Below are 72,089 nucleotides of genomic sequence, written 5' to 3' on the forward strand. Positions count from 1 at the left end.
CCTACATTTGCGCCCTAACAAACGCCACACATTTCTCCTTTGATTGCATAGTGCAGGGGTCGCATGTATATAGGATTCCTTCATGCTAACTCGATGACCAGGCAATAAACAGCATTAAAACAAGCAAAGATGTCGAGAAAAACGAGGAGCAGCAAAAGTCCTCCACCAAGGGAGTGAGCCAAATAATCTATCAGTCTAATCATAAATTCCTGAAATTCAAAAGGAACTTTATATCTGCACCGTCTAAAGTTCCTTTTGATGTAATCTGGTGTGATTTTAAGTGATTCTACAGTCTCTCCCTCCATATCTGTTATGTTATGACTCATATTATTCCAATAGATAATTAAAAAGATAAGAATTTTAAATTAAGCATAATTAGTTAGCGTTGATTTCGACGTACATCTGGTTTTTCCAAAGTAATAGTACAAATTGAAAATTAATTTCCCCAAAACTAGTGCGAATTTTGGAATGCATTATGAATCAGATTATGGTCATTAAACTTTCAAATGTGGTTTGGCATTTAGCATTATGCAAGCATGTCAATAGCAGTTGAGGGCAAACTGCTAATTAACAAGGAGATGACCAAACCACTGTCGTGTGATGAGTATACGTACTTCACCAATTAGAAAATATTTTGAATAGGAAAATGACTATATTAAGGCTGTCTGAAACAGCCATAGTGTTATGATATGAAAAATATTAAACTTCCGTTATCAACGACATGATCTTTAGAAGTTGGATGCACAATATTGGAAATTGATTATAATTTTCACGCAGATTTAAATCGATTTCTTATTGCACATAACTCGATTAATTAATTATGCACGACCATAAATAAATAATTATACATTATATATATATATATATATATATATATATATATATATATTCGATAATTCAAAATAAAACAATATAAAAAACATAAGCCAGTAGTATGGCAAAAAATGTAGAGCGAAAAATTAACATAAAAGTAACGTAAAATAAAATAAACCAAACAGGAAAGGGAAAGTAAAGGTAATAAGACATAAACCGTAGCCGATTGTCCCCTATATAATTTAGCACTTTAAATCCAATTAATAAAACCAATATAAAATTTAAAATAATGCCAATTATAATATAATTTAGCGATACCCCCCTCGAAGGTACCAGTTCCGAAAAACGTGAAATATCACCAAAAAGGGGTTAAAAGAACTACTAAAAGCAAAACAAAATATCAAAATAATAGACTGACCATTATGCCCCATATCGACAGAGGACCACGAGGCCAATAATGGTCATGGAATCGCTGCATTTCAATCGCCATACAAATCGTCGCAAAGGCGAAAAGATCGAAGAACCCAACAACCCATTCCTCCTCCGATCGATCCACCAATGCAGAGGATTTGCATGGTGGTGGTCCTTATGCAGCGAGAAATAATTTATAGAACAGACAGCACTTTAGATCAGAGCCACATCACTGACATAATGTTTATTTATTTTCTTATTTCATGTTAAATTTTCATTATTTAAATATATATATATATTCAAGTTTAACTTGAAATTTAAACAAATCTCACTTTTGTATAAAACCTATAAGTCGAGCTGGTCAAATGAAATAATGTCGAATTACAAAGAATAGCATCATGACAAACATGAAACTATATATGACTTAAATAAACTTTTATTGCACACAGCCAGACACGATGGGAAATAAACACCCATCACAATCTACGAGGTTATGAGTTTGGGAAGCTGAATATGCATTAGCATACAATTAGAGATTAGCAATAAGGAATATTAATAGGTTCAGTTGCTGCGATAATAGAAAGTTATATGTAATATAAAATAGGTTAACAATATTTCTTAAAATAGGTTAAATGTTAATTGAAGTGCAAATTAGGCGAAATTTGCATTAAATTTACATATAATTAGAAAACCATATATAAAAACACAACTACCAAAGCATGTGGAGCACTGTAATTATACAGTGCTCCACAGAAGATATCCAGTTACACATTCTACAACGTAACTGAGATTTTCCATCTTAAATTTTCAGTTTGATACGAAACGTTGAAGTGAGTTATTTCCAGACTCGTTCATCCAGAGATCCAACCGCTGTGTCTATGGAAAATAAACAGGAAAAAAAAAAAGAAAGAACGAAAGAGAGAGAGTTGTTGTTATTATTGGGTTTTAGGAGCATCAGCGACTAAGGCCATATTGCTCGATGTATACCGTGTGTAAATTGCACGTGTTGTGTGGTCAACTTTCTGTTTGCTGGACGAAAAACTCGGGTTTCTGGAAAAAAAAAAAAAAAATTGTTGCCCTCTCCTGAGTAATTCAACCACATTGTGAAAACAGCTCATAAAAATTCCACACATCATCGACGGGACTCGAACTTGGGTCTTTTCCACACGGAGTGGGGAGGACGACGATTCTGCCAAGTTTGCCACGAGAGAGAGGGAGCGAACGAGAACGAGCCTTTAAGTGTATCAAACCACAAAGAATGAAACTGCCAAATTCACTGAACCATATCAAAAGCCTTGCGTTCACATCTCACAAATATATATATATTTTTTTAATTTTTGAAAAGAATATGTGCACGTTCATGATATTGTTATTGGAGGCTAAGTTTCCATAGGTGCAAAACTTGTCACTCTGTGCCTTGGGTTTTCATGTGAATCTGAATATCTAAGAAAGATTCCAGGTCATAAATAAATACAGAATAAGAACAAACACTACACGATTTACCGTGCAGTATTTTAAAAACGGTTATATATCACTGGTCTTCAAAGTGAATAAAAACACTTTATATTTGGGTTTCATGCTAAACAAAATCGAATTCATTTTTCGTAGCTGTAATTTAAATTGTGTTAATATTAAAATAATTTAACTGACGTCTCGCTGTAACACTCATCTCTCGATGACATTAATAATGAACAGCTTTGATCTCATCTCCTCCATATCATTCTTGTAACTAATCATAAAAACTATTGATGACAAAAACTTTGCGATATTTCAAGCGTCGGTATCACATTCCAGCGTGTTTGACCAACCTCTAGTTTATCAATGGATCTCCAAGCAGTGAATTCAGACAAAATACGGAAGAGAAGAATCGCTCAATAAACCTGAAGAAATGGACATTCCGCAGCTGTTCTGGAAAAACGAGACAGTGTACCACATTTGGGTTTAATGAATATATGCCACTTCAAAAACTCACAAAAATTTATTGTAAAAGTCTAGAGAAAAACCTTCGAGTTACCGTGCAGTACGGTATTTTAAACTGAAGTAATTTATTTTTACTTTCTCTATTAAATATTTTACTTGTGCATTTGATAGAATAAATGTGCGATGTTAGCGTGAATACATACTTAAAAACAATTAGTTTTTCTGATTCCGATAAATCATGAGATAAAATTACCACTGCTAGTCCAGCATGAATTCAATAGCTGTGGATCCGAAAAACGACCTTCTTAAAGCCAATTTTAAACTCACAGTTCAATTTTCTCATCTCAGGCATTTCCAAATAAATTAGTCGCAAAAGAGAATATGTTGATTAGCATATTCTTTTTTTATCGTATGATTAATCTATTAATAACTACAGTAGCAATTCCTTAAGCCTGATAACAAATATGTTTGCACTGTTGTTTAATGGAAAATTGAGTTATATTTGTCTGTGTATAGAAATTTACCAGAAGGCTCATGTTTTATTTCTTCTATTTTTGACAGACTATGTTGGCGATGATTTAGTTCTTTCAGTACACTGGTTTTAATGGGTTAAATCCATTAAAGGCTCTGTTACTTTGAGATGGTATCAGGTTTTCTAGATAACAGCTTCCACGATAATCAATCTCAAAATAGCTTTTACACATTAAAATGTCATTTTAATGGCAATGCATCTGTCATGACATTAGACACGCAAATGTTCCATATTTTAGCATAACCAATGGTTGACATTACCACTAGTTTTGTCTACCAGTTGATTGCAAGACCAAACGATGTATGTGTTAACTGCCAGTATGCAAATCTTCATCATTAGAGCGCTAGAAAACTACATGTATCCCCATCACCTTCCGTGTTTGATTACACGCGATCTGTGAGGCATACAGCTTCATATATGTATATGAATCTTCTGCATATGAAGTTCCAAAAACTAATTCGCAGTCTGCAGAAGAGTTGTGGTAAATTTCTGTAGAATTCTACTGCACTTTTACAACTAAACTCTACCCCAGCAAAGAATGTAGTGGTTGTAGTCATGAGACCACACTTTTTGGGATTTCATCCTCTCGAACAGGTAACGTAACAGCCGTACGTTACCTATTAATGGATATGAATCAGAAGAGTAGAATTGGATCTATTTAAAGTTAAATTTAACAGCACGCGGACAAATATTATTAATCTGACGAAGAGTTTCCATACTGGCAATGCGACAAATTATATACCAGACTAACAATTCCCTCAGTTCTATTTGTCTCCTTATTTCCTGTAATGTTCCCTTATTACAGGCGAGCTGCAACCTGTTAAATTTCAAATATAAAACTGTCCTATAAAACTGTCTGTTCTATATATGTTTACCTCCAGTTTGAATGATGCTATTCTCTTACAAGGCTCTGTAATATATCAACATGAATGGGAACTAATTACAACCAGCAAGCGGTAATGTGATCTTCAGATAGGATTTTGACTTATCAAGCTGACATGATGAAATGCAGGAAGCCATCAATCTAGCAACCAACTAATGGATCATTAGCACGACTCACTCGTATTGAATAACTAAATACGAAACCAATAATTCTAAATAGGAACTGGAATCTAGTTGCCATCTTCGCTGATATTAAATGACAAATCCAGAGCTCAGATGATTACTTTGCATGTTCCAATGGGAAGATCCAACTACAGAAAGGCAACTGAAATACATTCACTGTGACACAGATTTAGAATTCGCTCTCTCTCTCTCTCGCTCTGCAGCCCATGATTTATTATCAGATATATGCAATGTATTCCATGGTCAGTTCTAATATGTTTTATGGATTATCTAGTTCATTTTTAAACTAAATAAGTGATTGAAAATTGTAAATAAATTCCATTCTTGTAAATAAGAATTTATTGATAACATATACTTACTTATTCACTTGGTAATTCTCATATACTGTTTCAAAATGCAATAAACATTTTGTAGAAAACAATAATTGTCAAAGTCGATCAGTTCACTAGTTTGCTTTTTTTTTTAACTTGCTTATGTGAGTGTGTTATAACACACTCACAAATCACTGAATTATGACTGCCCTATTTGTAATGGACTATCCCGCACACATAGGAGTATAAAATCCGAACAGCTTTCTACTCTAGAGCAGATGTAACTTGCATCTGGCCACGCAAGTCAAAATGATAAATTAGCAGTTATGGGACATGGTAATGATATCAAAGAGTTTCAAAAGGGCATGATTGCGGGCGCTCGTGCATCCATATAGGAAACGGCACATCTTGTAGGTTTATTAAGTCTCACTGAGTTTAAGGTGTACAAAGAATGGTGTTCAACGGATCAAGACAACTCCCGCCGACAGAACTGTAGAGGATTACGCAAGGTTCAGGGTGAATGAACGGTGTTGCGCGTTGTTGACATGTGCAATTCTGCAGTCGTAAAATTAGCGGAAGATATATTCTATGAATGTTACGAAAAGCAGAGTATAACAGGCATATGAGGCTTATTAATGGAATTCACTTCGGTCACATAGAATAAAACAAGCGATTTTTCAACATAATGTTCTGAATTTTGGTAATCAAAAATTCTAACAAATTTATTTTTTAAATTTCAGTAAATATTTTAATAATATTTGTTGTTTTTAATTCTTTCAAAAACCAGAAGGTACACGATATTCACCTAAAAAATATCCAAAGAGTATACGGCGTTTACCCTGCACTACAGTCCTGGACATGTGTAAGGGTGTCTGTTCCGGAGCAGAAAGACCTGGAACGTCTGTTCGTCTACGCCTGTCTGCGCGAGTAGCACAGTGGTATCGTCACCGTCCTCCCCACACCGGGTGGAAAAGGCCTGGGTTCGAATCCCGTCGATGACGCGAGGAACTTTAATGGGCTTTTTTCACTCCGTGACTGAGTTAGTCGGTCTCAGGCGTAGATAGCAAAGTTTTTCTCCTCAGTAACTGGGGTTTTTTTCGTCCAGCAAAACAGGCAAATCGACTATAGAACACACGCAATTTACAGACATAGAATACGGGTTAATGTATTCAATTACGGGCAACCCTGAAATAATAATAATAATTTTTTTGTTCATCTCCGCCTCATATCGCTGGGAAGAACAGAATCAACTGTATAAGGGCCAGAAATGTTTTGGTATAGGTTTGTGGGATTTAGTGTGCATATTCTGTTGTTGTGGTTTTGGTTACTTGGCTACCCAGAAGCATGAGTCACCTGGATAGAGGATTTTGGTACTCGTCCACACCTCGGGAAAGTGGGCCAGTCCCAGTAAAACGCGTACCGTTTCAAAAGATTCTGACCCGCCTAGGGTTGCCAGAAGGCGAGCTAGAATCCTCTGGGGGCCCCATTCCAGAGGGAGGGAGAAAAATACCTGGGATTCAAGGTTAAGGAAAAATAATTGGGTTGCTCTAGAGTGGGAACTCAAGGCAGAGTACGAGGAGAAAAAAAAAAAACCTTAACTTGAATTAGGCTGCGCTGGAGTATGAATTCAAGGCAGATCGCGTTAACAATTGTGTAATTGGACATTGTAGTTACCCAAAGTTACAACAATGTAGTTCCGCTTCCTGTGCTGAAAGACTTGGGTTGCATATGACTGGAATGTCTTTAGACTGTGAGGCGCTTGGAGTAGAGGCTCTGGTCGATGTTCCGAGATAACTGGCACAGCCTGCAGCAAGGTCCTTCTTAAGCGGTCTTACAACCTACATTCGAAGAGAAGCTTCAGTTTTCTAGGTTGCCGCAGAAGCAGCGATCTGTTGGTAGTAGACACAGTACATGTAACCTTTCGTTGAGGGATCCGTGCCCAGTAACCCAAGTAGGAGGATTCGAGGGTGAGAGAAAGACGGGACATTACCGTTTTCGAACTTGTTAAAGTGATATCTTGGAGGAATTCTCTCGTAACGTAACCCGTGCCTGAGGTATCCCATCTGGACTACCAAATGTTGACAAGCTCATTATAACAGAGGGCTCTTTCTGCTTTGGTGTCAGCATTGAGGTTTAGTCTTGTACTGTATCTTTATTGGTATTTTCTTTTTAAATCTGAAGTTTACACTCTGATGATTTGTAAGATATATTCCTTACATGATGTTTCTTCATTAATTTTCTGACGAAATTTAAATAAATTTATTTGTTGTGAATAAATTCTGAATGAAAAAAAAATTAAACTCACGTTGGGCAAAGAGAATGATCACATCGAAAGGCGCTGGCGGGTCTTGTTTGATTGCAGGGCGCCATCACCTTGATTAAAACAGGCTACAGAGGGAAAGAGGTAACAATGAACAGAGTAAGAGTGGATGCAGAAATCAAAGTGACCAATACGAGAGTGACCATTTTAGAAATGAAGAGCGGTTATGGCTGTTAGAGAGGCAACCGTTAAGTAATGGCCTCATAGAGACACTTTCTCCCCGCAAGAAAATGCTAGAGCTCTAAAGAGAAAAGGTCCAGGGCTCTAGTGCGGACAAGGAATGGAGTTTTATAGTGAAGAATAAAGAAGCCGATGTTAAAGTGCACCCTTATAAATTTCAAGGGTGGAGGTCACTTCTATAAAGTGTGACGGAAGGGGTAAATGAACATAGATTGCGAGTAGGAATGTTATACAAGTCTCTGAACATAAAACTGTCCTCCGCAATGAACATAAGTGTTGACCAATCAGAACGGGGTACAGACAAAGTAGAGGGTGAGGATCGAATTAGAATGCGGATGCTGTAGATAAAATGGAAGGTGATTGGCCAGAGAGAGGATGAGATGGGAAGGAGAAAAGGGCACAAAAAGAGATAGAGAAGGGGGCTTTTTCGTGTAGTGAAGAAAGGTTGGTCTAAGTGAGAAGTTAAAGTATGAAAATCGGAATAAGATACATATTAAATGACACAAAAAATAGCTTTTTTGTCTAAAAGCTGGTGTCCAGAGCAGCGTATATCCACATTTCCGAAATATGTACTCTGTCATGAAATACAGTACCACTGTAAAAGGCCAGAAAAGTGTTGTGTGTGTAAGTATTGTGTTTTGGCTTTGGCTGCAGGGCTCCTGATAGGACCTCACCTTTCACGCATAGACCTCCAGGAGGTAGTCAGGCTGCTCATTATTCCCTGACTGGTCGTCTGGGGAGTACACGGTGTACGCAAGGGGGAAACAAAAGTATGGGGAGATATAGGGTAAGGCATCCTCCAAGAGAGCAATGGAGCAGTTAGTTTCATCAGACGAATATAGGGATAGGTTACCTCGAAGGGATGGAGGAAAAGAAAAACAGCAAGGGTTTAGAGACTATTATTTTCGCATGCTCCAAGTCTTCTGATCACCGTTAATCAACAGCTTGATGGAACGCCTGTCTTTCCATCATCCCCAACCAAATACACTACTTCATGATGACAATGTACCCAGACATCTCCGCGTCTATTAACAATAAAACGCGCCATGCCACAAAGCAAGCATGGCAGGTTGCTTATTGGTTTCATAAACAATGCAATGAATTCTCCAACTTACGGCCGCCCAACTCAGCCAATTCCAACCCAACCCTACTGAAAAAGGACATTCGATGCTACGACCATCCAGCTGACAATTTTCAGGCATTACTGGGCACATTGTGTAAAGCATGGGTAGCACTTCCCTGCAATCTTGTGGGATCCATACGACGTGTGTGGACTGTATTACGGGCAAAAATGTTTGTCCCAAGAGGTTGTTGTTTTGGTTTTTAGGAGCATTAGCAACTAAGGCCATATTGCTCCGGGAATATGCGGTGGTCATTCCCTGACCTTTCCGCATTCTCCGTATTTAGTGGTGAAGGGCTCGAACCCCGGTCTATTCAAGAAGCGTGTGCTACGTACTGCTGCTCCTTCTCACCTGGATATGGAGGCGACGTCCCAAGAGGTATCAGGCTAATGTTAAACCAATTCAGTGTACATCCATGCTGTATATATTGATATTCCACTTATATATAACACTAATTATAAATCCATGCATATCGATGAGCCAAAACATTAGGACCAGTGAGTCGTTATGTAGATCGAAGCAACTGCAGGTGAACTACGGCGCGTGCGCGGGTCAGGACACGGTATTAAAAAAAAAAAACACCGGATACTGAGTTCCGTTAATCAGTGTTACTCTTGTTCTTCAGATGGGAAAGGCAGCGGACTTAAGCGAGTTTGACAAAGGCCAAATTGTAATGGCCAGACGACTAGGTTAGAGCATATCCGAAACGGTACAGCTGGTGGGATGCTCGCGGTCCGCCCTGGTTAATACCTACCGAGAGTGGTCCGAGAGGGGGAAACCCACGAACCGCCAGCGAGGTGTTGGACGACCACGGCTCATCGATGCTCGAGGTAAGTGAAGGCTCTCCCGGATGGTACGTGGAAACAGAAGGGCGACTGTAGCGCAACTAGCCGGTAATTGGAATGCTATGACGGGAGCAATGCGTCACAACACACAGTACATCAAACCCTGCTGAAAATGGGGCTGCGTAGCCACATGCTGCTCTGTGTGCCCATGATAACCACGGTTCACTAGTGACAGCGCCTACAATGGGCACACGAGCATCGAAACTTGACCTTCACTGATTGTAAGAAGGTCGTCTGGTCCGATGAATCACGTTCGTTTCCTGTGGCACCATGTGGACGGCTGGGTACGTGTGGTTACTGGATGCACCATGGGATGAAAACAAGCCGGTTGTGGCGGTGTACTGCTTTGGGCGATGCTCTATTGGGATTCCCTGGGTCCAGTCTTCCATGTGCCGGCACTCTGACGTCAACCACTTACCTAAACATCATTGCTGACCAAGTACACCCTTTCATGGCAACGGTCATCCCCTCTGGCTGTGCAGTCTTTCAGCAGGATAATGCGACATGCCACACAGCCCGGATTGTTTGAGACTGGTTCGCGGAACATGAGGAAAACTTCCAAGTATTGCCCTGGCCGCCAAATTCTCCAGATATCAATCCCATCGAGCATCTGTGGTTTGTGTTGGAACAGCAACTCCAATCTGCGGCGTTTCAACCACGGACCTTACTGGAGTTCTGCTGGATCTGCTGGTTACGTATTCGTACCTGATACCACAAGACACATTTAGAAATCTTGTAGCGCCCATGCTACGCCGGGTACGACGAGCTGTTTTGGCTGCACATGGAGGACCAACATCATATTAAGTAGGTGGTCAATGTTTTGGCTCATCGATGTATATTCGTCCAATAATATTATGCAGTAATTAATTATATAATTTAAAAATAATCTAAAATAGTGTGGTACTCACGCGAGCTAATCCCTAACAATGGAATACAAAAGGAAACATAAAATGAATGATAATCCAAAACTTTCTATGAGACAATTACTATAATTCCATAGTTTGGTTCTCAGTTTCCCACTGATATCGAATGATAATGTTTCTAGATGTTACTACTCAGCCAAAGAAGCTTTCACTTTAGCCACTCGGAAAGAATTTCAAGGGACAAAGAATCTTTTATAACACATTATCGAACAAACACACACTGGCCAAAAAAATACGAACCTTTAATGAGTACCGAATTGGGACGCCATTGTTTCCAAAAAAAGCAAATGTGCGTTATGGCATGTATTCTTTAAAGTGTTTTTGTGTGTTTTGGTCTAATTTTACCATTCTTCCAGATTGTTGAAGGAAGTTGAAGTTCCGACAAAGTTGAAGGAAGAGGACTTTGAATCGCTCTCTCTCTCTCTCTCTCTCTCTAGCATATCCCATACATTCTCAATAGCACCAAAAAGATAACACGAATTTGGGGACCAGGTAAGATTTTGGAAATCTGTGTTATGTTCTCCGAGCCATTCTTGCACGATGCGCTGTTGCAGGGTGTAGCAGATCAGATACAAAATTCAGATACTTCCAGGGTGACATTGGACCTTCGACCGGTATCAACGCACTCAGTCCGTTCCAACAAAAAAATTACTATATTAGGGTTACCCGTAAATGATTACATTAACCCGTATTCGTGTCTGTAAATTGCGTGTGTTCTCTGGTCGATTTGCCTGTTTTACTGGACGAAAAAAACTCAGTTTCTGAGGGAAAAAAACCTTGCTATCTACGCCTGAGACCGACTACGTCTCAGCCACGGAGTGAAAAAAGCCCACTAAAGTTCCTCGCGTCATCGACGGGATTCGAACCCGGGCCTTTTCGCCGTGGTATCGTCACCGTCCTCCCCGGTGTGGGGAGGACGGTGACGATACCACTGTGCTACACACGCAGACCCGTTCCAACAAAGCATGGTTCACACCATGATACCACCTAAAGATCCTTCGGTGGTCTTAACAAGGCAAGCAGGGACCATCGCTTCGTGCGGCTCTCGCCATACTCTCTGCCTTCCATCAGAGGAAGGATTTAAAATTCACCTCTGTTCCTACCAGAACTTCCAAAATAAAGTGAATTGTGATTCGTTTGACCACATGACTTTTTTCTAATGTTCCACTGTTCAATGACGACGTTTTGGTACGACTGCAAGCAGTTTTTCCTGGTTTTCTCCGAAATCAGTGGCTTCAGAATAGACAGACGACTATCAATACCGAATTTCTTCAATTCCCTGCGCATGGTAAGATTGAAATCAGGTAGTTCCGAGCTTCTTTGAATTCAGATGGTATTTACTGCACACTTGGCGTCCTATATTTCCGTTTGGAGAACAATGGCGTCCTATATTTCCTATATTCCCTTGGCGTCCTATATTTCCGTTTGGGGAGTCTGGGTGCGAGGTTAGCCTGTGCAGACATTGCTCCTTAAAGCTCTTCAAACAGAGAAGTTTTTCCTGATTTATTTTCTGCTTTATTAGTTTAAATTGTCATATTAACTTATTTTCTAGAGTAGCTTTATATTCCTAGTTACGATACTTAGTTTAAAGTTTAACTTAGACAGAGATTTCGTAGATATTACTTAGTATCGGTAACGGTATCAAATCCACGTGTCACAAATTGAACTAGAGGTCTTTTAACCAAATTTAGTCGATTTATTAACCAATTGTTATATCAAATTATCTTCTATAAGTAGATTATAGACCTAGGCAGGATCCTTAGTTTAGTCTAAATTGAGATAGCGAGATTTCGAAGCTAATCAATACTTACGAGTCCGTAGAAATACCGTTCGTGAATTCCCGCCATTTTTACACGATAGCATAAGCTTAGTGTAGTATACTGCATAATATAATATTGTCAATTAATCAGTAAATCTATTAATCTTGATAAACTTTATTGTCAATTAAATTGTATTTTTAACTCTATAAATATATATAACGACTTAATCGTAACAAATAATTAATACATAACTATAGTGGTACACGTAATACGGAAGTTGTATAAAGGGAACACTAGATACCGAAAAAAAAAAAAAAAAAAAATATATAACATAACCGTTTTGGGATATAACTTAAGGATTTAATTTTTGTTTTAAATTTTATTGAATTAAATTGGAATCATGACTCTGACCAGAGCAGCAAAGCAAAAGGCTCAAGCTAATGGGAGTGCTGTGGTTCAGGGGAGAACTGAGGGGGGCAGTTGCCCTCTGAATCACAGTCTATTAAAATGCACTGTTTGCTTGATGTTTGCGGAGCAGTCGGGTACGGGACATGATACTGCCAAGGGGGATGTCTTTGTGTGTGCACGATGTAAGGAGTGCAAGGAAATCAGGCAACAACTCAGCGTTGTTATGGGCCTTTATGAGACCTTGAAGGACAGGGTGGATGCCCTCGAAGGAAATAAATTGAGGGCCCATCAAGCTCTCAGCTGCCCACATCAACGCCAGAGCTTGCACTTGGTCATCAGGCAACACAGGGGCAGCCCCCTAGGCAGAATGCGCTGGTCCCACAGGAACTAGTAGTTATTGGTGACTCTATTGTCAGGGAAACGGGGAACATACTTTGTAAAAAAGATAGGTGGAATAGGACCAGGGTGTGTCTGCCAGGGGCAAAGGTTGATGACGTTGTAGAGCGGATATCATCTTTTAAGGGCACAAAGGGTGATATAGTTGTACACGTTGGCACTAATGATATTAAGAGTAGGAGACCGGCGGAATTACTTAGCAAGTACAGGTCACTGTTGAAAAAAAGCCATGAATTAGGGTTGAACTTGAAAGTGTCTGCAATTCTGCCCAGACACGATAGGAGGGAGTATATGATGAGAGCGTTGTCGATCAATTCGGCCCTGGAGGGATTGTGCAAGGCTCAAGGGGTAGAATTTTTTTCAGCCTGGACTGTACTTGTTAACAGGAGAGATTGCTTCTACAGGGACGGGATACACTTAAATAGAAAGGGTGCAAGAATTTTTGCTGATGCTGTCGAGGCAGTGTTAGGTGGGTCGGAAAACTGCTAGTTGGGGGGGATACAAGGACTAATAGATTAACAGTAGCCACTGGCAGAGGTGGAAGTGATTCTTGCACTGCTTCTATTCAAATGAGCAGAAGTCTGAAAAACAAGATGCAGGATATTTCAGAGACTGCTGGTAGTCATTGCGTTACAAGTAAACACATGGGTTGTGTTAGGGTAGCTAAGAATAGAAACAGGTGCATGTATACCTGCGTGTACACCAATGCTAGGAGTTTGGTAAATAAATTTGATGAATTTGAGGTATCTCAAAACATCAAAGGCAGATATTGTTGGGATATCAGAGACGTGGTGTCACACAGATATAAGTAATGCGGAACTGGAATTTGGGGAATACAATGTATATAGAAAGGATAGACAGGACAGGAGGGGAGGAGGGGTTATGATATTAATTAAGAAACACATAAAGTCAAAGGAAGTGAAGCCAGTTGACATCGATGGACAGGGCAGTGTCGAGTCAGTTTGGTGTGACATAAGCATAGGGAAATCAAAATTGAGAGTAGGAGTGTGCTATAGGCCTAATGACTCTGATGAGTATAATAATATATTGTACAGGGAAATAGAGTGGGCCAGTAAATCAGAGAGTCTTATAATGGGGGATTTTAATTTCCCAGATATTGACTGGAATTTGTGGGTTGGTCACTCGCACACTAGCAAGGCTTTTGTGGATTTATTGGATGATTGTTTTCTACATCAGCATGTTCGTGAGGCAAGAAGAGGGAGCAATACTCTTGATCTGATTATCAGTAGTGATTCTTCATGCATTAAGAACCTGCAGATAAATGAACCACTAGGTGGCAGTGATCACAGTGTGTTGAAGTGGGATTTACTCAAGGAGGTAACTACCATCAGAGGTAAAGGGAAGGGCTTTTGTTTTCGTAAAGGCGACTATGATGGTCTGAGACAGTATTTAAATTCTATACAGTGGGACCAACTGATGATGTTACCAACAGCAAACTCAAAATGGGAAGCATTCAAGGAACTAATCTTGGTGGCTACCAGGCTTTACATACCAAATAAGAAATATTGTTCAAGGTTTAGGCCTAAATGGTTGTCAGATGGACTAATGAGACATGTGGCAGAGAAGAAAAATGCATGGGATACATACAAATTAATGGGTGACATGGAAGCCTATGATAGATATAAGTTGGTCTGTAACCAAGTCACAAAGGAGATTAGGCAGGCAAAGGCAGACTACGAAAAATCCTTGGCAAAGGATGCAAAGAAAAACAGAAAGGAGTTCTTTACATACTTGAACTCGAGAAGGAAAGGGATGAATCAGATTGGTCCACTGGATATTGATGGTTCAACAGTTGAGGATCCTGCTCAGGTGGCTAACAATCTAAACGAGTATTTTGCATCTACATTCACGCATGAGGAGTTATTCAGGAAGGAGAATGATGTAGGTAAAGTAAACATTGGCAGTGAGCTGGATGATTTTGTAATAACCGAGAGGAAAGTGGAGGAGAGATTGTTGAGGATAAACATAAAAAAGGCACCTGGGGTGGATGGGATCTATCCAGTTATATTAAAGGAGGCAGCAAAGGAAGTATGCAAACCCCTAGCCATAATTATGAGAACTTCTTTGGACTCAGGGGAGGTACCCATAGACTGGAGATGTGCAAATGTAACCCCAATTCACAAAGGAGGATCAAAGGCTGACACAAGTAATTATAGACCTGTTAGTTTAACTTCTGTTCCAGGTAAATTAATGGAGGCACTGGTTAAAGAAGCACTGCAGGATCATCTAGACAAGAATTCAGTTATAGCTCAGACGCAGCATGGTTTTGTTAAGGGCAGGTCTTGCCTGACCAATTTGATTGGATACTATGATGTAGTCACAAAAGAACTGGATGCAGGGAATAACTTTGATATTATATATTTGGATCTCAGAAAGGCTTTTGATACTGCTGCACATGGAAGACTGCTGCACAAATTGGAGCAGTGTGGCATTGGAGGCAAATTGCTGCTATGGATAAGGGGATGGTTGAGTGGCAGAAGACAGAGAGTGGTAATCAATGGACACTGCTCAACGTGGACTAATGTTATTAGTAGAGTTCCTCAAGGTTCAGTGTTGGGTCCATTGTTGTTTTCGGTGTTTATGAATGATATTGATGATGGGATATCAAGTTTAATGTCTAAGTTTGCAGATGATACAAAGGTTGGCAGGGTCGTTAAGGACACTACTGACGCTATGCTGCTGCAACAGGATCTGGAAAGGTTGAACAGATGGGCTGAGAGGTGGCAAATGAAGTTTAACATTGACAAATGTAAAGTACTACATATGGGTAACAGTAACCCCAGAGCAATGTATCAACTCTGCGGTACTACACTGACAGTGGTGGAGAATGAAAAGGACCTGGGGGTAATTGTGCAGGCAGATATGAAGTTCTCTGAGCAGTGCAGACGAGCTGCAAGAGTAGCTCATGGTGTCTTGTCAATGATATACAGGAATTTTTCTAGCAGGGATAAGGAGGTGATTATTCCCTTGTATAAGGCAATGGTTAGGCCACATCTTGAGTACTGTATACAGGTCTGGAGGCCTCATTTCAAGAAGGATGTAGAGCTGCTGGAACGGGTACAGAGAAGGGCAACAAGATTAGTAAATGGAACAAAGGGTTGCTCTTATGAAGAAAGGCTTAAGTTTTGCAAATTACAGAGTCTGGAGACTAGGCACCGGCGAGGTGATCTGATAGAGGTGTATAAGGCTTTGAATGGTTTGAGCATGCTCAATGCCAATGGGATTCTTCATCTTTCTCAGAATAATCACCTCAGAGGGCATAAATTCAAATTGAGGAAGGACGGATGTCGGATAGATGTGCGGAAATTTGCCTTTGGCCAGCGGGTGGTTGGTTGGTGGAACCGACTTCCATCACTTGTTGTTGAAGTTGATAGCCTAAACAAATTTAAAGCTCAACTGGACAGGTATTTCGACCGAACGGAGGGGTGAAATGGGAGAGGGTTTTTTTTTTTTTTTTTTTTTTGGCTGATGCTGAATAAGCTTGCTTTCTTGCATCATATGCCTCTACTAATGCTAATGCTAATGCTAAGATGGCTTCGCTCCTGAAGTGTTGTTTTTCCGCCATGTTTATGTCTTTGAAATGTGGGAGAACATCTTGCTTTACAATGGTTAAAAACCTTTGAGATGAATGCTTTTGAGAAACCAGTTATGTTTTTCGTTTCTTGAATCGTAGATCACGATTAACGTGCCCTTGCGCTAAGACATTTTGCAAAGTCTGATAGAGCAAGCGTTTTCATCATTCGAACGTCAGATTACTGCAGTTGAGCAGCCTGTGCAGTCTTTATACTCAACAAAGACACACGTCATCACCCCACGTCACAGTTTACTTCGCATCTATTTGCATTTCTTTTATCTCTGATTGCACGTTTAACGCACGTTTGTTTTTTGCACACAAGGGAAGCATTATAGTTCATTTAAGCTCGGGAAATGCATCCAGAGAGGTATTAGTTACCTTGTTGATACATTAAAAAGTTTGCGTTATTTGCAATCGGTTCATCATTTGTGAAATCGCATTTTATGGGTTCTTAAATCAGAGTCCAACAGTTATGGCATAGAAAGCAGTTAACTAAATGACACTACGACAGAGTAACATTTGAAAGAGCGCAATGTTTCAGGAAGTATTCATTTACTTTATCAAATGCATTGGCCAGTGCAGTCAACCTTATTTTTCAGTTCAAATGCAAGTGTGATTTACCTAATACTCAAAGCTACTAGAAGCCAAGATGACTTCGTTCAAGATGAGAACGGAGCTCTGTTTAAAGCCCTTGTGGGTCATCACATTTTTTTTTCTGTTTCTGCTGCGCCTAACTTATCGCAAACATTGTGAAATGTTTCCATCAAACCCAAGAGAAACTGAGTGAAAATAAAATACATAAATTCACAAATTCACCGGAAATCGCTCTTTCCAGAGCGTGACGTTGCCTGCACACTTTCTTACCTTACAACGTGGTCTATGATCTAGCTATAAAACCTATCTCGGTAAGTCAGGCAGGTAAACTTCCTGCCGCTGTTGCAATGAACGACAACACACTTCGAGCCAATCAGAAACTGGGGTTCTATATACTGTGGCAGTGGCACAGAGCAAATTGCATAACGTAGAAATACGTGCACCATCAGACTTGTCGTCCGGATTGCATGCCATCGTTGCTTTTCAATCAAAATAATGGGAACACGAAAATGACATACAGTAGTGGCTTCTTTATAAGCCCTCTGTTCCTAGCCTATTGGCTAAGCACGAAAGTAACAACATAGTTAAGGCGCTGGGTTTACTGTGTATGCCAAGTAAAGGATTTATCCTCCCTGTATCCATTTTATTCCACTTAGTGCTGCTGCTGGTTCTCTTTCTCTACAAGATATTTCTTTCCAGCATCCATAAACTCTAGAGGAGACCAAGAGTGAAGAAGAAAAAAAAAAAAAGTCTTACAAAGTTAACGATCGTAAAATAAAGGCAGCGACTAAATATTATTGAAAATACCCCGAACACACGCGCCACTATACGAATGTAGAGTGTTTTATGGTACAAATTTATCTGAACATTTCAATAAGGGTAGAGACAGTAATCGATTTTAGGATCACTAGAGAGTAATGTATACATAAAAAAATAAATTTATATCCATTTATAAGTAGTCATCCAAAAAAGGAATGTCTAATTTTTTTATCGGTTGAAAAAGTTATTGAAAAAATAAAAAATAATACTCACCGAGTCATCTGAAAATGCATTGGTTACCCACACTTTAAGCTAGCTTTAAGATATAAATCACGACCTATTTCAATCATTTACTTCACTGGGAAAGAAGAATTCTCCTGTCTTTAAACTTGGAAGACTCCAAAGGAACCAATCGGAATTCAATGCTTTAGAAGAGTTCGAAATATATCATCGAAAGTGTTTGCGCTCTTGAAGAAAAATACTACAATATTTCACTTGATATATGCTAAACTTCTGGCCCCCAAATAGTGTTATCAGGACTTCGTGTGGATTTTCTGCAAAATAATTTAATATCATCTTATTAAAATTAAATCATGATTTTATAATTGGTACATGAAATAAATATAGTTCGACTACTATCGATATTATACGTAAGTATTAAATTAATATATAAATTCCCACTTCAACAAACTGGTAGCACACTTCTTTCACATGAATTGTGTATTTCCCTCTGCGTGTGTCCGTACAAAATTTTCTGATGCCGGAGAAGAATTGATGAATTATGAACCGGAAGTTCACAAGAACAGCAAGAGTTAATTTTCGTGACTTCATTAAATGCACAGAATATGAAAGCATGTTTCTGTTTACTTTTAGAAATTTGCAATCCTCTAAGGGTATTTGAAGACTCTGAACTCCTTAAATTACTCTTTGGAAATCTATCGAGCGGTAATAGCAAACTTATGAGATGACTTGATTGATGCATTAATTTCCTCATTCCTTTTCTAATCTTTAAACCAATTTCCGTCGTTACATCCTTCAAAGTAACTGTCATATTTAATGAGTACACAAATTCAAAATAAAAACGTGGGAGCAGCTAGAAATAAAATTTGTAAAGCATTTGAAAACTGAGAAGTAATTACATTCATTTGAGACCATCTTCTCGCATTATACATATTGAATTTCTTTTCGTACATTGCAGATTCATTAAAAATCAGATTTTATTATTTTTACAACATTTTTGGTCCTATTTGAAGATTTATTCAAATTTTAGCTATGCTTATTTCGAAAAAAAATTAATGAATATAGTTGAATGAATGAATATAGAAAATGAATGAATATAATCTCTTAATATTCGCTTTATTGAGCATAGAAACCCACGCTCTTTGTTGCACCAACTGAAAAAAATAAAATAAAAATAAATATAAACTACGTTTGCGTTTCTCCGTCTCAAATAGGTATTAATCCAGTTGACATCTGATTACTTCATTCCCCAATTGCCCACTTTTTCCAACTTACTGAAAGATATTTACAGATGATGCAGTATATTATAACAGCTTTGAGACGGAGAAACGAAAACGTTGTTTATATAGATGATTTTTTGCAAATTACCGTAGTTCCCCATGTATAAGACGCACCCTTTTTCGAAAAATTTGGGGTCTAAAAACTTTGTGCGTCTTATACGGTGGTTGTAGATTTTTTACTTGCATTTTCCGCTTTTTCGCGCTTGTTGTCTTTGCGATCATTGTTTCGCACGTTTTGCCACCTTCTGCCCAGAAATGGCTCAGAAAAGATTTCATACAGTGCTGAATTCAAGTTAAAAGTGATCCAGTTTGCAAAAGTGAATGGAAATCGTGTTGCTGAACGTAAGTTTGGTCCTCCTCCAACTGAGAAAACAATCGGAAATCGGCTACGGGAAGAAGAAAAAGAAGAAACCCTACGGAAAACGCCACGGCAGAAGAAGGCCATGAGAGGCAAGTCAGCAAAATGGCTTGAATTAGAGATGGAATTGAAGATATGGATTGAAGAGCAAAGGGCAATTGGAATTCCTTTGTCCACAAAGATGGTTCAGCATGAGGCAAGAAGAATTGCTGATGAAAAAGAAGTTAGCGATTTCAAAGGAGGACACAATTGGTGATTCAGGTTCATGAAACGGAATGGACTAAGCATGCGTACACGCAACAGACTTGCCCAAAAGTTGCCTGAAAGCTATGAGCAGAAGGTCCTTGAATTTCATCGTTTTGTCATTCAATGTCGGAAGACACATCAGTTTCAGTTGGGACAGATTGCAAATATGGACGAAGTCCCCTTTCAATTTGATTTCCCAAGTAACAGAACTGTTGATAAGAAGGGGTGAAAACTAACTGTGAAGACAAGTGGACATGAAAAGAGCCATTATACAGTTGTTCAAGCTTGTTGTGCCGACGGAACCAAGCAGCCTCCTACGCTGATTTTCAAACGCAAAACAATGCCAAAAGAAGGCATTCCTCGAGGAATGCCTTCAATTGTCCGCGTTCATGAAAAGGGCTGGATGGATCAGGTTGGGATGAAGATCTGGTTTGAGAAAGTTTGGAGCAGGAGACCAGGTGGGCTCTTACGCAAACCTGCCCTATTGGTGCTTGATCAGTTCAGGGCACGCATAACAAAAAACACAAAGAAGATTGCTGCAGAGCAAAAAACAAAACTTGCCGTCATACCTGGAGGCTTGACATCCCAGCTCCAACCACTTGATGTCAGCATTAACAAACCCTTCAAAGCTGCCATGAGAGACGAATGGAACCAATGGTTGAAGTCTTCTGGGGACAATTTGACACCAGCAGGCAGAGTGAAGAAACCAACTATAGGAGAAGTTTGTACCTGGGTGAAAAGATCCTGGGATAATATAAAGTTTGAGATCGTTGTCAAGTCATTTAAGAAGTGTGGCATTTCAAATGCCATAGATGGAACTGAGGACGAGGCAATATATGAAGACAGTGATTCGTCATCAGACAGATGAGGACAAGCTAATTGATGGGAGTTTTGACAGTGATGAGGAGTTGCATGAATTTTATGATGAATAAAACTTGAGTTCAATAACTTTATATAATACATTTTTTTTTCAAATTTCGGGCCCGAAAATTAAGGTGCGTCTTATACATGGGAGCGTCTTATACATGGGGAAATACGGTATATAATTAGTTTAACTAATACAGGAACTCACCGACTTACATAATACTCGACTTACGTAAATTCGACTTTACTTAAGTTTTTGCAAACTAAAAAAAAAATCGTGGAAATGTACTTTGCGTCCAGTAGGAATAAATGGGGGTATCATGAAAATATCATAATGTGAACCCAATAACACATTGTTTTTTTTCGTAATTCGTTCTAAGTCCTTGGAAGTTGAAAATTTCCAATGTTCGCTATATTACTAAGCTATTTATCTCTCTAAAAGGTCATTTTTATAATGGGAAATGAACTACCCTTTGATCGTTATATGAAACAATTTTGAACGCCTTCGTGATATTTTTCGAAAGCAGGTTTCTGGAGGTCATGACCAAAGAACATTTGCACTTTCCAGTTTATTGGGCTTTTCTGTTAGTGCATCAATTATAAACGGGTAGTAAACTCGATTTTATTGCATTCGCGATAATCTTGATAACTGCAATTGTGTAGGTTAGCTTTTTACGCTATTATGGTGAAATGTGTTCCCCTTCACTGAAATCTTCAATCATAAAAAACAAATTTTCAGAAACTTCTCTTCGTTCGTTCCAATTTACGTATTACAATGATGAAGGAAAGCGACCAACGAAACGTGCAAGTTGTGGTAGTGCTAGGAAATGAAACAAAATTGATTTAGGAACGAAGATGAATATGATTAAGAAGTACGAAACAGGACAAAGTTTGTCATTTATTGCAAGGGAATTAGGTCTCGCTGCTTCAACAGTGAATACTATTTTAAAGGACAGTGCGCATATAAAATAACATGTCAAAGGATCAACAGTGATATCGAAGATATCACTGTGGAACACAGCTGTTCCATCTTCGATATCACTATATCGAAGCTTAATCCATAATAATATGGATGGAAAATCAGATTCAGAAGCTAGTGCCCCTAAGTCTCATGACCATTCAAGCAAAAGCAACAAGTATTTATAAAGATATTAAGGATAAGTACGGCGAATCCTAACCCAAGTTCGTGGCAGGAAACGGGTGGTTTAATAGGATAAAGCATCGCGCTGGTTTCCAAAACATTAAAATATGCAGTGAAGTCGCCAGTGCCGGTTCTGCAGCTGCAGAGAAATTTTGTGATGTGTTGGAAAAAATTATTGATGAAGGCGGCTATTCAACGCAGCAAATTTTTAAAGTTGACGACACTGCTCTGTATTGGAAAAAAAAATGCCGGATCGAACATACATTGTCAAAGAGGAAAATGCAATGGCAGGTTTCAAAGTGTCAAAAGATAGGTCCACGCTCTTGCTTGGGGCTAATGCAGCGGGAGATTGCTGATTAAAACCACTGCTTGTGTATCATTATGGAAATCCTCGTGCATTTGAAGGCATCAGTAAAACCACGTTATTCGCGCATTTCCGATCGAACCAGAGAGCATGGATAACAATATCTCTTTGAGGATTCGTTTAAATGCTGCTTCTTTCCCGAGGTTGAAAAATATTGTAAAGACAACGACGAAGATAATGCTACTGGACATCCTACGCATCTAGATGATTTCAATTCGAAAGTGAGAGTCATATTTCTACTGTCAAACACGACTTCGCTCATCCAACATATGGATCAGGGTGTTATTTCGAATTTAAAAGCATACTATTTAGGCACAACATTTGCTCAGGCATTGTTTGCAGTAGACAATAAGAAAAAATTTTACGATAAGAGATTTTTGGAAATTTTACAATATTTACCACAACATCTTAAACATTAGTAAGGCCTGTGCGGAAATTACTAAAAGTTGTTTAAATGGCGCATGGAAGAAAATATGCCCCTGGCACGTGAAAGGCTTTGAATGGTTTGAAAAAGACGATTCATACGAAGAGGTTACAGATAAGATTGTAAAGGGTGCAGAGCTACTTCAGTTGGAGGTTGATGCCAAATACGTGGAGAAGTTAATAGAGGAAGAAGAGAAGGAATTATCTAATGAAGAATTTGACTCGCAGGCAGCGATAGTGAAAGAAAATGCTGACGAAGCTCAAGATGAACCAAATGAGGAGCCGAGATGCTTCATCAAAGAGCTCGCAATGGCACTTCGTGAAATTGCATCGGAAATGACTAGGTTTCAGAAGATGGATCCTGACAGCGAACGATTCTTAAAAGTTAACGGAGGATTGAATGATATGCTTGCTTGCTACAAAGAAATCTACGATGAAAAGAAAAAAAGCCACCGTCCAATCATCCATTAATAAGTTCTTTCGTAAGGTTGAGCGGCTGACCCCTTCTAAAACTCCACAGCCCTCAACCTCCGCAGCGGGGTACTGTAAGATTTGAAAATCTTACAAAAATAAAATATTTTTTTTATAAAGACGTTGGAAGTTAGTTTTCCTTTGGATTCTTGCTGCTAGTAGGATAAAATGGCAATATCCGCAGTTTCAGCAATAAGAATTATTCAGTAAGAATTATAACATTAGTGGGTAGTAGAAACGAAAACAGAGCCATTAGCATTAACTTCCGTTAAAGCAGGGAATAGACAGAGAATACTACGGCAAACACAGCAGGGGGTTTGGTGCGACAAACACCTTAAGGTTTATGAGGGGTCACACACTAGAAACGTATTCTGAACAGCACACACTAGTTTCTAAAAATAGACGCTATGGTATCCAGTGTCACGTTTTGTGGTTTTTTTGAGTACAATAGGGACAAGCTGTTATGAGACAGGAAGAGTTGTTTTGGAGTATTCGGCCGACATCAAAGAACACAACGGATATCAACAGGTTGTAAAAAAGGGGTATAGTGAATCACGTGCTAAGGGGCAGGCTGAACTAGGCCTTCCAACAAATGAAAAAAGAAAGAGGGAGATTGGAAGAAAACACTGTGCAGAGGCGTGGCGAACTCCGGAGCAAATTGTGGATGGATACGGACACAATGGAAAAAGGAGAGGAGGGAAAAAAAGAAAGAGAATGAGGGGAGAACTTTTTGAGCGGTGCTAGTGAAAGGGTGAGTCGGGAAGAGTTGATAAAAAGATGAAGAAATAGCCAACGAAAAAAAGTCGAAGTGGGGTTATCAGTAATGTAGTGAGTGAGAAATTAGGAGATGAACGGGAAAGGGGTACTTAAAGGAAGTTCTGCAAACAGTGAGAATGAGAGAAGAAGATTCCCTTAGAAGACCCAGTCCACCGAGGAAGGCCATAATATCCTGAAATAGTCTTGAAAGGCAAAGTAACAACCCTGGAACAGAAGGTAGCCATCCTGACAGGCAAAGTAGCAGATCCTGAAAGCGGAGTAGCAGTTGCGAATGCCGTATGATAATGCCCTGGAAGCTGTAAGATATTGCCCTGGATAGCGGAAGATAGCAGCTCTGGATAAGTATAGGATAGAAGGCCCTTATGAAGACACCTGATCACAGAATTTAAGTAAGTGAAAGTTATTTTGAGAATTCTGTAAGTTAACTGCTAGAGAAAGGACTGTAGTGCGATATTTGGGGAATTCAATGATAAGAGAAAGTTATTTCGAGAATACTGTAAGTTAAATACTAGTGAAAGGACTGTAATACGATAATGGGGAATTTAATGATAAAGATAAGATTAGATGGGTGAACCAAATAGTAGTAAAATCTACTCTAAGGCAATTATGGTTGGTTTAGGCAGTAATTTAGAATAAGGAGGATAGTATTGAAGATGAGAAAGTGAACAGAAGGAATTGTAGTAAGAATAGAAATATTAAATGTGTGGAGATAAAATTTATGTATATTGCCAAACCTTAAAAGTATGTTCGAATGCAACATTGTACTTTGGTCGAATCAAGTTTTGTAACTGACACTGATTAAAGAAATCAATGATATATTTAACTTTAATGATAAAAAGTGTTATTGATACCTATGAGGTATGATTGATTGTGTTGTAATAGGAGCAGAAATAAGGTGAGCGTATAAAGAGTGTAACTATTTAACCTGTGTATGCGTTATGAGAAAGGTGAGATAACAAAAATTTGTAAAAGAGCCTGTTAGATAGGAAGAAACTGGATATGTTGTAAGTACCTTGGTGTTGAAACAGTGTAATTCTATTCTTAATGAGATTTGTTATGATTTAACTGTAAATATGCATAATAAACTTGTTTTTATATATAACATTTGTGTAATTATTTGTTGTGCTGGACACAAGCCCATCCGAGGGAATAATAATATACATCTAGAAGTCCCCTCCCCCCCAAACCTGAAGTCTTCTGTGAAGTTGAAAGTCAGACACGCAAGTGGGGAATAATAAATAGGGGAATAAATCTAAATATAAATTATATATATACCACATGTAACCCCCCCCCCCCACAGTACTTATCAGCTGAAGACGTCGATTGTGGCAACGATGCTCGAGAGGTAAAACTTACTGACGTTATGCCTGTCTCCTCTCTTTTTCTGTAATTTTATCATATTTTTAAATTGCAGGTTTTTGTAATTTTTCCTGCACATGAGATAAAAAATTGAATAAATACAATAAATAATTCTATTTACACGTTCGTTGAACATTTCTTTTTTGATCCAATCAATCAAATATGGAATGAAATCTACGGAGGATGCAGTGTGAAGAAAGCTCGTACATTCACTAACTTAAAAGGCATTTTATTTAATTTTATTATAAAGTTGCGAGTGCTGCCCAAGCATGAGTGAAATTCCGACTTAAGCAAAATCCGACTTACGTAGCGTTCTGCGGAACGGAATTCCTACGTAAGTCGGGGAGTTCCTGTAGTTTAGTATTGATGTTTAAGATTAAAATCATTTTCATATCCATTAATTTATATCATTATTAATAGCCATATGGTGCAAGGTAGCCTAAGGCTTATGCTGCACTAGCCAAAAAAAAAAAAAAAAAAAAAAGAAATTCCCGAGTTACCTTGAGAGAGAGAAGTAGAAAGGAATCACCAAAAAAGAGAAGAATGATGATATCCAGCTCAGGACCCTTAGTGTGCTAAGCCCATACTCGCCAGATGTGAGCCCCTGGGATTGTGGATTAGTTTTTAAGGGGGTATACCGCACACAATATACCGTACAAATATATATGCAATTTTAATACAGACAGAGTGTCTTTTCCTCAAAAAAAACTCTAATAAAGTTGCATTCAATGTAACTAGACGCTTGCGGAGATTGGTACGTTCAGCTACAGTTGATACAGCAACAGAAACGTAGAAAATTACTACAATTACTAATACTGATAAAACCATGACTGCAACAACTCGACCCGCTGAAGATAAACAAAAGCAATTTATGGCACGAATTCAAAAGATATTAATTTCTATTCAACACGACCAAGCAACCAACATATTAATGCAACTATTCCCGTAAGAATACTTCCAAACATTTCGCCTTAGAGGAAGAAAAAACAATATACCGACATAACTTTGAACTGAAAATTGGAAAATTTATTTACTATAGAAGTCAATTCTGAATCTTGGGTTACATTCGGTAACGAGTTTTCGCCATTAAGGGCTATGCTTGTACTTCCATTTCCGAATTCGTACCATTGTGAAATTGCGTTTTCAGTAGCAGCTCCGTCAAAAACAAAATGCAGACCAAAATAAGTGCATCAAATATGGAATGAAATTTACGGAGGATGCAGTGTGAAGAAAGCTCGTACATTCACTAAATTAAAAAGCATATTATTTCATTTTATTAAAAAATATTTCTGTGGCCGGGTAATGCGCCTAAAATCCTAGAACAATAAACATCTAACTAACCAGGGATAGACGGCATTCGTCCTTTAAACGTCCTGGTCTGCATTATTAAGCAGGAACCTTTGTACATTACGGCAATACTTTTCACAGGAGATAAAATGTTAATTAACATCAGGAGTTATGGAATTATTTAAACCACATACGTTAGCACTCCTTGAATATGACGGACGTTGTAAAACAGAATTATGGCAACACTGCATCATGAGTTGATTTATTTCAGGTGAGCAAGGAGACAACTAAGAACATCAGGTAAAAGTAAAGTGCAGCCATTATCAACCCACTGCAGGGTGGAAGCTTCCTCAACAATTCATGTTGAGGGAAATGGACCATAATCTGCCACGCTGGTCCAGTGCGGGTTGGCAGATCGACCGTATTCAGCAGTCAGAGGCTTGAACCCCGGTCTACTCAAAGAGCGTGTGCTACTGCACTCCCGCTCCTGCCCACTCGGAATATTCTTCATAATTATAAAAATTGCGTCTGAATGGAAACAATCCTTTATAGATATTAGTCCCAAAGGAGGCTAGGTGTTTCTTCCCCTTCCCCCTGCATGTAAAGCTTGTTAAAATGTATGCAATTTGCGTAAATTACATAGTAATACCTGATGTTCTTTTGAGAACATCAGGTATTACTATGTAATTTTGAGAACATCAGGTATTACTATGTAATTTTGAGAACATCAGGTATTACTATGTAATTTACGCAAATTGCATACATTTTAACAAGCTTTACATGCAGGGGGAAGGGGAAGAAACACCTAGCCTCCTTTGGGACTAATATCTATAAAGGATTGTTTCCATTCAGACGCAATTTTTATAATTATGAAGAATATTATAAAATAACATAATTTCCATCCCAGAAATGAACCTACGATTACAAACATTATCACTCCTACGTGACATGAGTTAGGAGGCCTCAGTCTGGCTTATGTAGTCGATCTCAGGCTTTTCCCTGAATTATTACATGTTTTTCATCCCGCGAAAAGTGCAAATCGGCCTACGAACAAACACTTGTGTATAGACATACTGCACTATCACAATTTGACTTAAGATACTAATGCGCTGTAAAATCAATAAACGTACCTTCCAACTGAACTTAAACGTAGGTTTAAGTTCAGTTGTATATATGATACGAACTATAACCCTTCTTCTGAAACCTTGCGGCTTTATTTTACTATTAATATAACTGGTTTTGGTTTTTTTATATTCATACATTTTGGTCTTTTTAAATGCGTCAGATAGCATTTCCGATATGATGCATATGTATAACAACAATACATATGCATTTCATATTACAATATTTCACTGTGGGACAAGAGTATCAATTAAAACCAAATCATTCTTTAAGGCGATATATCGTTCAGAAATGTAGTTGCTCTGTCTTGAAATAATTTCTCGTGATTCGCTGCCATGTTTATTTCATATTTACAAATATGACATGAGAACCGTAGGTCCCTTTTGTTTTAGATCCAGAGCACAGCCATCTTGTACATTTAGTGAATGAGGTGTTATGATCATCGATCAGATTATGCGATTTCTATTCTCTTGCTCATCAATCTTTTGATAAATAATTTGTCAAAAGTCTCTTACATTGCTCAAACACTATTTCTCCAAATTTAAAAAGCTGGCATGGTTTCGAAGTGCTAACACGATAAAGGTATTCTCTTTGTGATTCGTCTGTTTTTTTTTTTTTTTTTTTTTTATTTACTTAATGTTTAGCAGACAGCATTCAGTTATTTGATTGCGCATGCACATCTTGTAAAACAGTTTCAAGTAACTTTTGATAGTATGCTTACCGAACCGTTGTACAATGATTCACTATTAGTTTCGTGAGAAGGTTCTCCATCACGGTTATTATCCTACTAACCAACAGTTAGACGAAGCTTTTTTTTAACAACTCCCTTTTGGTCTGTGGTGCTATGCAGGATAATACTGGAGTGAGTATTGGCTTATTTTCAACGAACAGTTCGTTCGAAACCAGTATAAATAATCGTATTTATCTTAACAAGCAGTTTACAAAGCCTTCGAAAAGTTGAGAGGATGATAAGAATATCTTGTAATTTAATTTCTTTGGTATAAGAAAGCACTGAAAAGACACCTAAGATAAGAAAAAAAAATAGCTACTGTGATGTGGAAAACGTGAGAGTTAACGTATTTGATTTTGTGAGAATTTTTATAAATAACAATTATCCACGCTATAGAAGAATATCTTTTCAGTTTTCGTATTTTATTTACTTTTTTTGAAGATGCACTTAAACTATTATAATGTGAAAAGACGATAGTTTACACGAAGAAAATGTTGAGGATACTGCCAGAAATTTCTCTTATCGTGCTCCCAGAACATTATTAAAATAGTCTTACCCACCTTCATCCCTAAACTAAAGAAAATAATTATACTCAGCATTATTGCAATTACACCCAGTCCTGCATTATTGAAAAGGCTATTGAATAGCTTCTTCTCCTTCTCTCTCCACCTTATCCTTTCCTTCTACTTTTCCTCCCTCGGAGGGAGGAGAAGTGGAAGGAAATAATGCTTCTCCTACACTGTTTGTTCTATTTTCCAAAAATGAAAAAGCACATGAAATCACTGTGCGTGTCCCTAACTTTTCTGTTAAGGTTATTATATTAGTTAATAATATAATATTATATTATGTTATGGTTAACAATTTATTTACATATAAGGAAAAAATTTGTTTTTTTTTTTGGGAGTGCGGGCATGGCAGGAGTATGTTTGCCTATAGACGTAAGCACTTATTTGTGTTCACCATGTTTGTCTATCCACATATATATTAACTGGACTCCCAGTGGGTGGAACTTTAATGAAATTTTATGCTGGCTCTTTTAAAAAGATTTGTCGAGTTATCCCATTAAAATCAGACCAATAGATATGAGGTAATCATTCTTATTTTTTTCATACATACATATCGTATTTACAAAAAAGAGAAGAATAATCCCAATGCACATCTCTATAAATGGACATCAAATTAAACTTGTTAACTCTCACACGTAACCTGTCTTTTCCGGAGTACTTCAAGGAAGCTAGAAACAAATTCTTCTCAGCCCTTTGATCAGCTCCACAGGAACTTGTGGTGGGTTACCGCAATAGCAATATCTGATCATCTGCCCCTCCAATCTACCTGCGGCAGTTCTTGGGGATTGAGTATTGGCTTCTTCGATCCATCAATAGGATTTTAGGACATCCCCTTACTATCTCTAGGGGTATACTACATTCTCTGCATAGAATGACCCCTTGGAAGCATATAATCACCACTCGAAACATAATTAAGCCTTTAAGCCACCCATGCAAATCTCCAATTTCCAGGCACTTCCCCTGAATCTAAGAATGCTCTTGTTATGATAACCAATGGTTTAGCTCGTTCATTTGCTGTTACACTGCTCGACAAAATTAACAGAATATGTAGAAAACGTTGTGTAACACATGCATCTTGCGATGAAGCGGGACAAAATAAGATATGGTGGTGTATCATAGAACAATGATGAAATGAGGAGACAGTGAGACACTTCGGTCGGGTATATAGGGCTTTTATAAGGATTGTATAAGAATTACCAAAATGATCACATTACATTAGTCGATAGAAGATGCTGAAAAATATGGTCACATGGCAATCGTTGGGTAATTAAGTTATTCCTCCACCATTTGGGCTCTATGTGCAGTGACGTTTTCGTGCATGAAAAGAAAATATAGGCCAACCACACCACAAAAAAGCCATATATAGATTTCGAAGATCTATTCTCGGTACCTCTGTGCAGTTAGGGTACCCGTATCAAAAACATGAAGGCCCGTAATCATTATTCCGCCCCACACGAGAGCACCACTTGCACCGCAAGTGTCTCTTTCTCTGATGTTGGAGGGATGGTACCGCATTCCTTGTTGTCTCCAGATGAAATAAAATCTAGAATCTGTTTGTAGGCTAAAATGGGACTCTGAGAACAGAACTACCCCATTTGGCAGGGTACAAGTCATGTGTTTATGGCTCCAGTTTTGAAGAGCTGCGATGGCTTGAGGTAAATGGGTTTCAAACCACTGGCTTCCTTGCGTAGAGTACACTTGAATTGAGCCTTCTTAACACAAGCTAGTTGGAAATGCTTTCACCTGTGGCCGCAGCAACCTCAAGAGACAGTTGATGATAGGAAATCGCAAGATTCCGTTTTGCTGTTAGTGCGGGATAGCGGTCTGTTCTGGTTGACGTAACCCTCTTCAAGGAGTCCAACTACCCGCCATCTTAAAGAATCATCTAAACGACGTTGACTTGCCCAACCTGCGAATTGGAGATGTGGCCATCCCACTGAACAAGCCAAAAAACGGGAATAAAGTGATATGGTCGCAACCCGTGTTTTTATGGGCATGAATGATGTGCATAATCTGAGGTTCTGTAAGGTGGTAGATCGATTTCTTATCGACACTCAGAATTTGCATGCCGGGCTACCTATTATCTCAAAAATTCGCCTTCCGCGACATTGTTCGCAATAAAATATTTATTAAAAACAGTTTGTTCTGTTAATTTTCATACATGAAATGTATGAAACTTAAATATTGTAATTGAAAGCAATTACAATGCAAAAACATCAGTCTTCGTAAACCTGGTGCAAACTCCAGGGAATTCTAATCCTGGGATTGCTATATAATATAACAAGAAATAAGGTTCGTTCCATCCATTGATGTATAGTACTGAGCAGCAATGAAGAAAGGATATCGTGATTGTGAGCCTCCATATTTTTCACCCTAACGACCTTTCTGCAAATCCTTCGGATCACATATCTATTCGTTGTGCAAGCTGCAATTACACTTTTACAGAAGTTACAGATCCCATCACCTTAAACTGGCAGTATTTAAAATTCATTCTTAAAAATGCCTGGAAGTGGATCTAATTGTAAATGTCTTTCTAATAAATATTATTATTTAACAAATATCATTCAAAAGGAAATTTTCACAAGAGATGGAAAACAGCATTATTAAAAATTATTAGAAATGAAACAAACCTTATAGTGATACTGGAGCTTACAGGCCGATTTCTTTACTGCTAAATCTAGGAAAGATTCTTGATCGCCTTATTTACTCAAGAATATTAAATCTTCTTGGAATTAAAATACATCCCCAACACAATATGAATCTCCTGCGGGTCGTTTCTGCGACCACGCACATGACAATTTATTGTCTCATTTTGAATCGTCTAACTCAGGGGTTCTTAACCTTCTTAGTTCCACGGACCCATTTTCCAGTCAGGTGAATGCCACGGACCCCTTCTCAGAATAATGTTTTTAAATGCATAAAATAAAATTACAAAAAAACCAATTTAATGAAGTAGTTACCAAAATTAAAAAAAAAAAAAAAAACATTATACAGTAATATATGTGTTTCTTTCTTAACACATTGAATAATAATACAATACATTTAAAATATAGGAAAGTTGAAGTTAAATTTTATTTTTTAAGGACATATCAGTGTGAAGACTGTTGTTGTTTATCTTGAATAAGAAAATTAAACTGTGGTGTGGTATTTGACAAGGCAACACGCATGTCATGTTGGACATCTAATCGATTTCGATTTTTTGTTTTCATTGTTACAAGTGCTGAAAATCCTGATTCGCACAGATATATTGTTGCAAATGGTATCAAAGCTCCCATAGCTCGCTTTACAAGACGAGGACAGGCTTCTCTCAGGGAACACCAGAATTCTCCAAGGCTTTTTGAGGTGAACTCCAATCGTAGTAAGTTTTTTGACCTAAGATCAATGAGTTCATCTTTGGTTACGTCAACATCTTCGATACAGTTTATATCAGAAAGAACAGGATTTCGGATCCATGGTTCAATTTTCATGCCATCAAGATAGAAATAACTTTTAAAAGAGTTCTGTAATGTTTCCAAGTGTTCCCAGATATCTCTTTTCAAAAAAATTGAGAGAGAAGTTTGCATTTCAACTACATCTTGGTAAAGCACTTCCTGCAACAGTGGAAAGTTTGCAAGAATGTCGGTCTCTACTCTCTTCTTCCATATTGGTAACTTAGCCAAGAAAGCTTGTAATATTTCAGTTGCATCCATAATGGTGACTTCATGATCTTGAATGGAAAGATTTATCTCATTCACATATGGTGAAAAATATCTGCCAGGTAAGCCAACCCATGGATAAAATCTTTCCTTTCAAAATGTTCCAAGAGTGGGTTTTCTCTTTCTTCCAGAAAAAGTGAAACTCCTGCCCTTATTTCGAACAAGCGCTTCAAGACTTGTCCTCTTGAAGTCCAGCGCACTTCTGTATGGTAGAGAAGCACTTTATATTCTGCTCCCATTTCTTGACAAAATCTTTTAAAAATACGATGATTCAGAGAACTTCTTTTGATGAAGTTGATAACTTTTATGGCTGTTGACAATATTTCTTTCAGGGTTGTTGGAAGAGTTTTTGTTGCCAGTGCATGTCTGTGTAAAAAGCAATGAGTGACGACGACTTGAGGAGCTTCTGTTTTCACTAAAGTAGCAAAACCAGATGTATTACCAAGCATCGCAGAAGCTCCATCAGTGCAAAGAGAATGAAGTTTTCCTTTCCATTCAAAGTTTCGTTTGTAAAAAAAACTTTTTACCATTTCGAAAACATCGGCGGCCTTTGTAGTTTCCGAAAGAGACTCACAAAATAAGAATTCTTCTTTGATGGCGTCAGCATGCACATAGCGAACAAAAACAAGGAGCTGGCTACATTGAGAAATGTCTGTATTTTCATCCAATTGCATACTGAAGGGAAATGGCGAGGCTGCCATTTCCTCGATGACCGACGAAGATAGAGAAACTCCAAGTTGCTGCCTTGATGGAGCCATACTGGCTCAAGGCGATGCACTCTCTTGTGCAGTGCAATTCTTTTACTCCCACACTCGGCAGGGGAGGAAGGTGACTGCTTGCTGTCTCCTCTCTCCCCTGCCACACCATTCCTTCCTTCTGGTGGGGCATGGGCATGCCTCACTGAATAATTGGGGGTCACCTTCCCTATCGACCCTCTTCTTCCTATTTCACCCCCCAGCATTCACTCGCCCCTCCCAGCACTTTCTCTTGCACAGTGTATAGCCCTACACGTCCAAATTTAAAATACACCAAATAAATTTCGCCCAACCTTTTGGGAACTTCAGAAAGGGGCCTTCAGCGTTAAACCCCATATTAGCGCTTTAATGTACGTGAACTAAAATCAACCGCGGTCGTTCCAATTTTATTTCAGGTCCTAACCATTAAAATCCCAGGAAAGTAAGTGGCAGGCCCTGCCAGAGTACAATTGACTCAATGGTAACACCCGGCTAGCCTCCACGTGGCGAGGTATGGGCAACGTCGGGTCCCATTATGGGCCTGGCGGCCAATAAGCCGGATAAACAATGGGCACAACATATAACACTACTCATGACCCACATACTTCTAAATCTCTGGCTTTCACAGGGTACTGTCACCGATACATAGAGCATTCGCGGAGATGGGAGAAATCCCAGGAGCCGCTAGACCCTCGATATACCTCATACCTCATTCCTCGATGACCTGCTTCAAAATATTAAAAGACATATCAACTATTCTAGAATGTATTACATCATTCGACAAGGGAACAGCTTCCAGTTTTTTTTTTTTTTTTTTTTTTTCTGTTCCAGTCCACAGACCAGTTTAACCAATTCCAGTGCACATGGCTTTAGCCGACCGGGCTAGCCGGGTGGGTAAAGTGCCTGCCTGGCAACCCAAAGGTCGCGGGTTCGATTCACGCCTCGGGCTTGGATCAAAGTACTACAAAAAACCTTGGGAGGTACATTATGGCCACAGAAGCCTATGCGCCAACAACTACCAAAAAAAAAAAAAGCAGATGGCTTTATCAAAGTCTCTCCAATAGTGTGGGGCTTCTTTTGCTTGGCAATCCGGTAAGCAACTTTATAGGATTCTTCAAGAAAAGGTTTTCGTGAAATGGCAAATCCAAGTTTTAGAAGTGTCCCTGCTTTTTTGAATTGAGATTTTTTCGCACGAAAAAAACCAGCATCTTTAGATGGATTTTCAGCATGGACAGACTTGAGATGGTCTTTCAGTTTTGTTGGCTTCATACTTCCGTTCGCAAGAATTTTTCCGCACAAAAAACACTGCGGGATTTGAATCCTGTCGAGTTCATTAATGCAAGTGAAACCAAATAATACATAGTTTTCATCACACTTCCTTTTCTTCGACATTTCAACTTAAATGTGGTCTGTAACAAATGTTAAATAATTAATGTAAAAATAATTATTGCAATATTAGCAACTAAGAAAGACATATACGAAGACTGTATGCATCGACAGACACACGGTGGGCGTGCATACACGCCTGTATCACTGAGGGGCCTCCACGTTGGACCGGTATACACGCACATAGCAGCGAAAAGGTTAAATTACGCACTTCAACTGTTATCTAAACCGTAGGACGTGTTTGAACATATCTGGTTTACACTCGTAGCCAGCGTGTCTATTCGTGTGAAAAGTGGCCTACTAGGTGCTGATTTGCCGGATAGTTTGAAATCAAGTGCGACCTAGAGGCAGGTCTAATAACTGCCGTATTTTCAAAGTAACGATGAGCGTAAGCGATTTTTCGGGATAGGCAATAACTATAATATGATATGAAAATATCTGTTATTTCTATTGTGACTACAAATACAGCTAATACAATTGTAATTTATTACATACATTCATAAGCGAAGGAAATTAATGAGTCGATTTTTTTCCATCCAAGCTCACGGACCCCCTGAAATCCTTCCACAGACCCCCAAGGGGTCCGTGGACCCTGGTTAAGAAACCCTGGTCTAACTGTACATATGAATTGGCTTTGTCGATTTCGAAGGGACCTTAAAATTCTCTGGTGGGAGATTGTCAAAAATATGGGTGACGCATTAGAAGTGATGTACGGATGCAGGTATGTAAGAGTATCAAGTTGTAGTTTCCAATATACAAGTATATCGGAGCAGTAGAATCGCTTTCGGCAAAATTGGCGATGACCCTCTGATACGGCCTTTCGAAGTTTGGCAGGTATGGCAGGCTGCACCACTAGCTATATTTAACCTCCACTAATGTGGACTAAATTATCGGTAATTCATGCGGAGACAGAAATTAAAACTGACCGATAGCAAGGACGATGTGTTCAGGTTGGAGAAGCGTTAGTACATTAATTAAACTACGTAACTAAATTACTAAGTAATTAACTATGGAGCTAAAATAATTAGTAATTAATTCACAAAGTAACTGTATGGAGTATTTAAATATACTTGTCCTAGCACTTATCTGCTGACTACCTCAGTTATATTGTATTAGATTTTGAGCTTACACTTTAAATTAAGTAGAGCCGGCTGTATTAAATATAAATCAGTTTAATTATTTATTGCACTTAAATCTTGTTAAAATTAGAACCAGAAAAGAATTTAACCAACGACTTCCGAATTGCCGAGTTAATGTCTTACCTCCTAGTAAGGAATTACATTGCTATTTGAAAGGTTAAACAATTTGCTGTTAATTGCTAACTTTCGGCAACAGGAAGCTTGTAGTAATGCGTTTTCTTTTCTATCAGTTTTCATCAAGTAGTTTCAATCTTTATTGGATTTTTCCAATAAAGAAAAGCTGTTGTTGTTGTTTGTTATTTGGTTTTTAGGAGCATTAGCAACTAAGGCCATATTGCTCCGGGATATGCGGTGGTCATTCCCTGACCTTTCCGCATTCAGTGGTGACGGGCTCGAACCCCGGTCTAATCAAGAAGCGTGTTCTATGCACTGCTGCTCCTTCCCACCTGGCTACGGAGGCGCCGCAATAAAGAAAAGCATAAAGCATAAAAGCATAAAACAAGTTCTATAGCATAAATCTGCTACAGAACTTGAGATCCATAATGAAGCTAGCATTCATTTAACAATTTATTCTACGTTAGAACGCACCGTATGGATTAACTTGACAGCTAAACAGGATTCTTACCTACCCATGGAATAATTCTCATACTGGTTGCTGCCCAACCAGTATGGCAGCAAGAGACTTCATTTTTAATTAGGCTTATCTACTAAATTTATGTCATAGTAATAATACGGCAAGCGAGCCCAAACATGTTAATGTTTAAAGGAGAAATCGTGGTGCTTATCGATATTAATCTTATCCCTAAGTGCTTCACTAATTTTTAATAATATTTTATCAAGCAAAAGGCTATCCCGAAAGGAGAGCATGAACTCGTGGATAATGAAATGAACAATCTTCATTACCTTAACAAAAAAAAACGCTAATTTACAAAATGTTTCTTTGGGCGGGAAACGCATGATTACCGCCCTAGCATATGCTTGAGAGGAGATAATGCGTTTGTGCTGCTAGAGACGATCTTCACTTTTGTTTTTTAAATTTTGTTTAATGTTATTTAGAATATTAGTGTTTCGAGGTACTCGATTGCAGAATCATACCTTAACTGTTGTGTTGATATGTTATTACTAGTTTCTTGGACTAAGTGTTTTTATTCCTTTTTTGTTTTTTTTAATATTCTTGACAACATAGAGTCCTCAAAGGTTCAGAGTAATGAATTTGTATTTGCCTTTCAGCCATCTGTGAACACACCTAAGCCACTTAATGAGCAGTAAGTATATTTTAAAGAAACCAAAGTCCTATTTAAGGAACACTGAAAACTCATTACAACAGTATGATGGATTTCGGCTTCTGGACAGGTAAAATTTGCAAGCCAATACCACTCCACTTGTGTAAATAAATAAATAAAATAAATTTTCTGTTTATACTCCGGCACGACAACCAAGTCAGTAGAGTTTACAATAAATCGTCAATACACATATATCGTATTTAGTAATCACGGGCTTAAACCCCCGTCCACTCAGGGAACGCATGCTATGTAGTCTCACTCCTAACCACTGAGCTACGCCAGGCCTCGTAGTTGTTCGTGTTGCAGTAGAATTTTAGAGGCATCGACAACTAAGGCTTGCTGGACGAAAAATCCTAGTTTCCAGGAGAAAAAGCATGTAATCCTCGCCTGAGACCGACTAACTCAGCAACGTTCTAAAAAAAAAAAAACATATAAATTCCTCCCGTCTTCGACGGGACTCGGACCCATTTCTTTTTCATTTAGTGTGGGAGAGGACGGGGAACATACCAAGTGTGCTACACACGAGGGCCTATTTGTCTAGAACACTTAGTGGAGAAATTCTCGCATACTTATAACAGAATACATCTGTGATCCCTTGAAACTATACCTGATCAAATAGCTCTAAGTGCTCCATTTGAAGCGCACATTTTGTTTCACTTGAGTTAAGCTATCTGAGATCTTCTGACCCTTTTTCCGAAAAAAATAACGTGTAGTGGCTTGTGTTATGTTTCCTCATAGAAATGTGGAAAATTCTGGCCTTAAGATAAATTTCGTACGCATTAGAGAACATACTTTTTCAATGTGCAGGAATTACTTGAAAATCTTCCAAGAAACTTCACAGGCTTCATGTCATTTTTACATCGCTTAATCCATTAATGAATGAAGATTAATATGGTTTAATACTAAAACTTGATGATGTGATCCTTCATTGTGGAATTCAAGAATTCGCAGTCTTCTAACCATCTCCGAAGTGAATGATCACAGATTCACTCACTTCTTTACACTGAAATCTTGATATTCGTAGCCTGGTTGGCTCTTACCAGAAACAATTTCTGACAGCTCTTTTCCCAGCATAAATAATCCCATTCTTTGATGGCTTTGCCTCAAAATTTTAAAGCTACGTCGTTTACATAAGGCTAATCACCACTCTATTCTTCATCACTGTTCTTTCCTCCAGAGTGTAAGTGGATTGGCCAGCCATCGACAACACGAATTTAAAAAGTACCAAGTGAAAAAAAAAATACAGCTGCTGTTAGAAGGTTGCACACGTAGTAATGTGAATAAAACATAAAAATAAGATTACCAGTTATCACTCTTGCAAAAGGTTTCACATTTTCAGTTGGTTGAATTATTATAGACCAGAAACAACTCAGGCCTACCAAAAGGAAATTCTGCAATTAACAATATCCATCCAAACATTTTATCTCCTCGGCTGACTCATTAAAGGCAGTTTGTCATTTGAATATTATAAGTGAAAAATAATATATATATTTCAACTCTAACTTCTTTACAATTTTCTCTATGGATTTAAAGGAAATTAAATATTAAGAAAAAAGATATACATAGAAACTTAAAAATAAACCCACTCAGCTTATTCAGGGATGGAAAAGGAATGCCATCTATTATTGCATTCCTTCTTGTTTTTGCTCATTTTTTTCTGTGCATTGAATTAGCGAACATGGAGAACGATTTCTCTCATGAAATTTCTTTCTTAGCTAGCTGTGATTCTACAGTTAAGTGATAGAATTTTTCCATAGCCGTCAATATGTTTGTACGGAGACTTCTGCCATTTTTCCGTTAAAGGATTTCTTCTTCTCAATGCACTTCGAACTGTTTCCATTACGCAAAACTTGCAGGGAACAGATTTGATAAATACACACTATTTGAGCCGATATTTTCTTCTCCTTGCCATCATCAAAGTCTCGAACTACAGCGATTCATTTATACTGCGCATACCGGTTTTACATTTCTTCTGCTTCTATTTTGGATATCTATTACACGGTTATAAGAGGGAAGGAACAGGTATCCGTGGATATGTGATACTAGCCACATGTTTTCAAAGTACACCTGCACTTATATTTGATATGCCATATTGTGAAAAACCTAGAGTTAAAATGCAGATCCTTTGAAGAATTCCTACCTTAGAATGCACATAAAACGAACCCATTCCCAACTGATCCACAATGTTAAGCTAAGGCGAAATATAAACTAGAAATTAACAAGGTCATCAAATCTTCTCGCTGTGGAGTTAGCATACAGTGTTGTTGTAATTCTTGTATGGAGCTTTGTTATGAAAAATGCCAGGAATACTCAATCACAGCATTCGAACCATGATTTATTAATAACTTTTATCAGAAAAAAAATCACAACAGAAATCTTTTTATTGTGAACCGGGGTTTCCAATCCCTTTATCTGCCGGAATTCTGTTTAAAAGTCACAACAACCAGAAATTTCTTACGCAGTTAACAACGAAATATTTGTTAACTCTCTGCATGCAGCAGAACGAAGACTGGTTGATCAAACAGAAATTATACCCAACATGAAAGGATCTTGGATGAGAAATGGTGATGAGACGGAGGAGGGGGGGGGGGATCTGTATAATCATTGACAAAAAGGGTAACGTGCATTATTATCCTAGAATACAAAGGAGAAATTCCCAGACAAAGACACCCATAGTCGAAGAAATTTGGAAATAACATGCATCCCACTAATTTCTATTAGTTTATGCATATTTTGAAATATAGAATATATAATTTCAAAATATTCAAACGAAATATTTGTGGAGCGTGTTTTTGAGTGTGCGCGCCTGATGTACGTAATGCTTAAAAGCTAACAAGTTTCATATAACTCCGGTATAGCAATGGAAGAAATCATGCAACTTAAACACAATAACAACAACAGAAGGCTATCTTGATACCTCTGATATTAATGATAAAATGTTTGCAGCACTTTCTAATCTTTACTGCTTTGTACGGAAATCTGGAACAGAAAAAATAAAGGGCTTCCGAGATCCAATTGTGTACTCACTTTATCACGGCATGTTTCAAAGCTACGAAAAGAAGACTGTACTGCAGTTCAGTTTATGCAACTATTGCTTGTGTTCCCATTTTCTTCCATTTCATTGGAATCTTTTCGTTTTTCTTTTCGGAACTGCTTTACCGAAAGATAAAAACACTATACATTCATATTTGCTTTTCTATTCGCTGATGTAGTCAACGTTCTTCCATTCTTAGGCTATCTAATACGAGGGTGATATGCAACTCATCATTTCCTCCTCAGATCGATTTCTTTGGTTCTTTAGTAAGGCTTCATTTCTTCAGTAATATGACCGTTAGTAAGACAAAGTTTCTTTTCGACCATAGCATGTAATCATTCCTGAGTACTGTAGCGGCCTTCTTTGCGCCTTCCTGTTTATTCCTTTAGGTCCCCAGATAAAAAAAAAATACGCTAAGTTAGAAAGCCATTTCTTTCTTTTCCTGAAGGTATTGGAAATCGCTGAAGCCAACAGTCTTGAATGGAATAAGATTTATGCTTATATTAATGCAAATACATGAGAAATTATTCATGAAAATATTCACCAAATTTCTCTTTCTCGACGTTGATTATTTGGCACATTGCAACTATATTTCCCAGTCAGAACAGTCTAAGGACCAATCAATTCACAGCATTGATTTTCATATTAGCTTCAGAATATTTCTTTAGCGAAAATTAAAACTATTTGGATCATTGGGTACTGTTCTATGATTGTAATGTTAAGCTGGTATTGTAGTGGGGTTTTAGGAGCATCAGCAACTAAGGCCATATTGCTCCGTGCAAGCCGTCTGATTGCTGGACGAAATTTCCAGGAAGAAAAAACCATGCTACCCTTGCCTGAGACCGATTAACTCAACCACGTTGTGATAAAGACCCATAAAAAATTCCTCCTGTCAATGTTACTCGAAATCAGGTCTTTTCCACCGGTATGAGGAGGTCGGCGATCCTAGCAACTGTACTATCCACGAGGGCTAATGTTAAGCAACCAAATGGAACGTTTGCTTCAAAATCTGAATGCTATTTATTATATTTTCAAGAACAAGTACTGAGTCTGCTAGGAAGGTAAGAAATAGTTTCAACAATAATACAGTAACGTAAACATTATTATTATTATTATTATTATTATTATAAAAAAATATTTTCTTTCTTTCTTTAGGGCAAGGGATAGATTCCATTTCGCAACACGGGTAGCACCAGCGACGTAATCAATGGAAAGACCACTGCCAGATACTAGAAATCAGAGGCCCATGAGGGTTGCACGTTACATAAATTCATTATTTTTTCCACATCGTGCGGAAAACGCCAAAGTATAAATCGTTTGGAAAGAATTCATGGGATCTAGTCACACAGCGGCTGAATCAGTCTCATGCGGGGGTTGCAGAGTTGTTTTTAGGTGAATGACATAGAAAAAACGTAGTTTATAGTGAGAATACGCTGACGCCCCGTGGCCTTAATTTCACTGATGCAAAACAAAAACAAACAAAATAAAATTCATCTTACAAGTAGCTGCTTTACATTAACCAGTTTTATATTAAAAAAGTAATTTGTTTTAAATTAAACGGGTTACGTCGCTAAACTTTACAGGCAATATTAAGCTTATGACCAGCATTTTCGTCATATAGTCGGCGAATTTCTGATTGAAAGTTCTAGTTTCCCTTAATTTTCGTTTCCCAGCTATTTGTACATACGTCATTCTTAGCAGCACCTTAAAATATTCAGAATTTACAATCTGTGCGAGCGAGCCGTTTGTTCACATCCTGGGCTTGCCTATTCTTCAAATACGAAATTGCATTTCTATTATGAATATTTTAAGATGCTGCTAAGAATGAAGTATGTACAACTGGGAAGTGAAAATTAAGGGAAAATGGATCATCAGAATTAAGGTAATTCTCTGACAAAAAAGCTAGTCATAGACTTAATGTTGCATAACATTTTAATTATTAAATAGATTTTTTTTATTAAAATGCTCACTTATCGCTGTCTCAGTACAGTGTATACAGAAGTCTTTAACCTTGTGCACATGATCCTGTATGGTACCAATGAGTTCCACCCGAGAGTCAACTCATCTGCCCATGTGTATTATATCCATAAATTGCGTGTTCTGTCGATTCTCCCGTTTTCTGGAAGAAATACCCTATCTCATCCACTGGACGAAAGTTGCCCATAAAAGTTCCTCTCGTCATTGACTGGATTTGACCTGAGCCTTTTCGTACCAGGTATGGGGAGGGGAAGAAGGTAATTATAACCACTGTGCTTCCGCGCGGACTAGAGCAGAGGAGAGAATAGGCAGAGGTATAAGTTCAGTTGCAAAAAAGTAGGGGCAGCATTTTAATCGGTGAAAATAAATGAGATTTGTTCTTCATATACGCATGTTAATGTAGGGTATGAATTCAAATTATCCCTTACATTTCCGCTGAATCCAGATCAACAGTTGCTAGCAAATAATAATGTACTATACGGGGTGGCTTGCCTGTCATTATACAAACTGATTTTATAATTGAATATGAGAGATACAAACTGATTTATTATAATAAAGGTAAATATGTCATTGCCAAGATTAAAATTTCATACGAAATGGTTGTTCGAAATGTTCAGATTTTACAATGTGCTGAAGTGAACCGTTTTACTCTCGTTTTGTGCATTCTTACTCTTCACACACAATCACTCTAATATCAGATTTCTATTATGATGGGTAATAAATCAGCAAATTGCTTATTTTCAATGCTCGTTGTTTAAGTTTTGTCGCATGAACAAACCGATTCTAGAACGAAAAGAAAAAGGCATGCAAACTCCGCCGAGACCTGCTGTGTTAAAAACACCCAAAGTTGATCGCCCTATACCCCACCGAAAGAAATGTTTCTCAACTTCAGGCGAGAAATGCAAGTGGCATAACTGTAAACATCATTCATGTAAAGTGACTGCTTAAGACAATGCACCATTAACGCAAAGACAGCGTTTACGCCGTCAACATTATTCATAGAACATAGAACATTATTTATAATACAACTAAAGTTTTTTTGCACTATTTAATTTGCGTTTGTATGCACGCAGTTGATGGAAACAATACTCTGGCACCTCGTTATCTTAGTTGCTTCAGCGAAAATTTCAAAATAAGTTTTTGTATAAATTGTTACTAGGGTCCCTCAAAAAGATATAGCGTGCAGTCGAAACAGTTAATTCGGGAGCAAATCGAACTGGATTCAATCTTGAAATTAGTCTTCCGACCGGTTCATTCTTCATTCTCTTTTGATTCCATCTGTGGGCTTCACTCAACATTTATAGGTGGAGTGATGCATTTTGAAACGTTTCAGTCCTGTACCTCTTCTCTGTGGCGCCTCCGTAGCCAAGTGGGCCGGAGCAGCAGTGCGTAGCACATGCTTCTTGTGATTAGACTGGTGTTAGAGCCCGTGACCACCAAACACGGAGGATGCGGAAAGGTCAGGGGATGACCACCGCATATCGCCGGAGCAATATGGCCTTAGTTGCTAATGCTCCTAAAAAAAGCAAAAAAAAAACAAAAAAACACGCCTCTTTGCAAAGCCTTTCTGGATCTACTTGAAGATTGTTGTAGATCTTAATGGTGTTAGAAGGGAAAAAAATATCGCTGAAAGCTTCCCAGCTGCGTGAGCGCGCTGCTGAGTGGAGGGGTGTCATTCGGGGCCGAGTCAGCAGGTAGTCAGTTTTCGGCGAATCGAGTCTCCCGGTCAGTAGTTTTGCAAGCGTGAGAATGTTCTTGGTGACAATTATGTAAGACTAAGGCGTGACATCCAAGTTGACATATAAAATATGCCCTTGAGATTGTAAATAGCTGCGTAGTGATCCTGTTTAACCATCTCAGCATCCAATACTCTAAACCCGGGAAAGCCTTGATGGTAGCATCTGGGGAAGAAGACCAAATCTGAGATGAGTAGAGAGGGATGGGGATGACGCATCTTAAAATATATTGTTTAAGAAGGTCAGGGTTCCTGATACCTACCAGTTCCTGTCTGGAGGCCCATAGTGCTGCGTACGTTTTCTTCTTTACATGTCCGAAATGGGGTGTGAAGTTTAGATTTTCGTCCCATTTCAGACCAAGATCAATATGTGTCCTGACTTTCTTGACCACGCGTATTGATATGTGGTTCTTTATTACCTTGTTGGTGAAAACCATTTGTTCTGTCTTGTGTTCATTTAGTCGGAGACCTATGCAAGTAAGGAATTCTTGCAACTCGGCGATTTTGGAGTTTGCTTCGTTGTAAGGATGTGTTATAGTCATTCGAGGTGATGAAAAATTAAGTCGTCTGCATATACGTCAAATTGTTTTTGATTTTGGGTCAGGAAAGGATGCAGTGTTGTTGCAAAGAGTAGCAGAGAGAACACCACCTTGTGGGACTCCCCTGTTGACTTGGAAAGTTGATGACAACTTTTTATTCGTGCAAATCCCTCCGTGCGGGCCTCCTGAACGAGCGCCGCTATTTAAGCTGCCTGGTTGCATCTCTATGGTAGTTTTATTTTGGATTTACGTTGAGAAGCTGTAATTAAACCGTATCTAAAATTATGAAACATCTGGTTATAATTTATAATCAGAAATAAATATGGAATAACTGAAGTTATCACGAAGGTTATTTTCACTCAAAATTGCAGCAAAATTTGTTTCTTAACAATGATTCTGTGCAGTATTATGCATTTAGGAGCATAAATATACATGCATAAAGCATCTATTGTCCGTCCATCTGCTTATAATAACTCGACTTTTATTGAATGGATATTGATGAAAGTTTTTAATTGGGCCTTTTGGAACGATTTGTGGAGCCTCCTCAAATTTCATTAAAACCGGTCCAATAGAAATCAGTTTATTTTTCATACATATCACATGCGGCATCCATATATCTCGCATTGTAGCTGAAGAAATGTACATTACATTTCCGTGCGCTGAATGGGAATGTGAATGGGCAATACGGCCCATGAGCAGAAATGCTCCCAATTTGTGCATAACTTGTTTTCATTTGCTCGTTTCTTTTTTTTTTAATTTTTTTTTTTATAAATCATGCATTATTAAGCGCCTGAAATGTGACTACTGCGCACATTAATAACTCGATTAATATCCAAAACAACAAGGAGACAATCTCATTTTAAGTGTTATCTCTAAAAGCGCCATTTGAGATATGCAAAACACTTCACATAGAACAGGAAGGTTAATGAACTTCAGTTCGACAGTTTAAGATTCTTATTTATGTTTTAGCGCTCAATCGAAACTTTTTATTACACTTGAAACTCGTAAAAGACTTACGGTCGTTACGACTTTTAAGTGCAATAGAAGAACAGATCGTATCCAGTTGTGTCTCTATTTTCCTGCTCTCCTGGCTACCAAGTTTCGCATTACTGCTAGTTACCAGAACAGTATACTAGATAACATTTCTCCCATTCGTTTTCCAAGCAATACCAATTCTTGTGATATTGATCTTTTCTATATAACCAGTTTTCTGACGAAAATATATGTTCAGAAAAGATCAATATCGTTGAAGGCATGCTTTATGGTAATATCCTGCAATAATCATAATACTGAAACCACTATAGGCTGCGAAACACGGCATCCTGAATTAGACGACTTGGAAGGATTAACTCTCGTTCCAGCAGCACTCGATAGTTTTGGCAAAAATCACTGGACCTAATTAGATTACCAGCAATGATTGGTAAACGGAGACTGTCCTGAAGAAAAAAAAAAAAGTTTATTATTAGCCGGAATATATAGGAAATCCGCATGCTGCACGGTCATTCCATCAAACCTATCTTTCATTCTGCTTCAAAACGTTTTTCAAATATGTAGAATCCACTTTGCTTCCTTTCCACTGAAATATTTCGCCTAGTATAATTCCTGAATGCAGACTTGAACAAATTTGCAACTGAAACTACAAACACCCCTTTCGTAACCTTATTGTGCAAATTTCTTTTTTGCTATTATCTCTCATCCCCCCCACAGAGTGATAATCAAAAATGTATAAGTTTCCCACTAATTCTGCCTTAAAGAAAAAGTCGTGTTTTTTTTTTTTTTTATGCTTTTAAACTCTTTCACTTGAAGTTGAAAATTAAAATATGTTTATCAAACAAAATGTAGTATTAACGTCACTTTTGTTTCTATGAAACTTTTAGGCGAAGTTCATCCTCTGCCTATCGTTAATCCCTAGCCAGAGTCATAAAGGGATATGTATAGTAATAGTTTCTGTACTACCTAATAATGATTAACTCCATACTCAAACGTATAGTGCTGCACTCCCATGTTGATCACTTGGCTACATCAGGTATTTGCAACATGGACTATAAAGATTCTTCTATTTATTAACTGATTTAAACACAGTTCAGAAGAATTTACAGTTACATCGTTTTGCAAATTCTGTCCACCGTATTTAGTGATATCTGGGAGATTCCTGCACTCCAAATCTGAACACTTTTCTGCGAGCAAAAGGGACTAAAAGGGCTTTGGGCCTAAGATTTATAACATAAGGTTCTTAACGCAGTGTGACACCGACAAATATAACCGAAAGTCGTCTCAAAAAAATCTAGTTTTGTATAATGAGCTGACACGGATATACTTCGTCCTGTTAACTACGCAAATATTGAAACACTTGAAAGCAGCAAAAAAAAAAAAAAAAAAAATTTATACTTTTATAAAATGCATTTTATAAAAGTATAAACTTTAAATCGCTGTCCTAATATGAGAGGTTAATATAGAAGAACACATTTATCAAGAGATAAATCTGTTGCCAACTATCTGCTGTTTAACGCATCTCTGAAATGGAATCTGTAACTACTTAAAGTAAATGCTGTATTCTTTAAACAGTACATTTTGCAATACAAAAAAAAATTAGAAACCTGAAATATTAAGAAACCAAACCGGTATTATCAACTTAACTCTTATCAACAATCGCATTAGCCTTTCATAATCCATGACAAAATGTGAACAAATTATTAAGGAACCATATGCAAAAGTAGTGTTTTTTGTGCCAAAGGCAACCAGTAATCATCGTATTATATCTGAAAATCGTGTGTATTTTAATTGGGTTGATTGTTTTGCTATAGGAAAAACGAGATTTTCGCAAGGGGGCAATTTGTGCTTAAGCTCAACGTTACAAGATATTTTATTTGCACAATAAAATAACAGCGCTCAATATTTAATAAACCCATCAGTTTTAAAGTACAATTCCAGGGAATTCCACCGTGCCATTGATGCTTAGGCTTCAATTCGCGATTGCATTAAAGTACGAAACAGAAGAGGGTATTCATACAATTAATGGGAACAGTTTACAATCAGCTTATATACTCAGATGGGCACAATGATTACGTAATCTTACAGGCAATTAGAAAAATATGCCTTTAAGGACTTACTTCATATATAATGACTAATAAAAACGTTATTAACAGAACCTAAATAAAATTAATTATACTTTCAAAAGGTATAATTTCTCCTTTTATAAATTCATTCATTCGTTCTTTTTTTTTTCATTCATTCGTTCTTTTTTTTTTTTCATTCATTCTTTCATTTTTATATTCAGTCATTCATATCCATATCATTTGATACTGGTAAAATTGTTGATGAAATTTTAGGAAAGGCTACGCTGTAAGGCACATATTTCATTTACTTCATCTCCTTCGGTTGTTTAACTTTCCTAAGGACAGGAAGTCATTGTTTCATCGGTTCTATTTGTTTTTCCCATTTGAAGTTATTTCTCCATGAAACGAATTGTATCGAGACCTTTTGAACAAAGAGGATCAGCTTTTTTCCTTCTTTAAGTCACAAACTCTTTGTGTACTTCGCTATGAAACGGAGATCCGATACAATTTAGCTAGAAAGAAACGGTATCGCTTCTTGGTCTTAAGTAAATAAGCCACCTGGAGGATATCTATAAAGTCCATTGAAACAGAAATGCCTGCCGCTAGATATTCTTCTAACAAAACGAAATGCACTTGGGATCATTTGTAGTACCCGCCGTGACATTTATTCTCCCTTTGAAAATTCCAGTAAACAAAACCTGCTTTCCCTCCCCTGCATTCGTTTTGACAGAACAAACAAACAGATTTTTCGTTCAAACACTTTGACATCCGGTACTCGGAAGAGGGGGGAAGCACACACGTTCCAGAGTTGACATTCGATCTACGCGTGCAATGGAATGTATAACATCCTAGTGGCTATGATTGGCATCAATACTGCATCCTCATGTAACCATGGAAACGCGTATTTTCCCGAAATGAAAAGGATCGATACGGTATCTGTTTCAGCCCAACGTCCTCTTTCCAAATCTGGCTTTCTTGCACTGGTGGTATATAACAAGAGTATTCAAGTTTCCAACTTTTAAATTTCACTTAGCACATTATTACATCTAAAGTCAAAGAAATGCAGAGCAAAGTAATTTGCATAATATCTTAGAACACGTTTTCCGTCCTCTCGTATAGATCGCTAGCTAATTTTTGATAACCGAAGGAGCTAATTAAATAGTTTAGCCACACTTTCTTACAATTTCCTCCAAACCACAGCAACATACACTGAGTAATCACTGAATTATGACCACCCCTATGAAAACCGAATGCGACCCGTTGACCACGTGAGGTACGAGAGTGCGGATTAGTCGACCTAGCAGAAGAACTCTTTATTGCATTCAATCCAATATGTCAATCCAATAGAGCACTTGTGGGACATTACGGAAAGGCATATCAGGCATCTGGATACACCAACCACCTCCATACCTGCATTGCTGACCGCATTACACACAGCTTGGTTGGCCATACCTCCTGACATCTTGTTGAATCAATGCCACGTCGGATAGCTGCTGTACTGAGGGCAAAAGGAGGAACTACGAAGTATTGGGTAGGTGGTCATAATTCAGTGATCACTCAGTGTATTTGTGCCCTGTTGAAGTTCTGCGGAAGAAGTTCCATCCTTATGATCCTCCAAGGCTCATAGAATTATGACTTCGAAGCGCATGCCGTACCTGCTACAGACTGGTCTAGTCATTTCTTATTCAAACAGGGATGGATATTTTTTAGTAGCAAATGCAGTTTTCATTCTGCAAAACAGAAAAAGCAAACTTTTAGAAATAATTTGTGGATATTGTATATTAAAGCATCGCAAATCTCCTCTGAATTTGTAGCAATCCTCTCCAGTCTTTCGTGATAGTGTAATGGTTTAGCCAATTATCACTCTTTTGGAGAAATCATGATTCGATTCCCATCTATGACTGAAGGAATTTCTAAAGTACTGTTCAATCAAGTCTGTAGTTAGCCGATCTCAGGAGGACCGCATTGAATTTTTTTCTTATGAATCATTATCAGTTTTTCAGCTTGTACAATATACAAGCCGACCCAAGAACATATATTCGTACAGGTATGGTACACAACGGCGCATTCTGGTTTAAGTCGATAATGTGCTTAAAACCCTGCAGCAGCAAGGACAACAGCAACACATTCTCTCCATTTCATGTACTCCAAATTGTATCCTTTAAATTTTATACCCTGTTTCTCAGTACTTCATGCATTAGCACAAGCTTGATTTTTATTAACTCCTCTAAGTATATATATATATGTAATATACACACTTAATTGCTAATTTTATGCGCTATAAGGAATAAAATTTCTGTTGTATTGTAGTTGTAGATATGTGGCGTTAATGCTAAATAGAATTAGGTCATGATCCTTTTTTATTTTTGTGTTTGTCGTGTAATTTATATTTTATATTTGGGTGGGATGCATTTCAGACATTAGGGCCTAACAGCGCTAACTAAGCAATTTGGTGTAGTAGCAGATGCAGTGATCGCCTAACACACAGACTCCTCAAACATGTATTGAAACATTGAACGATAAGTGAAAAAAAAAAGCTGTTATAAAAAACAATCTATTAGTATCCACAGTGATTCCGATGCACTTAATGCATGACAGTAACCCTCTGAGGAATCTGTAGAATTTCGACAAATTTTTGATATGTGAAAACTGGAAATTTTCTCCAATCCTCCTATAAAGCTACAACTAGATCAATACTTGAATTGGAACATCTTGTTTTGGCTCTCGATTGTTGTTCAAAACATTCCAACTGAATATCTGGGCTGAAAATGAGGTGCACCACATTGTTTTCCTCAACACAATGTTGTACTGACCGATCTTTGTAACATGGTGCACTGTTATTCCGATAAATCCCCCCTCCTCAAAGAAATGCCGCAATACATGCAAGGTCGAAAGTCCTGAATGTCACAGCAGGCAGATATCCATATGCATGGTTTCATTGATAACAATCAGTAGGTCAACTCCATGCCAAGTAAAACAAATGCAAATCATAAAACTCTACCATTGGACTTCAGTGTTAGTGCAATACAACCTAGATGAAACTGTTCCTTGGCGATATGCTACATGCAGGCTCTCCCAATTGATGGCTAGAGCATTTAGAGTGTTAGTTGATCTGAGAATTGGACTGTGTAGAGGGATAGATCGCTTTACACGGACATTACAGCATCTGTCCAATCTGTAATGTTCAGAGCTCTGGTTTCTACAGCAGAATATCTGAAGACTGGTCTTTCTGGGAGCTAGCTTCAGCTTATGAACAGGTACTGGACGATCTTAACCCATTGCGTGAATTGGTTAAGGCTTGCTGTTATTCCAGTTCTGTAAAGTGTCCCTGGAGTCAGCTCATTAAGGGTGACTTCCGCTTACCATCCGTTTCAACTATCGATGTACTTTTGGGGTCACTAATAGGATCCCTTGAATTGAGTTGAACGGCCGCGTTACCTTCATTTTCCACTGGCGTGGATTTTCTAGGTATGCCAACGGACCCCATGTTGTCCGGGATCCACAGGTTATTAATCAGCTTTGTATATTATTAGATCTATAGGCTTGTGCTTTTAAAGATTCCCTCATCCTTCTCTCCTAGCGACTCCATCTCTGTGCCCACACTTAGCCACCTTCACTTGCCTGATAGGCTTTTGCCTTTTCATATGCTCTCACGTGCCCAGCCATTGGATGCTGACTTTAAGTGCTTGTGAAAACGAATACAGACGCCACATCCTTGAATTGTATATCTCTGTCCCTGATCCTGCTCCTCGAAGCTCATTTTAATACCAATTCAGGCTAACAAGTAATTCTGAATAAGTTTATTAACTTATTCAGAATTACGATGAATAGAGGAATATACTTCTGCTTCAGTACAAAGAACGTTACCTGTTTTGAATTTCAAAAAAAAAAAAAAAAAAAAAAAATTGTACCCACCTATATTTTATTTATATATTGTGGTGTATTTAATTGTACTGTACTTAGAACCATACTTCATTTTCTGCTTCCATATATGTATTTCCTTGTGTTTGATTTATGGAATATCCTGTTATTATTATTTATTCATTTCTCTCACATACTGCATTACTGTTACCCCCTGGCGTGGTGACCATGAAGGGCAATACTGCAGCGTCTTGTCTCCCTTAATATTGCTATTGCAATAAGGACTTCTATATTAAAAAAACTTACGATATAACAAATTAACAAGACCACAACTGAAACTTTTCTTATTTGTATAACAAGAAGTGGCATGGCTTATATTTTATATTTTACACACAGCGTTAGAAAACAATTGTTTTAGGAGGTAACCGCGTAAATCAAGTTATGTGAATTTTTCAGGAATGCATAGGAATTGCGATAAAAGAAATCAGTTGCGCACAAGCGATGCTCTGGGAAATTGCATGTTGAACCGTTTCTCAAAAGAAGGGCGTAAGAGATAAAGGCAATAAAGTAGTTTCGAGCACTCCACATTCCTTAATTCTGAATCACTAGGAAAGCTGACGAATCTGTTCTAATCTAAAGTTAATAGGAAGAGAAATGGAACAGCGTAAGAAGACAGGAATTTAAAAAATTTATACTGCTGTTTTAAACAAATAAAATGGCTTTCCATTTATGCTCTGGAATGGCAACATAGGAGGGCAAGGGAGTTTTATTTCTCAGAAATTATGTAATGCAATTTTTAGCTTTACTGGTTTGAAGAACACACCAATTAGAAGAGCTGAATGACATTTCACTAAGATTCATGCTCAGAAAACATTCTCGCGGTGTTTATAATTATATTTTTAGAAATTCTTTTTCCAGAAACTGTTTCAACATTTATCTTTTCTTTAAGAATGATCTGTTTAGCAATGCAGCATCGAGCAGAGCTCCAACTATTCAGAGATCGCAGAACTCGTTTGTACAAATATTCAAAGTTCCATTTTAATAGAATAAGATCGAATTTATGAATATTATATTATTGATTTCGTTACATTAACTTGCCTCCCTCCACTAAGATATCGGTCACTGGAGAAATACGCATAGTGATGCAAAACATCTTGAACTGTAGGGGTATAGAAAAGTTTCTCCATTCTCACTTCCCATGATAGCTCACATAATTTAATTCGAGATATTCGTTGATATTCGAGATATACGTTGTAATACAATTATAAATTGAAGCAACATTCTCACTCATGATTTTTGGGCAGATATATTTTATTAATATTATTATATCAAGTAAGAATATCTACAAACTATAGCAGAATTGTTATGATATGATTCATCACAGTGACCCAGTGCAATATCGCAATCGCAGTAACCAGAAAAGGTGTACTGCCGTCCTTTGTAACCAGCAAGTAAAACATATAAAGTTTATTCTGAACCAGGGGAAGTGAGAAGGATCTCCAAAAACACTTTTTTTTTTTTTGCTTTACCTATTTATTTTAAAAGTTGAATTTTTCGACCTTATATATATTTTTGAAACTATACTAAGATAGGTGAAACGACAGGATAAATTTGTAATGGAGGTGATTCTACAAAATACGAAGGTCCACCCCGTTTTAAGAAATTTCAGAATGATTATTTAAAAAAGTCAATCAAGTAAAATTTCAATTATTCAATTATTAAAAATTTAAATGGCAAAAGAACATTTTTACATTCATGAGCAATTGAAGCATTTTGATTTCTTATAGAAATCACTCCGTTTTCATGTGAATGTAAATACACGAATTTAGTTCCTACACATGTTTCTTTCTTAACAGGTGTCAGCACAGGTTAAGAAAGACCTAAGTCGGACTTTAAACGAAAGAAGCTGTAATATGACAGATGCAATTCCATTTTACATACAGTAACTATCTGGTTTTATGTAAAATAATAATTTGAAGCATAAAAATGTTTTGTAATACCTCCCAATATATTCACGGGAGTGAGAAGTCTAGAGGCTCTTATGTTGACTGCCGGACCTAAATTGTACTTGCCAAAAGGTTGACACACCGATAGAAATACACCACAGACACAGTCCTCCTGAAAATATTTGTACAACAATAATGTTGAAAAAAAAAAGAAAGAAAAGTGTGGTGTATTACTTCATTTCAGTGTGCAGTTGCACTTAGTCATAAAGAACCAACTACAAGCTGTTATTGTCTTGTTATAAATAGCAGTACTGTTCATCCTCATTAAAACGGCTCCAAATATGGAGAAGCACAACAAGAGGCTCAGGATCGCTCGTTTGGCTTCCCACTCAACAGCGTTAATGAAATAGAAAGCTCAAATAGTGACTTTGACCTGTCTGTTGTGTTTGTCTACGTTATAGTAAAAAAAGGTAAACAACAAGACAGAGCAACAGAACGTACAACAAATTCAGTACTAATGGCAACATTGAAACAGGTTTATAGTAATCACCTAATTTCTAAGAATCTGCAGCCATAAAGATCCCAAACTGGAGATACTCAAACTACGGTTTATTAGTTGTGCCAGCCAATATCATGCATTAGGAGAATTGCAATATATAATCGAGGTATAATATTATTATAGAAACATAACATTACGAGTTTCTCAATTTTTTACCACTCTGTATAATTTGCTGCAACGCTACTGTAATCAATTGGCATTCTGTAGCAAGTCTGCATGTATCAGACTCAACATGCATAAATTATTCAGTCACATTTTCTTGATATATTGCCTCTTCTCGCTCTCTTGACGATTCTTAGAGGATTAAAAAAAAAAAAAAAAAAAACCTAAACAGCGTTATGAAAACTGACATCTATTTAGATGCAAAATGCCGTCTTCAATTCATCCTGAATTTACAACAGTTATCTGTTATCTACCCAACTTATGTCTCGTGAAATACTTGCTGTAAAATGAAAGGATTATTATTTATGTATTGCACACATTTAATTTGCTATGCACACAAAATCTACATGTAAATTTACCCGTAAACACGCACACACTTGTACTAACATAATATAAAATGGTGCAATATGGTCCAAGTCGCTGATACGCCTAGCACCCTACAACAACCACGCAAGAATCTACAAAATTGGAAAGGTGTACCAGGCTCTTTCTCATACAAGAATTGTTATCTTTTTCAACATATAAAAGCCAGAATCAGATGTACTAACAAGCTCCCAGTAATTTTCATTTTCCTCGATGCTGAGACTTATGCTGACAGCGTTACAGCGAAAACATTTTGCGTACTAGGACTCAAATGTGGTGTATTGTGTGTGTGTGTGTTGTAATGTACAAGTTGTGTCCATTGTCTTTTCGTGAACTATGATCATTATCATGCATTAATAAGTGCATGCCATCATTCATTATTTACGATTTCTTGTCGTGTCTCTAATGGGTACTTTGAGAAGTCCTCGCCACTATGACTCTTTACCAATGATCTGACATACCTATGTGAGTAATCCTTCATTATAAAAGATCAAGAAAAAAAACGGGCAAACTACTCTTTAAACTAAAATAACTTCGGTGGCACGTTGGATCTTTTGATAAAAATCAGGAATCTTTATTGAGCATGCTCACTTATCTCTTGATCAGCATTTTAAAACTATGAAAGTTGGGGAATACTACCATATATTTTATATATAATACAAAAATGCTTATTCTAAAATAAATTAATAGAAACAGGGCACAGTTCCTTTACCATTAAAAAGAAACCAATCTACTGAAAAATCACAACAATAAACGATAAGCTCTGCTATTATGCCAGCACCAAAGGCCAAAAAATAACAAATGTCAAGCAACGCTCCCTTTGTTCCCTGAGACATCTGAAATAAAAGTATGGGATTTTTGCAACTTAAGCTGACTTTCCTTCAGTTATTTGTGTCCACATATTTCTAGTTTCTATGAGAAATTGTTAGCGACGTTCTGTCACAAGTCAACACAGCCTTAATATGTTAGGACAGGCCAAAGGACCGAAACAAATAGTCCATCACATCTGAAGACATCGATCAGGAGACAAAAAAAAAGTCCGCAAACTACGCTACATATTATTGGTACTCGCCAGAGCAGGGAGAAAGTTACACACTCCATTGATCATTGAAGATCGAACGTCAAACAGATGTCTTCTTGGGAGTAAAGAACAGAAGGATAAAGATGAAGAACTTTCCGAGTCTACTTGCTTAACAGCGGGGAGGCCGATGTTAGAAGTGCTCTTTCTTGTACCCCATGAACTAGGACGTATAGAACGGAGGAGGAGGAGGAGGCATGCGCAATAAATGACTGAGTAGAGCGATACCCCTTTTATTTAGACATATGACTTCTCGTGGAATAACGAATCATACTTTTAAGAACATTCTGTTCATTTGTCACTGTAAATCAACGTTTCTACAAAAGAACCCCAGAAATGACTACACAACTTGTATTTTATATGAGCTGCGCATAAAACGTCTTTGGATTACTATATTCCGAATTGCTGGTGGTTTTGCAGCAAATATTTCATTATCTAAGGCGAATACGCTAAATTGCATCGATGGGTTTGCGTTATTAGTTTTTCTTGCGCTCTTACTATTTCCGCAAGAACGACAATGGCGTAATAATAAAATAAGCAGAAGCAGTGTTTTCATATGAGGTTGACTCGCAAAACCCGAATATCAGTTGATGTTCTGGAATCGTGTGTTCCTAGCAATACTTCCTTTCATTAATCAGATCTACACTTTATGACTACTATAGATGGCATAGATGCAACACTTGTTATTATTGTTACTGTTTTAATACAGTTGACAACGCAACTGCTCGGTAAAATCAGAGAATACGCTCGGTATTGGATATTAAAATGAAATTTTAGAGTTCAGTGAATTGCCGTTATTAATACAAGTCGCATGAAATGCATTCGTATTTGGTGCCCACATGGCATTTTAAGAATATTCGACCGGGCAGGCATTCTGGTACAGAACGCAGCCCATTTTGCTACAGAATGACACACTAATTCAGCTTTAAACTGATGATCTCAGAATTAAAATACTATTTTTAATTTATTATGAGGATTAATTATTTATTTATTATTATTATCACCATTATTTTAGGCTGTTTTTTTTTCCCTGTTGTCGGTAGGTGGCGGTAGCCGTCTTTCTTCAATACTACTTGTTAAAGTTTGGAATAATTTCTTTAATGTGGCAAGCAGTGTTTAATTCCATAAATCATTATTTGATCACACAACTTTCAATTTACGATTTAGCAAACTGTAAAAATTTCTAGTTGTTTGAAACAACTGCGCTCAATGCAAAATGCGTTTGCCCTGAGGTCCGGGTGATTTGGATCAGCTGTTCAGGTACTACATTGCTTTCTGCCCACAGAAATTGTAAAGTCACGCTGCATTCGTTATGCTGCAGTTAACTGGACAGTTAACTTGTTTTCTTAACTTTATCATATACTTCCTTTCTAGTTTTTAGTTCGAGTTTTGCTGTCTTACTACGATTGATCTTTATTTGGCGCACCGTGGTATCATGCGCTCTATTCTGAATATAGCAGTGGGCATCATTGCAGATCCGAGGAGCTAAAAGGCGAGAATTTGGGACTGTAATAAATGTTTGGTAGGAGCACTGGCGAATGTGTGTGACTGATTACCAATATTTTTTTCCGCATGTAAAACATGCAGCATCCATACAATCTAAATGATTTGCACCGAACGTACAGGTTATGTTCTTGCTAACTGGTCATGGTCCAATTAATGCAAAGCTGCATGACTTAGGAATCACTGAAAGAACTAGTTGCCACTGGTGAAACGGTGTCATCGGAGCATATTATGTACACCTGGGAGGAATATAACGATCTAAATTTTGAATTGTTATCTCGGGTGAGTGATCTTAGTGTTATGATAGAAAGCTGTAAAAACAATTCTAGTGGAAATGCTAAATTAATTACTTCTCGGCTTTTCAGGACTTCTCCGGATTGGTAATGGAGTACAATGTGGTTTACGAGCTGGCTTAGCTAGAATTCTGAGAACTTGGCTTGCTGGAGTCATGAGTTCATGTAGTGGAGTCGCATTCAAATCCATATCTCTTCTGACAGGAGTAGGTCTACTAATGTGAAAATTTGGGGGTCCTCGTGTTGGAATATGACACTGTGGTAAATCAGGCTCTTATGTGATCTGGAAGCGAGGTTCTTGAAACTGAACTCAATTGCAGGAATGAAGATGTGTGCAGTACTATAATTATAAGGCTAGCTTACACAGTTCATAGTTTTCAAGTGAGGAATGGTGTTGCGTAACGGAACAGAATAAATGGATTCGTTACAGTAGGAGTCGGCAATGACATAGTATTATGTTCCTGAATTCGGGTGTCCGCTCCCACTTCCGCATTCATACAGTCAATGCCCTCGGTTTCCTCTTTGTATCCATGTTAGTTCATGGTACTATCAGCATTGCTGTGATTGTCATGAGCAGCTCATTGTGCAGATTCGTAATACTACATATCTCCAGTTCCTGTGCTGGCAGTTGTCATTGATATCGTGAGGATTTCCTTATTCACCGTTTTTGGTGAATAAGTGATTTGGCGAATAATTTGTGATTTGGTATGGTTTGCAGTAGCCATCTTAACTGATGACACTGTGGACTTTAAAATAGGCTGGCAGTTATTTATAACCTGAACTATCTTCTTTAGGTATCTGGTTTTGTGTTGTTTTAATGATCCTTTTAGAGGGGTCTTCCAGCCTGCAATTGGGAAAAAAACAGTGGAGGAAAAGTACACTGTAGTTTACCAAAATTATCTGTATACTAAATAGCGGCACTGCCAAATTTTGGCATGAATCGCCTAATACAATAAATAAATAATATCGTATTACGATTTTGCTGGATACAAGTCTGAAATTTATTCAGACACTTTTTTATAGTTTAAAATTGAAAGAAAGTGAAGTGCTCACGTGAAAGACTGCAGTTAACAAAAATAAAGTTTAAATAATCACATGATATTCAAGTGCGGCATGATAAACACACTGAATAGATTATAGATATATAATTAGATATTACACTGGTTAGCCATTTTGTAAAATGGATAAATCGCAAAACAAATTCAGTAGCTATAATAGGAGGCAATTAATGATGGATTCATTTAAATTATTTACCAGAAGGAAAAACTGATAGCCACTGGGTAAAATACACTCATGAGCCAAAACATTATGACTTCAGCCTGTTGGCCCGCCTTTTGCCAAGGTAACCCTTTGCACCTGATTTGACTTCAACTTCACGAGACCTAGGAAGATGTCTCCTGGTATATTGGACCAGCCGGATAGAAGGATGTCTCCGAGTTCGGCAACGGAGTGAGACACTGACGTGGACTGGCCCATGTTGCATTCCATCGCATCCTACAAATGTTCCATGAGATTGACATCGGAGGAATTTTGCAGCCAAGGAAGCATGGAGCATACAAAATACTCAGATATGATCCTCGAACTATTCTTGCATAATTCTGATCATGTGACATGGGATATTGTCTTGTTGAAAGCGTCTAATGCTATCTGGATACATGGTCATCATGTACAGTAAAACTTGGTACGAAACAATGCTAAAGTACGATATGGCGATGAGGATGTGCTCAACGGAGATGAAGAGACCCAGTGATGTCCATGAATATACGTTGCCAGCCTATCTTCGTCAAACCGTGCAGTCTGGTTGCAGCTGTTCACCTGCTCGCTGTCGAATACGCACCCGTTCATCGGCATGATACAGCTGGAATCTTGATTTGTCAAACGAGGCGACTTTTCCAGCCGTCCAATGCCCAAGAACAGCGGTCCTGTGCCACTAACCATCATCGACCACTCTGCAGGCAGAGTGGTCGATGATCGTCGATCAACAATAGCACATGAACAGGTCCCCACTCCGTAGGCCTATCTCCGATGGCGTCCGCTAGATGCTGTGCAGGGAAACGTTTCTGTCTATGCCTCGTTTTCAATCTGTTTAAACGAGAGATCGTGAGCCATCTGTTGTCCTAGGTGGTACGTGCTAACTGCCATTCGCCTCAACTGTCTATCAACCAATGATGGTTGACACTTGAGATATGTCGTTAACCTATGTTATATATATATGATATAAATAAATAATAACTGCCACATTTATATTGTCGGATTGTAATAAAAAGTGGGAAGCCGAAGTCTCTCTGCCATACAATAAATGTAAAATTTCGTGAAAATCCATCCGTCAGGAGTCGAATTATTACATTAGCATTAGCATTAGTAGAGGCATTTGATGCAAGAAAGCAAGCTTATGCAGCATCAGCCAAAAAAAAAAAAAAAAAACCCACTTCCACTTCACCCCTCTGTTCGTTCAAAATACCTGTCCAGCTGAGCCTTAAACTTATTTAGGCTATCAACCTCCACCACAAGGGATGGCAGTCTGTTCCACCAACCAACCACCCGCTGGCTAAAGGCAAATTTCCGCACGTCTATCCTACATCTGTCTTTCCTCAATTTGAATTTATGCCCTCTCAGGTGATTTTTCTGAGCTAGAGGAAGAATCCCATCAGCATTGAGCATGCTTAAACCATTCAAGGCTTTATACACCTCTATCAGATCACCTCGCTGGTGCCTAGTCTCCAGACACTGTAATTTGCAAAACTTAAGCCTTTCTTCGTAAGAGCACCCCTTTGTTCCATTCACTAATCTTGTTGCCCTTCTCTGTACTCGTTCCAGCAGCTCTACATCCTTCTTGAAATGAGGCCTCCAGACCTGTATACAGTACTCTAGGTGTGGCCTGACCATTGCCTTATACAATGGAATAATCACCTCCTTATCCCTGCTGGAAAAATTCTTGTATATCATTGACAATACTCCATGAGCTACTCTTGCAGCCCGTCTGCACTGCTCAGAGAACTTCATATCTGCCTGCACAATCACTCCCAAGTCCCTTTCATTCTCTACCACTGTCAGTGTAGTACCACAGAGTTGATACGTTGCTCTGGGGTTGCTTTTTCCCATGTGTAGTACTTTACATTTGTCAATGTTAAACTTCATTTGCCACCTCTCAGCCCATCTGCTCAACCTTTCCAGATCCTGTTGCAGCAGCATAGTGTCAGTAGTGTCCTTGACAACCCTGCCAACCTTTGTATCATCTGCAAACTTGGACATTAAGCTTGATATACTATCATCAATATCATTTATAAATACAGAAAACAATAATGGACCCAACACTGAGCCCTGAGGGACTCCACTAATAACATTAGTCCACGATGAGCAGTGTCCATTGATTACCACTCTCTGTCTTCTCCCCCTCAACCACCCCTTTATCCATAGCAGCAATTTGCCTCCAATGTCACACTGCTCCAATTTGTGCAGCAGTCTTCCATGTGCAACAGTATCAAAAGCCTTTCTAAGATCTAAGTATATAATATCAATTATATTATATACATTATAACTTATATATATTATATATAAGTATACATGGGGATGGACAGACAGTAGACGGACGGACGTAGTGAAGACAGTAGCGCTTCATGCACATTTGCTAACGCACCTGAAAATGGCAGTCCAATCGAAGTACAGTACTGAGGAGTGAATAACGATCGCTTGGATTCATGAAAGAGTAAACATTTGTACACGTTTTCTAATTAAACAGCTGACTTTTTAACGAGTGTCTATTTTTTTTATTTTCTCTTCCGACTGTCAAAAATTCAAGGGACAAAATGACTTTTGAAATATATTGCAGTACAGAGAGGATCTAATTTGTAAAAATAAAGTTAAATATAAGTAATATGTAGTTTGATGTTCATGCCATTATTCACATTTACGTAGAATTCTATTCTTTTTCTTCCTTCCAGTCTAAAAGCGGCTTTTAACAGACCCATTTCTATTTCTACTTCCAGTCTCCTTCGTATTCTTGCAAACTCCTCTGTGTCCGTCGCTCGATCATTCCACTTCCAGTGCCTCTATATTAGCTTCTTCCACTGCACTTTTCTCTCTTTTCTTATTAACTGTCTGAGTTACTTTCACCTTGTCAGCAATGTGAAAGTAACTCAGAATATGTCTTTTCTCGTCTTTTTGCTCCTGTATTCCGTCACGCCACCTTCATTTTTGTTGAAGGAAGCATATCCATTTCGAGTTAATAACAGCTGAAATGAGATCCGAATACCGAAGTATAACGTCAGCATTCAGATCTCCCTTCGGCTATTATTATTTTTATCACTTTTAACAGGATTAATTCTCTATCAGTCACCGTTATGGCGTAAACTCGGAAACAATTCAAAGCATAATTATAGTTTGTGACTGAAGTAATTAATGATAATCGAAAGACCATTTGCTATTCACGCATTCATTTATTTACAAACTTCTCACCCACACGACAGACAGACCCTAGATAATGGTGAGAGCATTACAGAGAATCAATACAAAGTCACCAGTATTAAAATATATACAAAATTTGGATTAACAAAACAGAGTAAAAAGCAATTCCTTATGCACAGATGGATTAAGTGTAAAATCAATGTTGTGATTATTCGATACCTGAGGGAAGCGAAACAGGACAACTCAGGCAGGTGTTGAGTACGCGGGAAAGGCAGCCAGAAATTAGTTTTATAACGAGAATTCAAGCGGAGTATAGTGAAAGGAATTTGTTCAAGAAGAGATGCAGAATCGATAATAGAGTTGATTATCATGTAGACAAACAGAGAACCATGGAGTTGTTTTCTGGAGTGAAGAGGAATGATTCTGAAGCGAAGCAAAAAGCTTCATAGTTTCGACGGTGAAAGCCAAGGTAAGTTCGAAAGAGTAGGAGTTGAATGAATTTAATTTGAATTTGCTCAAGTCCGTGAGAACGACATTCTTGTTGTGCGGATCAAATAATATCTCAATAATCAGAAACGGGAAGTATTCCGATAATGTTACATACAAACACATACTTGCATGTATTTATTATTTAAGTACATTGATGTAATGTTTTCTGCAAAGAAAGTTGAAATATCTGTTCCTTTTTCTGAAATATACTTTGCTTCCATCAGACGTAATATATATATATATATATATATATATATATATATAAAGGGTACTAGGAAAGTTTTGCAATATGACGCAACAATGAATCACAGGAAGCTGCTTGTTGCTGCATGTTGAGACATGTTGATACGTGCATAGTAGCCGCCGCGCCAAGTCGATGGGCTCAGTTATTCATTAGTAGTGAGAGTGAAAAGTGCTTGCGATGGCATCGTGGTCACAAAATGAGATAAGGACAGTTTTGCGGTATAATTTGTATTAATAAATAAATATACTTTGCTTCCATTAAGCGCAATAAATTATCCATTTATTACGCCTTAGGACACTACAACTGATTACATTATTCCTACAATTTTCTAGACGCAGAAGTTCCCAAAAAAATACTGATAACAAAAGAATATATAGTTATTGCAAAGTAGCTTAACAACTTTAAACATTTGTAAGCATCCATACTTTTAGAAACTAATTCATCAAATTAAAGAGCATCAATTAAAGTTTTTATCTCTGCAGCTACTATAGATTATCGATGTGGAGGACACCACCGGTAATTTAGCAAATATCCCACCGAAAATCAAGTTCTCCCCACACTTCACGCAGTGATTCAGAGGTTACTTCAGCTACGGTAGAACCGATTCTGAGATTCATTTCAGCCATATTCACATTCCTTGGTAATTCTGGTCGATATACGTCATTTCTGGAGAAACCCCGAAGACAGAAATCGTTTGGAGTCAAGTCTAGAGACCGTGGAGGTCCCTAGACCGAATGCCCACTCCATCTTCCTTGGAAGCTGACCCGGGCATGCTTCAGTTTTCGTTAATAACGAGTTGGACAGGCAACTTGTTGGAAAAACAATCGCCTATTGGGGTTGGTCGGTTTGGAGTTTTATGGCGCATGGGCTGCTATGGACAGAATGTGCATCCATTGGGGAAATCAGTCCTGATTTTTGGTATCAGAATTTCTCAAGGATATCGAGATGAACAACCCTAGTGATATCGTTTTTTTCATGAAAAAAGAATGACCTGTAAACGTTTTCCTGAACTCAAAGAGCACACCGACTTTCAGGCTGTCACGAACTTGTTCAAGTAAGCATTCACCTGTTTTTTCTGTGCCCGAAACACGAACATTGTGCATATTAACATATCCACTAACATGAAATGTGGATTCATCACTGAACACAATAAGCTCGAGCATCATTCTTACCAGCAGCATTTTTCATATAGAATTTGGTACGCTTCGCTTTGTCTTCATTTATGATTGCTTCCACCACTTGATAGCAGTAAGGCTTCAACTGAAAACGTTTCGTAGAAAATGAGAAAATCTGTGTTGATTTTCCCCTGCTTCTGAGAAACGTACACATCTCAATTCTTCACTGTTTCATCACTCACACCTGGGCTGCCTGCTTTCTTTGCCTGTACACAACATCCTGTATTCATTAAATTTTTATGCCACTATACAAGGACAAATCTTTCCAGCAGAATTCTTCTAACCAAAAGACACTGCGGTTTTTCGTCCCCGGTGAAATCCGCCATTTCTTGATGGTCCTGCAGCGCTTCTGGTGGGGGCAGATATATTATTAATTGTTTCAAAAAACTTCCCTATTGTGGCTTTCGTTTCATCATATACCGATTCATTTACAAAGTTGTTAAACTACATTTTAACAAAACCTCTATTAGGTTACTGCTTTCTAAACAGGCTTCGCGAAAGACAAAAATAATCTAATATACATAACTGAGATTCTCGAAACTATTTTATTTACTATAATTTAAAAACACTACAATTTACTAGTTACACTACTGCCACTAAAATTGCCTATAACATAAGCGCTATTTTCGAATCCCTTTGAAAACTTTTCTCAATACGTAGATGAAATGGAAATAAATATGAACATGCAGATCTGTATCCACTGTTCGTCAGAAAAAGACTTTTAGAATATACTGAAATGGAATGTTCATTTCAACCAATCCAAAAGCAATTCATGTACCGATCATTACTGACCACCCTGAATTTCTTTGAATATAAAAATAGTTCTCAAATCTTTACAGAAACTTAACCTTGCCAGACAGCCGTTAACACTATAGAAACTTCTACAGAGACATTTCATAGTAAAGGAGAAAAACGAAACAACAGAAATAAAAAAAATGGTACTCTGAAATAACTAATGCAATAAAAGATCATCAGTTTTGAAAGAACGAACAATTTCTTCAATTCCTGTGTAAGGCAATTCCGCCATTTGTCGTGATTTTCCCTCTTATTTTATCCCCCAAAGGTCCCAATTTTGTCTAGTAATGGAGTCGAATGCAAATTCAATACTGTATGTACTTCACTACTCATTCCAAACTGAGGATGCCAGCTGTTTGTTTTGTTAGTATCCACACACACTCTTTAGCTGCATTACACGAAATACATACGGCATTATTTCGGTAATTGACACTGAAAAAAACACTTCAAATAACATTAACCCTTCATTAATTTCCCCAAACACAAGCGAGTTAAATGTGATTTTCTCGGAGGTTAAAAGCACTGACCTCATTACGGGAAACTAATTTCTGATCAACATAATATCATTAATCTTATTAACGCTGCGATACCGGCGAAAAAAGTACGTACATTCACCACCATAATTTTGTGTTTTTTCTGGAATTCGGCGCTTTAATGAAGACAGCGCCAATTATTTATCCTAAGTGTTAAGAGAGATTGGGAAATTTATTGAGTGCAAGGATGCATTTGGTTATAACTAAAGTTTTGCTTACGTATGTTGTTTTTTCTGCATGGAAGTGAAAGTTGTACCACCAAACTTCAGTAATTAATTAACGACGCTCATGTTTATTGAAAATGGAACTACAAAGATTCCGTTATATAAAGATATCTGAAAGGGTTTTACTACGCAACTACCCCATCAAGAATAAAATCTTCAGCAAAAATATTAAAAATAAGATTTACTGAATTCCCTTCTACAGTGAAGTGAGTCTGCTATTATGTAGCATCTGTAGTGAGATAGCACTTCCCACTAATCGAACTATGATAATTTCTATTTATGGCAACTTTTAAGTTAACCAGTTCATGTAGGCTAACTGCAAACCCGATAATGTTATACAAAGATTGTAAGGTTTATAAAAAAAATCCAGTTATTTTATGGGCATAACTTTTACTGAAACTTCAAATTTCTCTTGCTGGATATACTTTTATTGGAAGATTGTAACTAAGCCTTGTTTATTAAAAAAAAAAGAAACGTTTTAATAACAAACAACACGGAAGTTATTTCCAACTTTCTATCGATGACTTTGGTTATTCTTTTCAAATTCTATTCGATTATATAAATAATGGAATTATAACAAATAATACAAATTGTAGCATTTGATATATTCATCTATTTGCTGATCAATTTACTTTTTTTTTTTTATTTAATGGGATTATGCTAATATTCGTAGAATGGGTGGGAACCTATATTCTATAAGGGTTGTTCAAAAAGTAGTGGTAGTACCGCTGCCATCATACGCTCCTGAACAAGAATCATATGGCTATATATAAAAGGAAACAGAAATATAAGATTATGTATAAAAGGAAACAGAATAGTTATACAAGCAACTAGTTGGATTTCTTGGTTTAGAGAAAGTATAACTGAGTACGTATACCGTGGCGACTTTGTACAAAAAAAAAAAAAAGAAACTACGTAACTCTTCATCTAAAGCTGAATAACTCAGCCACGACGTCTGAAAAGCTCTCAAAGTGCTACCCCTTTCGAAGGTTGTTGAACCAAAATGTGTTGTCACAAAGTATAAAAAGGAAAGCTATTGTAACCACAGTTCCAGCCGTGAGGACACATTAGTAGCAATTTATGAAGTAAAATGTGAATAAAAAAATTATTCCGCTGAACGAACTGTAAGTGCGCGCTCCATTTGCGCTGAACAGAACCTTTGAATGAAGACTGAACTCTCATGGAGAACGAAACTCAAAGGAATGGTTCCCGTAGAAATTACTGATATCCATGCAAATTCTCACAGAAAGCATATTAACATCTGTATGGGCATCACTAATAAGACGAAAAAGAAGCCATTTCTTGGAGACAGCGCCAATCATCTTTCAGAACACCGAAAGTCTGATGCAGTTAATACTATGAAGGCATTATTGTCATGGTTACATTGGGAAATCTTTGAGCGTAAACAAATACATAACTCCTTACACCTAGACAAAAGTCCTGAATTTGATTTGTCCTACAAGCTCAAACGAAGTGTTTGAGCTTGTTTTAGTGTTTCAATGGAGCATATGACAAAGCTTTAATTGTCATATGCGCCAGAGGATAAAAGAAGAAAACTCTCTGCAGTAGAAAATTTTTATTTTCTTTAAAATGCTTCTTTTATTGACTTACAACGCAAACCTTTTCGACAACATCATAAAAACTGCGAGCAGTATATCAATCCTTCGTCATTCTCTAACAAAACCAGGTAGGCTGCTAATGGTATCAGACACCCGCTTGTTTGAGTTTTAGAGGAGACCGGAGATCGCCTTGAGGGAGTGTAATGGTGAAATAAACCACTTATAACTAAAACGGGTTTTTTTGTAAAACTTTTGAAATGGTCGTGTGGAGATGGCGCAGCATTGAAAAATTACGCAAGGTTGGATATTACAATTTTGATGGAATCCAATGCGCTCAGTTATACATTACAAAATAATAATAATCTTTATTACTAGTAATGTTCTTATAATTGATATGACCAATTTTGTCTATCACGCCAGGAGCATTACAATATTGATTAAGAAGTTCTTACATAGATGATTAAAATTAAGACAATGCTACGCACAAATTTAAATATTAATAATTAATTAGGCACTTAAACTAATCTTATATACAATTGCACGAAATCCGTCACAGACATTTTATTCTAAGTGGAGCACCCTTACCGAATGAGCACCGCAGATGATGTCACTATCGCAATTCACTTAACTACAAGTTAAGCCGATTGAAACAGCTTATTTTCGTGTGTCTATTTTTTTCAGAATGTATTTATATATAGCTCTTACAGCACGCACTAATGCTCCGAAGAGATCTGGAGGAAGATGGAGATTGATTTCAAATCGTTAATTACGATATTAATGAGGACTTATAATTTGGAAGACAATTATTTGTAGCACATCTGGAAGCGTTTCGGTTGCACTTTATCGGGAAATGCACTCTGCAATAAACTGCCGATATCTTATTCTAGTTACCAAAAGTGTGCCTTGGTTTATTCCCACATGGAAATGAACCTTGTATTGCAGACTGTCTTGTCGAAGGTGACTGGGCTAGTAAGAACTGTTCGCAGAGCGGAGCGCGGTTCTGTTTTAGTATGACTGTGGGATTGTTCCTAAAGGGCTGAGGAGAAATGTCACTTACAAATGTCCTAATTATTTGGGACGCTGAATAAAAATTTGTATTATTATAAAAATTTTGCGCTTCATTGCGATGAGGTTTACATATAACTACTAGTTGTTTTTTTTTGCATTGATGTACAGTAGATGCTGCTTCGTTCTCCAACGTCGGTAAGGTGTTGTTCAATGTGATCGCTGAACGTGAGCTTTTTGGGCAGAAATAGACACCGAGATCTTTATGACTTGTAGCTGAGGATATCAGTTACCTTCGTTGGCTGAATTATGGTAGGTTTCTTTTTAGGAGAACAACATAACGGTTCATTTGTCAGATTGAGGTGTAGCTGTGTTCTACATTAAGCATAAACAGAAGCCATCGGTTGGACCAATGATTTCTATTCAGGCTTAATTAGAGATAGGGTTAATGCCACTGCACCATGTTTTGTTCGTGGTGAACTGCCATAGTAGAAAAGTAGCATCGTTTTAATTGTATCTCATATTATGAATAACTTCACAACGAGTTGCCATGGTATTGTACTACCTCGAATAAGTAACGATTCACCAATGAAGAAGACTAATGTTACTTATTCTCGACGGATACCACCACCCAGACGCACCATTTTAGGGCTTGTTGGCCACTCCTCGGTGGGCGGGTAGGTATCCTGGTGTTGCCTGATGGTGCAATGTTAATCTTACGCGTAGTCTCATGCTTTATGCAAAATAATCACCTTAGTTCAGGCTTAATATAATGCATATCCAGTACAAGCAGCAAGCTCAAATCTTTTAGCCACTTTTTAGACAGAGTTCTCCAATGAAATCGAATTTAGAAGAACTTAAAGCTGAATAAACTTACAGTATTTCAATGCTCAGCTTCAATCACCGAGTACGCCATTTGTTTTGTATCAGGTGGAATAAAATTTATTATCTAGCAGTGTGACAGATGCAACATTATTTTGCGGTCTGTGACATACTCTTTGTTTATTTTTTATCGAATGTGTTCGTTCTGATTAAGTTGCTCAAATTTTCATGTCTGAACTATTGATGGTGTGCAAGAGTGAAGGCAGTGCAAACACGATTAGAAAAAAAAAAAAAAAAAAAAAAAAAAAAACTGACTAGATAACCGTAAGTCTCTCTGCTTTCAAATTGTGTGAGCAAAGAAAACTGCGACTTATACTGATACGCCTTAAGCGATTAATATCCGTTGATTGAAGCCGATAGCTATCACATGAGATTAGCCCGGGTGACTCAAGGGTGCAGCTCTGACAGAGAAAGAACAGGAAGAGGAGAACAGAAATCTCAAATTCATTACATTATGAAATTGTAACCAACCAGTTTTAATTCTTCTATTGACAATAGACCTACATGGACAGATTTTTTTTTTTTTTTAATTTCTATTAAAATCTGCTTTATTTTTGAAGTTGTAGTAACAATAGCAAAATCAATATTTCAAAATGGATTTCCAGATTCCGTTAACCTATTACAATTACTTCCAAAAGGTCGTTCAGCAGATGAACTTGTCAAGTCCAGTATATGTGATCAGTACGTTGGTCAGCAAGACCATTTCTAGAAAAGCTCTCTACGAATATTAGTACTGAATGCTCCAGCTTCTTTTCTCGTTTTCCTTTTCGATCAAAAAACGCTTTCTCGTCCGACAGCTTTCCATTTCAATATGGGAAGATAAATTTATTTTAACTATTAATTTATATTTAGCAGACAAGATAATCCTTGCCCCAATTCCCTTTCAGAATCGATTTGTGTAGAGATACTAAAGCACAAAATAGTTCGTACTGTTGTTTTATGTATTTTCATACTCCAATTTAAAAAAAAAATAATAAATTATTTAATCGTCAGAGAATCAACTATTGTCTGTTTATAGACTAAAAAAGAAGCGGGGTACTTTCAGTCTCATAGCAAGAATACACTAACAAATCAGTTTAGAGAATGCAAATTAATCTGCTAACCTTTGAATTAATAATGGGATGTTTTGCGTTATTCTAATCTAGTTGTTCAGCAGTAGAGGGTATGCTGCAAAAATTGAAACCTCCCTGATTAAGTAGACGATCTTTCCGCAAATAAAAATCGAAAGATCTCAAGTCCTTGTAGAGTTTTAGGAGAATCCATGACTGAGGCTATATTGTGCCATATACGTCATGTCTCTAAATTGAGAACGTCCTGTTATCGATTTTCCTCTTTCCTGGATAAAAAAAAACCAACCGGTTTTTGGGAGAAGAAACCATGCTACCCTCCTGAGACAGACTAATGCAGCCATGTGGAAAAAAACCCCGTAAAAATTCATCGTGAGATTCGAATCTGGATTTCTTTTGCATTCAGTGTGGGAAGATGGATGCTTACTGTGCTATCTATGAGTTTCATCTGTTGTATGAAAATTTTACGTTCCTTCCCAAAATTCGGTCATTTCGACCAAAATAATATTAGTAGTCAAACGTTTACCATTCAAGAAATTGTTGCCGTTACGGATACAGGATTTCATGTCTACGGCAACTTCTTTATCCTCCTCACTATGGTGCAGACTGGGACCTAGGGACACGAACTAGCACTGTGCCTAAGAAGACAGCGCAATATTCGTTCAGATTTTATCCAGGGAATCACTGAACGTGATAACCACGTAGCAGTGTCTTAATAAACAGGCGCTTTCTAAATTTCGTCTATGTTATTTTCCAACTACCAAATCATAACTAAAAAATCGACGTTAGCTCCATGAAGCCGATGGTGGATCCATGAATAACGGTCACGTGAATTGCAAAAAAAAAAAAAAAAAATACAATTTAAACTTAATAAAATCAGTTTTATTTTATTCGGTATTTTCATTTGCAATCAACAATAAAGGTTTGCGGTAACTAAAGTAGGATACATAGTTGAAACACTTCAAACTATTAACATTGCGATTTAAGATCAAGTCGATACATGATTGACCACGCGTAGTAGATTTTGTAGGATCTGATGCGAGTTTAAGATCGAATGTTGATTCCATGAAGTCGAGGAATGTGCTTTTCAACGTTAGATTTGTGTTTTGTCGAAATCTTTGAACACGTTTAGTTGATGTAACTTTCGGCATCGTCACAACTTGACTAAATGAAGCGCAACCGCACTGCTCGATAAATGCGAAGTAACTGAACGAAGTAGTTACTTTTTAAACTCTCGAAAACTAAAAATTCGATTTTAAATAAATCTAGTTATATATCATTGTAGAATTAAATATCAAAATTTCTAATTTTTTTTTTTTTTTTTTTTTGCATATTCGTCGCCGGCATTATATACCCGACAAAACAAATTATAAATTGTTTATACTTTTGTCTATTATTTTCGGAGATAACAGCGGTTAGGCATTTCACTTTTCGCGACACCCTGAGTCCCCAGGGTACCCCCAGTATAGACGTTATTCACATCAAAAGGAATACTGCAGAAATGCTTAATCCAACAGCTTTTGCGTGCAATAATAAGTAAACACATTTTTAGATGAGCCTATACAAACAAAATGAGTTTTTCTTATAAAATCGGTGACAGCTCACGCAAAATAAACCTCGACATTTATTTACATATTATAAATATACCAATCATTATCCCAGATTCTTTCAGCAAATCATTAAAATCTTCTTTGTTAGAAAACAAACAGCTCAACATATTTTTGCTTCATTTTTCCTTCATGCAACCATAATTAATCTTTCTGGTAGAAAATTAGATGTTATGTTGGATATTTTCGTAGTGACGTATTCTATGTAAGAACTTCTAATATCTTATTCATTAATATTACGCGAAAACACAAAGCTCGAAAAAGAACACATTAATGCAGAGAAAATAACATATAACAGCCGGAGATGTTTAACTATGATAAATTATTGTTTCAACTACCTAGCGGTGTAACTAAATAGAAGATTCTTTTAATTATCAACTGCAACATCGTACTGTTTCTCAAAGAGCACGAAAAATTATAAATTATATGGATGGAAGGTATTTTTGTAACTATCCTCAAAGCTAGTTCTTCTAGGGTAACTAAGAGTAAGAACACGTGCATGTATACTTGCATGTTCACCAATGCTACGAGCATTGTAAATAAATTTGAAGAACCGATTAAGTCATCAACAGACATTGTAG

This window comes from Mastigoproctus giganteus, chromosome 5 (genome assembly GCF_048544385.1).
Source record: "Mastigoproctus giganteus isolate SK-2022 chromosome 5, ASM4854438v1, whole genome shotgun sequence".
NCBI classification, from domain to species: domain Eukaryota; kingdom Metazoa; phylum Arthropoda; class Arachnida; order Uropygi; family Thelyphonidae; genus Mastigoproctus; species Mastigoproctus giganteus.